The sequence below is a fragment of the Ambystoma mexicanum genome, chromosome 6q (assembly GCF_040938575.1).
Source record: "Ambystoma mexicanum isolate Mex_15411 chromosome 6q, UKY_AmexF1_1, whole genome shotgun sequence".
Classification (NCBI taxonomy): domain Eukaryota; kingdom Metazoa; phylum Chordata; class Amphibia; order Caudata; family Ambystomatidae; genus Ambystoma; species Ambystoma mexicanum.
This window is the reverse complement of record NC_090937.1, coordinates 1050206474-1050278562: the sequence shown is the minus strand read 5'-3', so window position 1 is coordinate 1050278562 and position 72089 is coordinate 1050206474.

Here is a 72089-nt window from a genome sequence, read left to right as displayed (position 1 = left end):
TCACATGATTGGACATTGTGGATTTGGCATGGTTTTATTTGGGCCACCTACCTGATTCTCCGGATGTCTGCACTCCTTTCTCCATCCCTCCGACTCCCTCTATGCTCTCCATTCCAATGGTGGAGGCACAGATTTCTTCCCAGGGGGTCAACTTGATGGGTGATTCCGACCCTCCCCCGGTGGCTGTGGCAATGTTGCGGTTGGCAGAAAGTATGCTACGGACGCGTATCCGCAGGTCGTCCCACCGCTTCCTGCATTGCTGTGGGTTGCGGGGTGCGGTCCCCACCGCACTTACCCGCTGTGCCACCAGGGCCCATATGGCCTTCTTGTTCGCAAGTGCCGTCCTGGTCATTTGCGTGGAGAAGACGGCGGCGGCATTCTCCTGGAGGGTCTCTGTAAGCACGGTGAGTTCCTCATGGGAGAAGTGGACCTGCCGCTTGCGGTCGCACGCTTTCTTCGCTACTTTTCCCATTTTTCTTGGTTTCACTGGGGTGGATGACGGGTTGGGATGTGTCTCAGGGTGGTGTTTTTAGTGGTTGTGTGTATTTTGTGGTTTTATAGGTGTACGGGGTGTTGTTTCCCGTTCCGGGCCCATGTTTTTACTTCCATTTCCGTATATTTACGGTCACCGTACTTTCCGGTTGGCGCTCACTGCGGTGTCCGCTATGATGGGTGGCGGTATTGCACCTAGGGCGCCGTACGGCGGCGGTGTGGGCCGTTTTGGGGTCATTTCCGCCATCGCGGACTTTGCACTTCCGCCATGGCGTGGTGCTCGTGCCCGATGGGTCGGAATGGGCCGCACTTTGCTCCATCGTGCAATGGCGGAAACGCTATTTACGCTGTGGCGGTCCGGTCAGTCACTTTCCGCCAGGGTCGTAATGAGGGCCATAGTCTAGTATAAGTACATAAATTACAAAAGTGTGCCAGTGACAGTCGATCATGCTGGGATCAGGCGGTTAGGCTGTCAAAGAGTCCATGTTGTGAAGCCAACACTTCGTGTTATGTTTAAATAGGTTAAATGAAGGTTCTGCTTGTAAAAGCACAGGTATTGTGTTCCATAATTTGGAGGCTTGTACAGGAAAGCTAGCACCACCCGAGTTATGAAGTTTAAATCTCGGTATGGACATAGTGTTAGCTTGTGCTGCTCTAAGAGGTCTTGAAGAAGTGTGAGGTGTAAGTTGGTTGGTGAGGTAGGCTGGTGCAAGGTTGGCCCTGGCTTTATGTGTAAGGGCCAGAGTTTTAAGGGATATTCTGTGCTTGACTGGAAGCCAACGTAGTTTGTGTCTGGTCTCCGAGATGTGCATCTTTTGGGGATGTTGAGGGCAGCTCTGATGGCATTATTTTGAATTACTTGTAGTTTGTTGATATTTTTGTAGCTCGTGCCTAAGTGAAGGGCATTACAATAGTCTATCTTGGATAGGACTAATGCTCTAGCAAGAGTAATGCAATTGGGTGAGGAGATGAACGGCCTACATGCAGTGATCAGCTTGCAGGTGCAAGCGGCTGATGAAGCTACTGCATTAGTTTGTTTGGAGAAGGATAAGGTGGCATTGATGTAAACCCCAAGGGTTTTGATGTTATTTGACACGGGGATGAGATTGCCATCTATGGTGAAGGATTTAAATGCAGGATTGAGATTTTTGAGTTTGGCGTGAGTGCCAAGGATGATCAACTCGGTTTTTTCGTCATTGAGACAGAGTCCATGATGTGCCATCCATGCTTGAATTATTGAGTAGATTTCATTAAGGGTTTTGCTGTCTGTTTCATAGTTCCCCGAGATAGGAATGAGTATCTGGGTGTCGTCGGCGTAATTGGTATACGTGACACCCAGATAGTCAAGGATATCAAAGAGGGGCTTTGTGAATATATTATAGAGTGTCGGGGACACGCAAGAGCCTTGCGGGACTCCACAGGGTACTGGTGAAGGTTCAGCAGAATCAGTGGGAGAGAAGACCCTCATGGTTCTGTTCGTCAAGAAGGAACTGATCCAGGCCGTGGCTGCGTCTGAGAAGTGTGCTGCAGTTTTCAAGTGGTGACAGTGTGTTTGATGGTTGACCAGGTCAAAAGCTGCTGACAGATCAAGCAATAAGAGGAGTGCAAGTTTACCATTGTCTTTCAGGATTTGGATCTGGGTAGTGAGATCTATTAATGCAGTTTCCGTACCGTGTCTCGGTCGGAAACCTGACTGCCTAAATCCTAGGAGGTTGTTTGATTCTAAGTAGGCCTGTATTTGTAAATAGGCTGCTCTATCCAGTATTTTTAATAAGAAAGGTACAGTTGTTATCGGTCTATAGTTAGACGGGTTGGCTGGATCAAGAGTAGGTTTTTTAAGGAGTGGGATGACCCACGCATCTTTTAGGTTATCAGGCACTACTCCAGTTTTGAAGGAGGCATTGATGAGGTTGGTTATGAATGGTGCCAGGTCGTGCGCAGCAGCTTTGATGATCGGGGCAGGGCAGGCATCACCTTGGCAATTTGAAGGTTTAAGTTTCCTGATGATGTTTTCTACTTCCCAGATTGAGAGGGGTGAGAAGCTGAAAGGTTTACAAGTTGACTTAAAGGTAGGTGATTTGTTAGGTAATTGTTTGTAGTCCAGGTCAGCAAGTAGCAGGGATTTTTTTGCGTTGATTTTAGATTGTAGGCGAGCTATTTTATCTAATAAAGCCTTCTGAATATTACTACACCATAGTGCATCTGTAACACATTTGTCAATGGGGGCAATGGGGGATTCTAGTTCTTTCAAAATCTTAAAGAGTTCCTTTTTGTTGGATTCCGCTTGTGTAATCCTTTTGTTATATGTGTCCTTTTTAGCAATAAAGATGGCTTCTTTGTAACTAGAGGAGGTTAGGGTTAGCTCAGTCTTATTGGATGCTGTGTGATGTTTTTTCCAATGTGACTCTGCGGTTCTCTTAGCTTTGCGTAATTCTCTTAGCTGCGGCGTGAACCAAGTGTTAAGGTGACGCTGTGGTTTAGGTTTCCGAAATTTTAGGGGGGCAATGGTGTTCAGTGCTTTAAGTATAGCCTGGTTGTAGATATCCACTGAGACTGTGGGATCAGCCTCTGAGTCGATATTGTTCAGGATGGGGAGTAGTATGGGTAATAGTTTGTCAGGTGTAATATCTTTCTTATTTCTCGTGCTGGTGGCTGGGGCGATGATAGGCGCCAGGTGAGGTGTATTGGCTTTGATAGAGAAGGTTATTATGTGATGATCCGACCAAATGCATGGGTCATTAGATAGAAGGTCAATAGAGCAATTGAGGTGAGTGATCCAGTCCAGTGTTCTGCCTTTGATATGAGTGGGCTCGTGAATAATGTGCGTGTGACCCAAATCCGATAAGGTGTTAGCTAGGTCATGGGCGTTAGTGTTCTTAGGGTCGTTAAAACCAAGATTAAAGTCCCCTAATAAGATTGTTTGAGAGTTGGGTTTGGTATCTGTGGTAATGAGTGATGCAATGTCCTCTATAAAGGAGGAGATGGGACCTGGTGGTCGGTAAATAAGGTGTAAAGTTGCCGTGTGGTTAGGTGATAGAGGTAGCTTAATAGACAAGGATTCAGCAGAGGGGATTTGAGCGTCCTTGATGATTTTGATGTCGAATGTATTTCTGAATATGATGGCGAGTCCACCTCCCTTCGTTTGAGTGGTGTTTCTGTCGCACCTAATAATAGCATAATCATTAGGTATAGCAAGGGCCAGAGATGGACCGGAGGCAGCATTAAGCCAAGTTTCCGTGACTGCGAGGAGATCGAGCTTTTCGTGAGATATAAAGTCAGCGATGTCAAGAGCATGGGCAGGAGGAGACCTAGCATTCACCAAGGCTGCTTTAATGAGTTTGTCTTTTTGGGAAGATTTTTCAGGTGGTATAGGTAGGTCGTGCAAATGGGTATGGGCTAACTTGACTGAGTCAGTGGTCGAATTGGCAGGGTTGTGGTCAGTATGCGAATGTTTCATGCTGCGGGCTCTTAATCTAAAGTTTCTGGTTGAGATGCTAGGGTGGGAAGAGCATGGAAAGGTAGGTGGGCTTGTTCTAGAATTTAATCTAGTGTTTCTAATAGCCATAGTACAAGGTTGGTTAGGTGTTGGTCTGGTAGCAAAGTGGCGTATCCAGAGTGCTGGATCATCCAAGTACGGGTTAGCAGGTGTCATGGTGCTAGGCCACGAGGTGAGGGTGGTGGTTAACATGCGTGTGCAGGTGTAAGTGTCTTGACTAGGAAATGGATTAGGTTGACTAGTCCAACGTCTAGTGTAGATATACAGTAGGTGGATGAGAGTAGATAGGCACCAATACATGATGCTAGTAAGCAAGGGTTGCAAATGTGGTCTATTGGCGACCATAGGCACAACACAAATCAATCAAATGTGGTCAGTAGGCGACTATAAGGCACAACACAAATCAATCAAATGTAGTCTGTAGGCGACCATAAGGCACAACACAAATCAATCAAATGTGGTCAGTAGGCGACCATAAGGCACAACACAAATCAATCAAATGTGGTCAGTAGGCGACCATAAGGCACAACACAAATCAATCAAATGTAGTCTGTAGGCGACCATAAGGCACAACACTAATCAATCAAATGTAGTCTGTAGGCGACCATAAGGCACAACACCTGATGCAGTGTGGCAGCATCTAAGTCCAGAATAGTGCATAAACTGAAGAGGAGTTAGGCATCGCCTGGGTTCGGGTAGGACACTTGAGCTAATAGTGCAGTAGGGCAGCAACTGAGTTCCGAGTCATGCCTAAAGCTACAAAGCTAAAGTGATGTGTGCGAAGACAGCAGTAGTGTGTCAGAGCGCAAATTTAGAAGGCACAAGCTGGTGGGTTAGAATGCTAGGGTACAATTACCAAATGTGGCGGACAAAACAATCATGCTGCCGAAATCTAGAGTGCAGCTGGGCGAGGCATATGGCCTACCTTGCATCTGGCAAGGCACGCGGGCCTCGATCCTGTAGCCTGCTGCTCCTGCAGTGGATGGAGGGAGCTCCTGCTCCTCCAGGATTCAGGTGGAGATGCTGGTCCAGTGAACATACTTTGTGTAAAGGAGAGCAGAGTAAGGCGCTCCGCCGCGCCCCAGGACGCGAACAGGGTGCAAACAGGAGCCTTCGTGTGGCCGGCGCTTCCGCCTGCCGGCGGATGTGAGGGGAACAAGTTGCTGCTAGTATCCTAGCAACGAGGCCTCATCCTCAGTTTCATGCCGCGCTGCGCCCGGCATTGTGAGGTCAGGCGGGAAGGGTCAGGCAGTACGGGATCGAGGAAGCCTACCCGTTGGCACGAAAATTTCGGGGTTGCAGGTGGAGGCAGCGTGACGTTGGGGGATTTAGACCTTACCCCAAGCAGAGCGCTCTTCTGTGGCTCTCGATGCTGCACGGTGCCGTGGGTATAAGGGCCGATGCACGTGGTGTATTGCTGGATGCTGCTGTGCATGAGGAGGGGCTCCTGCCCTCTCCCCACGATGACTCCTAGCGAAGATGATTGCACTTCCCCCTCCTCTCCCTCTGGCATTTCCCCTCTCCCTTCGCCCTGCTCTTTTACGTTTCACACTTGCATGATCTGAATGACACAAGGCCTAGTAAGATTGTTCGTTATGTCCTACCTCTGTCTTTCCTCCCTTCTCTAGTCGCGCCTAGAAACACTTGTGTACAGGCACGTTATAAATAACGTATCATAATATTTCATAAGGGCCAAGGGCTTATTTCTGACTACATTTAGAAATTGAAAATTCAATACGGGTCATTACAACCCAGGCGCTAATTGCGCCAACTTTACCACCATGGTGTAAACTATGATTACACCATGGTGGATGGCGGATTTACCGCCCTATTCCAAGGTGAGTGGGGCGGTAAATCCCCATTTCCCATTTTCCCTTCCCCATTCCCATTTTTGCCCCATAGGGCATAATGGGAGTGGGGAAGGCGCTAATTACGCCACCGTAAATTACAGTGGCGTAATTAGAATCATGGCAGGTTAGCGCCATGGATTTTAACGGCTGCTAAAAGCAGCCGTTAAAATCAGAATAGGCGTTAAGGGTTAACGACAGCGTTAACCCTTAACGCCTGGGTCGTAATGAGGCCCAATGTCTGCATGATTGAATTGTAAGTTCCACTTGGCCTCTGATATACTATAGGCTTCTAACGCTTGTGGGAGCATAGACATTCAAAATGCCGAATCCACAAGGATTCTAAAATTGGATTCTCTTAAACAGACAATTGAAAATTGCCACCTGAAATTACAATATTCGAATAGTTTTGGTCAGATTGTTGTATAATAATCTTCGACATGGTTTCACCTTACAACTGTTACAGATGAAAACGCCTCCACTTAACCTTGTCTTTGAACTTTTACATTTCAAATCAGTTCAGATTTAACATATGCCTCTTGACAGCATTTCTTATAGCACCAGATATTAAACCTCAATTCACGTTTTAGCTCCTGAATTTCTAGATTAAAGTCACTGGCCTTCAAGATTTGGAAAAAACAGGATGATCTCTGTATATTAGTGAATTCTGTATAAAACCAGGAAACTGGCACAGAGAACACTATCACAATCTATCACTAACTGTTTGGCAATCAAGTTCCTTCCTAATCATTCTTGTACATTTTTCTGCTACTTATTCAGTACAGATCTGTCTATTTTTACCACCATTAACATTTACAGCAAGCAAATGACTTCCTAATGAAGGAGAAATTGTTGCTGACAAAATTGCCTTCTAATGACTGGTGGTCACTAGGAGCACCATCACACACCTTGAACTTGTCACAAAATTGAAACAATTTCCCTGACACAAAATTAAAATCAAGCTTCGATTGCTGTTGAACATGATGCCAAGTAGAATGGCCCACTTGGCCACCTTCAAAATTACCATTCAATGGTACAAAATCCCATTTCTGGATAAATTTGTTCTGGGCGGGAGCCACTTTACTCTTATTAATGCAACCCTATGAAGTTTTTACCGTGCTTCACTAAACAGTCAGTATGGACATCCCCAGCCATAATGACTAAATTATCTTTCTGTCGATTATACCATTCCAATAAAACATTTTCAATTTTACCTAAGAGGGCATCTTGGGTAACTTCCAAGTAATTACGATAAAGATGCAAAACCAAAAATTCAACGCCCTCCATTCTTTTTTGTATTTGTGTCACTAGCATACAGGGGGGGGGGGATTAACCAATATTTGCACAGTCCAAACCCACTGAGTACTTACTGTCACTAGGATCTCCCCCACTGATCCCCCAATCAATCCCCTCAAAGCCATTTGTTGACTAATATGATATCTATACAGTGACACATAGTCCAACAAAAATTGTTCCCGTAACATAATAGCTCAGAACCACAGGGCTAAAATGCAAAAAACCTTGAGAATTCCAGGATATAAAATTAAAAACCCAGTTTCATACTTCCTGATTGGATTGGCTGCCATTGCTGTCTGGCTAACAAAGCCCCTGCCTACCTTGTCAAGAGGATACAAAAATACACACAAGCCAGACCACTCAGATCTTCCTGCAGCCAGCGACTCCTCAAAGTCAGATTTAGACGGAAATGAGCTGATGGTTCCAGCTTTCCAAATGCTGTGGCCAACCTCTGGAACAATCTGCCACTTCGCCTGTTATCTGAGTGTTCTTACAAGCGATTCTGAAAAAAACTAAATCGATCTTGGCCTCTCCTTTTAAAACGTTGGTGGTTAACGACATGACACCCTGGAAGAAACACAATACAGCCATCATGTTGGCAGCAGGAATCTAGCTAGAATTATTGTTAACTAATCCTGATCGTGCAAAAAAATAAAAGCTATGGCTGTATAATTGGATCTTAACTCGACAGCACTGTATGCGCTATAAAATATTTGATGCAACCTCTTCAAAATAAGTCCTTTAATAGGCCTGAGTCATATTTAAGCAAATTTCATAGTCCAAACTATAGAACTGTTTCGACGTTTTAGGTTCAACTTGTGGCACACAGGAAACTTCAGGAAGAAGAATAAAACTGAGCCAATATCATGTAGATTCTGTGCAAATGTTCTAGTAATGGAAACTCTCAAACGTCTTCTAATGTTCTGTCCTAGTTTGCTCTCTAAGAGAAAATACTATTTGGAACACTTATACCAGAATTTCTGACCCGTCACTTGTGATATGCTTTGGAGAAGTATTTTCAGTGGGGAAGGCCACTCTATAATTATCGCTGCAATTCATATTTTAGATTCTCTAAATCTTGATGATAATGCTGAAAATGATATACTGACAAGTATTGCTGTGGGACACAGATGCACTGATAATATTGCTTTTTATATACAGATTTTATTAGCTATTATCAGGTTTATAAATTGATCTTATGAATAGTAGTACATTCCATTCTACATTGTTAGTTATTTTATAAAAACAGACATTTTCTGAAATTACCTTTTACATTTTGTGTTAGAAATGTTTAGTGCAATAAGGTTTCTACTCGTCTAAGGAACTGTAAACTGTCAGGAATTGATATGTACCATGTGATATAATGTATGACTCTAACTCGTGAAAAACAATTTCAATGTTTTCTTTTAGAAATGTTGAAAGGTTGGAAGTCAACCATATCAATAAAAAAAAGTTAAGATTGTAGTACAATAGAGGATACTGCTTATCGAATCTGTAGTTGTTTCTTTGTGAAGAAAAAAAAAGTATAATACTGAGTATGAATACTTAGTTGCATGTGGTAATCCGGCAGGAATCGCTGGTTCTTTTTCTGTGAAAAAAAAAGTATAATGTATTAAACAAGATAGTTTAAAACATTTAATTGCATACAATTCTACATATAGATTTATTTTTTTGGCCCTCATCAATAGTACATTGTATGTAGTATGTTTGGTAAAACATTAGTGTGTGGTACACAGTTGTTGTATTAACATGAAGTAATCATTGGGGAAAAAAATCCGTAGTGATTTAAACAAACCTACTGTATTTATGTACAGTATTGGCATTTACATGGTTTAAAAAAAAAAACATGTTACAGAATACATGTGTGGGTTAGCATGGATATATTATGTGTGTGTGTAAGTGAGGGCACAAACCCTCCTCCTTCCTCCTTCTCCTCCTTCGCCTTGGCTCACCAGAGGAAGTCACCAGAGTTGTCTGCTCCATGGAGGTCTCTTCCAAACAAGTTTCCCCTTGCTCATCCAGAACCATCAAGGACAATATTAGCTCTCGCCCATGCACTTGCTGATCTCTGTAACCACTATTTTACTACAGGCTCTTTCCACTCCTCCCTCAAGCATTCCCTTGTGTACCCCTCCTTACAAAACTGTCATCAGACCCTTCCTGTCCAGCCAACTACTGCCCCATCTCCATCACCCCCTTCCTGGGGGAACTACTGGAGAAGTTGGCCCTGTTCCAACTCAACGCTCACACTGTACTTGTTGGCACTCTCTGCGACTATCAATCTGGATTCCGAGCATCCAGAGGCACGGAAACTGCTGTGAAGAACTTCTCGCATCCCTGGATTCCAACTCCCTTGCTGTTCTCATCCTTCTTGATCTCTCCATTGCATTTGACACAGTCAATCACTCCATCCTCATACAAAGGCTCCATGACACCCTTGGTTTCTCAGAGCAGGCGCTGGACTGGCTGACCTCCTTCCAAACTGACCACTCCTCTCAAGTCATCCTGGGCACCTTCTCCTCTCCTACTTCCTTCTCCACATGTGGTATCCCCCAGAGCTCCATTCTCTTGTCTTGGCTCTTTAACATCTTCCTTACTCAGCTGGCACTAATCACCTCCTCCTTCTCCCCCAACTTCCACTGTTATGTTGATGACACACAACTCTTCTTCAAACTTCTTACTGACCCACTTGCACCATCCATCATCCCTGACTGCCTTTGTGCCATTCATGCCTGGTGCACTTCCAATGACCTCTGCCTCAATGCCAGCAAAACTGAGATCCTGCCAATTTGGACCCTGCACCTGACTTCTTCCATTCACTCTGGCCTTCTTCCAATGCTCTCCCCCGGCTCCCTCTTCTGAAGCTAGAAACCTCAGAGTCATCTTTGACTTCTCTCTCTCCTTCCTCCCTCACACTCAGGACATTGCCAGGAAGTCCCATGTTCAGCTCTTCCTTCTCAAAGAAATTCTACCTTTTCTCACCTTCCCCCAGAAGCTCAATGTTACCAGAGCCCTGGTTCTCTCGAGGCTTGACTATTGCAATAGCCTCCTGCTGATTCTACCTTCCTCCACTCTGTGACCCCTCCAGCTAATCAAGAATAGGGAAGCAAGACTTATCCCTGGCCTCAAGCCCAGGGACTGCATCTCTCCTGCCCTAAAAAGTCTTCACTGGCTCCCAGTGGCTTCACCGATTAAATATAAATCCCACAGAATCATCCACAAGGCTATCTGGGGCCAGAAAAACACTATCTGCAACTATCTCTTACTAAATATTCCCCCTCTAGACCTCAGTGCTCCTCTGGCTCCAACTCCTTGTGTGTAAAGTGTTTTGCTAAACAGAGGGCAGGAGGTCGATTGCTGTCCTCAGCTGGCTCCCTCTTTATCTGAGCAGGACTTTCTTAAATTCCGGAAGATCCTCAAGATCTTCCTCTTTACCTCCTCCTTCCCTCCCTCTCTCCTCTGCTCATCTCACAGTTGCTTGTTTGGTGCTCAGGCCCTTATGCATCCTTGGGGCCCTGACCTCCCACACTGAATCCCCCCAGCTTCTGTCTCTCCTCAGCACTTGCCTCGGCTCACCCTCCACTCTTGTAGGCACGCACTTACCTTACATTTCACTTCACCTGTTGCTTACCCATGAGCACCCCAGCACCTATCCCATTCCCTCTCCCTTTTGCATGTGCACTTTCTAAACACTCACAAGGCATAGTAGGTTTGCCCCCCACAGTATTTCATATTTGTGTATGCATTTTAATTGTTTCTCATCCCTTGTCCATGTTGCCCTGTGGGTGCTTTGAAACAGTATTTACTTCCTGTATACGTGCCTAATAAGTGATCAATAAATAAATGAATAAATAGGACATTTGTTTGAAGTGTGTTGTAATTAAGGGTATGTTTAAAGTAGTTAGATACCCGTTGGCGTATTCTAACTATATTGGATTTTACAAGCAGTATTGTAATAGTATGAATGTATTGTGCAAGAATAACTGTGATTGCATATTTCAAGTGACTTACAATGAATGGTATTTTTAAAGTAGTTAGATACCTGTTGGTGTATGCTAATTGTGTATTGTAATATAGATAGGGAGTACAAAAGATAGGGAGTACACTTGGGTTCAAGGAATATTAAGTAGGCATCTTTTAGATTTGACTGTGAGAGTAGAAATGACCAAAGTTGTCCTTCCACCTTTAAATTGGTTTATGCAATGTACAAAGAATTAATGACTAGAAATGTCACGTGCTACCGCTGTGTTTATTTTTTTTCCACAAATGAAAGAAAAGACACTTGAATTCACTTCATTCCATTCAATAGTATAATTGCTGTACTTTCATTGATCCTGGTTATTTGCCCCCATGAAAGCAATTGAATTAACTTCATTCAATAGTTTGGTTACAAATATTTTCATATGTCCCTGTTAATTTCTTTTTCCACAAATGAAAGAAAATACACTTGAATTTACTTCATTCCATTCAACAGTATAATTGCTGTATTTTCATTGATCCTGGTTATTTGCTCCCCTGATAGCAAATGCATTAACTTCATTCAATCGTTTGGTTACAAATATTTTCATATATCCTGGTTGTTTGCTCCCCATTTGGGTTTGTCCTGTAAAAGATAGTTTCTTGTCCTGGTTAATGTTTTGTGATAGCTTTTATTGAGATGTTTCTAGCTGTATCCGCATTGTCTGAAGTTCTGCATGGTGTTGGATGTATGTTTCTCGAATTCATCCTCGGTGGTGCAGTTTCTTTTGACTCTGCATTTCTCCATATGGTATGTTATGGATAACATGAGTTGGATGGATGCTACCAGAGTTGTCCTTAACACAGTTGTCTACTACGGGTACAGGGGCTTCCAATTCTTTTAATATCACAAAAAGTTCCTTAGTTCTTAAGTTTGCTTGACGAATCCTATTATTATACGTTTCCTGTTTGGTGAGTATTATTTCTTTTTTTTTATAGAGCCAAAATGTTGCTAAGGTTGGTTTTCGGTTGTGGGTAGGTGTCTCCAAGTGTCTTCACATTTTCTTTTTTTGGCTCTTAGTGATTCGAGGTGTGGAGTAAACCAAGAGTTCAAGTGGGCTCTGGGTTTGCTTTTCCTCATTTTTAGTAGGGCGATGGTATCTAGTGCTTTTGTCAAGGAATTGTGGTATTCCTCTACTGGAGTGGAAAGGTCATGGGAATCTGGCAGTGAGTTGAGGGCAGGTAGAATTATGGTAGGAACTTGTCTGTCGTTATATTCTTTTTATTCCTTGTGAGTATTGGTGGAGCTACTGAGCTATGTTTTGTGATTGGGATTTTAACTGTGAGCGAAAATGATAAGAGATAGTGGTCGGTCCATGACTGTGGAATTATGGTGGTAATTGAAGCATTACAATTGAGTTCTGCCACCCAATCTAACATTCTGCCTTTGTTGTGAGTGGGCAGGGTTACTCTTTGGGTAAAGGCAAGTTCAATAAGTACATTGGCAATAGTAGTAGCTTTTCGGTCATTAGGATTATTGTATCCCAAGTTGAGATGCCCCATCGAGAGTTTTTGGGAAAGTGATTTTCATATTGTCGGACAGGATGGTGGAAATGTCTTCCTCAAAGGTCCCAAAAGGGCCTGGAGGTCTATGAATAAGATGCATGGTTAATGTTTGGGAGTCAGAAATGGGTAATTTAACAGTAAGTGAGTCACAAGATTTGATGTCCTGTGAGGGTGCTAGTCTCATGTTTAGGTTAGATTTTGCTATGAGAGCTATACCTCCTCCTCGCAAGTCGATCCTATCTGCTCTGAGTATGGAGTAATAATCTGTGACTGCAAGCATGAAGGCAGGGTCTGCTGCTGCATGTTGCCAAGATTCTGTTATGGCAAGAAAGTAATAGTCTTCAGCCTGGATAAGGTCGGCTATCTCAATAGCATGCACAACTAGGGAGCAGGCGTTAATGAAGGCACGCTTGAGGTCTGGGGTGTTATTAATAGGTTGGAGGATCAGAAGTGTGGCCTTGCTTGCTTTTTTCCGTTCGAAGTGGGGTGTACACTCTGGAGTTTTTTGTTATGGGTGAGACTCGGATTTTGGTGCAAGTGCAGTATTTGAGGCAGTACTTTTGTTCTTACAATTGTATTTATTAGGTGGGCATTCCTTCCTCGGGCATCTGTTAAAGGTGGCTCTGACAGGAGGTTCGTAGAGTGTAGTCAATCTAGAACAGAGTCTGGAGTTTCTTAAGGCTGGCTGACATGGAAGGTTGGTTATCAGTGGGTCCTGAGAGAGAACAGGACGGTTGGGTGATTATTCGTTCAAGTTGTTGGAATGGTGGTGGTCGGTTAGGCATATGGAGTCTATCGAGGGGGTGGACATATTGAACCTTATGGGTACCATAGTGGTTGCCAGAGTGTGGCAGGATGGAGTAATCATAATATGGTTTGGGATATTTGTCCAATGTTCTAGTGCCAAAAAGGCACACAAAAGTCATAGATGTATGGCAATGTTGGCATACATAGTGCACTTCAGGTAAGTTTCTATACACTATTACTAGTGCGTGGATTTAACACTATAGGTTATATGGTGTGTTAGTAGTTCTCGTCTATAGGGTAGGTACAGTCGGGTCCATAAAATGACAAGTATTCACAGACGGTGGCAGTGAATAAGAAAAGCATTCACAGGCTTGTATATAGGTAAGTCTAGTCACAGGAGTGGCCAAAACTGGCAATGGAGGTAAAGTACCTAACAGGTTACTTATGTGACCATGTACTTGGCTATCCTCAGAGTATGGTTAGACTAGGGTAGTAAGGTTTAGCTCCTACTGGCCAGGCTGCTTAGTAAGGTCATACGCTTTAGAACAGGCATGCATTAGTGGTCAATGTAGTTGTTAAATACAAGTGCGCAAGGTCATGCCAATTAAAATACAAGTTGGCACCGGCAATGGTTATAGGCAATGATGAAAACACAAGGTCAATCAAGCGACTAAACACATTCGTATATTGGGTGACATCTGCACAGTCTGGCAAACAATAAATGTTGGCTACGGAGGTGCGGCATACTACGTATTGACAGTGGCCTAGGGTAAACTATACATTGGCGTAAGTATGCAACAAGATAGAAACAGTTTCATAATCAATCCATGTGTGGGCACAAGTAATAGGCAGGAGTGCACTCGATAGAGAACTATTGTAAGGTAGGTTGGAAGATCTCAGATAATACAAATACAAAGGGAGTGTTGGGCTCCCAAAATGCAACTATAAATGTATCACGCTTAGTAAAGGCAATCACAATAAAAGTGGAGCTACAAAGTCATGGGCAAAACACCAGGTTATCCTTATGGAGCATTGCGTGGCTCAGGCAGAAGCGAGAATGGCGTGGGTGATGCACGGTGCAGGCTTAGAGACTCTAGGTGATGTAATATACAGAGTCTAACCTGCAGGAGGGGTCATATTTGGCGTTAGTGTGTCCGGCTCTAGATTTCCTTTGTCAAGATGTTGAAGGTTGGAGAGCTCAGCAGTGCTGTGTTCGGTGCAGATCAAATGGTAGAGGGGATGGACATGTGGCATACAGCAGTGCAGCTGTAGTGCTATAATGAGGTGATCGCGGCTAAGTGACAAAGTTGGGTGGCTATGTTGCCACTTACCCTGAGGAGGCAGTAGCGATCGGGGCTGAACCACGTCCCTTTCCGGCACTGACAGGCACGGACAGGTAAGGCCTTATTCTGGGACCTTATTCATGTGGGGCCGGCTTCCACCTCTGGTCCCACTCTATTGATTAAATGAGCATAAGGAGTAGCTTGCTAGGCAACCAAAGTAAACAAATTTGTCGATTGTCATGTGGCGGCCATCTTATGGAACAGAGCCACGGAGTGCAGGCTCCACGTGGGGGAGAGGTGCTATGGTGCAGACAGGGTGTCGGATATTGGAGTTAAAATACAGCGTTCTCACTTGGTAGTTGATCTCATCAGGGCTTGCATGTCTGGAGATCATCGGAGGGATGTGGAGCATGTATCCTGCTGCCCCTGCAGCTGCGATGCTGCATTGAGGGTGAAGCTGCTCCTGTATTCTCAGCTTTAGTAAGATATGATTTGACATATCTTGCAAATACAGTGGATGTGTCGACAATGTATTGTCTGTCTATATTTGCATTCCACAAGAGGACAATGATTGCATTGTAATTATTGATGCACTTAGATGTCTCATCCATTTTCATGTTGTATGTGTTTTAAGGGATTTCCCTTTTACACTGTGTTTAACAGTGACATCATGCTATGTACTTGCCCTTTTGTGCAAACTGGTCTAGGGAAGCTAAAGTGGCATTTGGTGCAGTATTTATCTTTGTTTTTAAATCAACATCATCAGTATTTGCCACACTTATGTTTTTGAAAGCATAGGATTTCTGTACGTAGATCACTGTCATGGCCAAATTTGGGAGCATCTTGTATCCACAAAAGCATGTGGATGTGTCCTCTGGGTTGATATTCTTTTCTCCAAAAGAAGTGTTCTACTTCTCTGAGTGGAGGGTTAGTTTCATTGCAGATGAAGTGCAAGATATGGCGATGAAGCAATGGTGAAAGTAGCTAGATACATTGACAGGGTCAAGAGAACAGAGTTCTCCTGGTGTTCTTGTATCTATTCCCTGTTTATTTTGGTTTGCAGTACATAAGAAGTCATGCAATGCAATTTATCCCTTGCATAATCTGCACATCTTAAAATAACAAAGCATGTGGGTGGGCTTAGGTTACTTAGCATACAATTTACATCAGTGTGACGTTGGAACCAGTATTCTTTAGTACCACATATGTTTGCCAAGAGATTTGTGATACTTGACTACAAAACTTTATCTTTGTCTTTTATCTTTTGAAGCAGTTGTGTAGCTGACATGTTTAAAAAATTAGAGCCTGTTTTTAATGTGTGTGCAACTCCATAACATAGAGTTACTAGTTCGCTTTTGAACAGGAGGTGGAAAATGTAATCTACATTTTGTCTAAATATTGGTTCTTCAGAATACATTCAGAAAGAGCGATATTCTGATGCACTAATTTGTGAAGATCTTTCATCAGATCTTCCTCCTTTTCCTGTAGGAAAGATTTGAGAAAAAGAATGTGTTACTACACTTTTCTCCCATATGCCTTTTGGGGATCCTTTGGTTTAACACATTTCATATGTTTCTAATGCATCTTCCATGTGGTCTTTGGAATTTAGTGGGCAAATTGTATACTGGTCTAACACGTTGGCTGCAGTAACAGGATCTACAAGTTCAAATTGGCCAATTTGTGCTGAATCTTCAATTGTTTGGATGGTTTCTCTTACATTTCTCTTTACATTTCCTCTATGTTAATATCTCTGTAGCATTTATTGTTTTCTTTGAGATATTGTAGAGCTTGTCTAACTTTATTTTTTTGTCTTTTGTTGGTACACCATTAACTAGTACAATCAAAGTTTGATCTATTTGTCATCGTACCCCTAGAGTTTCTACATTTTCTTTGTAGAAAATATTCTTTGAGATCTAATGGCAAATATATTACTTTGCCATGAATGTCTTTTAGTAACACAGATGGAGACAATTTGGCAGTTTTCGTTTGAAGCCATATTATAGCTTAAATTGGGTGTGTGTTTGGATTATAATGCTCCAATACAAGTTAAGTTGTTGGAGAGCTTTTGGAAGTGGGAAGATTTTAGTGATAGCACCAGACAGCATTTGGTCATTGTCCAGCTTTGTATTGCAATATGTGCAAACTATTGAGAGATCTGTTAATTTGAATTTATTTTCTGCTGGTAGATATAAAGCTAATTGGAACCATTGGGATTCCTCATTGTCCTCTATTTCGTAGGCCATATCTACTATTTGTGTGCTCTTTTTATAAAGCAGACACATACATTGCGTGGTATTTCAGCAGATCTGTTTTGAAATGTTTATATTTCTTTTTTGTATGTGTTTGTAAGAAGTTGCTGTTTGTGAGGTTTTCGCTAATGTTTTCTGAAGTTGCTTAATTTTCTAAGTCAACATCAGTTCCAAAATATTTATTTTGGATGGGCTATATTTCTTGAAGGAGTTATTTGGCTGTACCATGCAGGAGAATATTATTTGAATGTTGCAGTTCTAGAGCAGGGCTTTTTGCATAGTACAGTCTATGCACAAGGTTTTATATAGTGATATGGTGTGTTGCTAACATTTTGATGTGGTGGAAGGTGCTTTTGCAAGCAATTCCTGAAATGCATGCTAATGAATGTCCTTGCAGTCCAGTGTGGATGCGTACTGGGTAGAAGTCCATAGTTTGTAAAGATTTGATTATACTTTTGTCTTTTAGTTCTACCTAGTGATTTAGGAATTGTCGTAAAGATTTGAAGGATTGTTGGCGTACGTTACATATTGAGCTGTACATCCATGTGTACACTTGACGGTTTGTTTGGGCAAAAGGAACATTGGTTGAAGGTGTTGGGGAAGCTTTTTCTATAAGGGTTTATTTTGCCATAATGGTGTCTCCCAACACTTCTTAGCCTTGTCCATTATTGTCTAAGGCAATTGTTTTATTTTGTTCTTGTTTATTACCCTCTTCATTGAAGTATGGTTCTGTGCTGCTTGTGTGACATTGTGCATGTTTAGAAGTACACTAGTATAGTACTTTTGAATTTTTAGTTCCTGACTGTTACTGGCCTAGATATGTAGTAAAGGAAAAAAGAGGGAGCCAGACAGGTGATGTCATCAGTGATGTCATCAATGACATTTGTGATGTCTTCTTTGATGTCATGGGTGTTAGTATTAGCAGTGCACGGTGGTGGCCGCGAGTTATGGTTGCTTAGCTTACCATAACTGGCGAATTTCAGGGGTTTTTCGGGTTTTCAAAAAATCAAAAAGTACTATACTTGTAGACTTATACTTCAAATATGTTCTTACAGTGATTCACTTGGGGTTCACTCACAGCATATGAAACATATACATAGGGGAAAACACAGACTTGAAAGACAGCAATGCTTTCTATGTATAAAGATGATCAGTAAGGTTATTAACACTTCTTTTTTATAGTTCTGCTTTTTTTTATTACTGTACTTTCCCTGGATATGCTCATATTTCTATACATTGTACTCAGACTACTTTCCTTAGGATCCAGTCACATTATGTGATAGTTGTACATAGGGAAGTAGTAGCTTTGAAGCAGAGCAATCATTTCTGTGCATGAAGAAAATCAGTTAGGTTATGAAGATTGTCTGGTAATACTGCTGTTTTTTGTTTACTTAATTTTCCCTGTATATGCTCATATTTGTATGTGCTGTTGTCTGTTTCTGTTTTGTTTGCAATAATGCAATTATGAAGTAAGTGGGTTTTATTAGCTATTTATTAAATGTTTCACAGTAGGCAAAACTGTAATAAGAAAGCATTCATCATTTTACTATTCAACATGGCAAGGTTATTAATATTGCACCTCCATCATTTATGCTGCACACAATGCCTATGTTTCCACATGAGTAGCTTAATATTCTGGAAAGAATTTCATAATAGAATTCTATTTGTATCAATGCATTGCATAATGCACTAGGTACCTCATGATATTAATTCCAATGATCCTTGACCCTGTTTTAATCAAAATTACAATAGGAATCCCTTGTACAGACTTTTCATGAAAAGTAAATGCACATGTGATGTCATCAGTGATGTCATCAATGACATTTGTGACATCATCTTTGATGTCCTGGGTGTTAGTTTTAGCAGTGCACAGTGGTGGGGCGTGTTATGGTTGCTTAGCTTACCATAACTGGTGAATTTCAGGGGTTTTTGGTTTTACTTAGAACCATAACGTACCTGTAACAAAGTTTTTTTCACTGAATTTCAAAGGTTTTTAGTAGCGCAACTTAACCATAACGTCCCTTTAACAATGTTTTTTTTACTGAATTCCATAGGTTTTTAGTAGCACAACTTAACCATGATGTCTCTTTAACAAAGTTTTTTTTACTGAATATAGATATAGACAATATAAATTGAATAAATGTTTCCTAGGATTCCCTTAGTTTACATACATGTTACATAGAACATATTGAACCCCCTACCTGCGCTAGTGGGTCTGATATCTGCGGACCATGCGCCTGTTCGCGGATGGACTCGGACAACATCAACACTATCCAAAAATTAAGGGGGTATCTTACATTGTTATATCATCCGGAAAAAATAAAACACTAAACATGTTCAAAAAGCATCACTTAAATAAATGACATTCAATAATAAATAAGAAGTGAAACTGTGCATGCAAGATATTAAGGGACCGATTCTTAAGTTGGTGTTAATTACCGAAAATGTCATAAAAGATTGCACCACTTTCAGAATATGGGTGCCGGTTGCTAGGTAGGGCTGGAAACCGACCTAGTAACCGGCACTTTCGTTATCTCTCCCTTTGCATGGTTATTCTTGTGGCACTCCTCCAATTTCGTAAGCGCTTGAAATTGGCGCTGAAGTAGGGTACACAATTGGTGTCGTATGGAGGAGTGCCACAAGAAGCAGTTGTTTGGTTGTGAAAGGTGGGTCCGATATTTCATTTGTGTTTATGCTATATTTGTTTTTTACAAATAGATGGTGATATAATAAAAGTTGTTTAACAGCAATTCTCAAAAGACAGAACACAGATAACATGAGCAGTGCTGTACAATGTAAGGGGAAGCCCTGGTTATGCTTTATTCTGCTGGGGGCTGTTACCCTGTACAGGACCCCTCCACAATTCCCCCCTGCAGACACAGCAGGTGGGACTGGATTCTAAGGTCATGTCCTGAAAGAAATAATGTAAATAGCAGGTGCACCAATGGCCACGTAGTTAGTAGGTCTGAGGTGATAGGTTTTTACAAGTTTTAAAAAGTGCACACATAAGATGACTCATGAGTTGTGTATGTATGTATAGGACATATAATATACGAGTGCACCCTGAGGTTACTGGTAGGGTGTGAGGATAGTAGAAATACCAGCTTTTTTTGGGTGATATTGTATGGGTGTATGCTCTCTCTAAAGTGCTTAGACATAAGCACTATATAAATAACACGTCATTATCACATAAATAACACATCATTATCAAGTAGCTGGAACGGTTAGGAGGAGCCGGGTAGGGGAATGAATCACTTGCCACAGATATTTATATGGAACTGGTTTGGCATTCAGCCCGTAGATAGTTTTTGCTGCCCGGATTCTTGTTCTGTTTCAGTTCTAAAAACCTCTGCACAAGTGCATGTTGACCTATGTTTCTGTGTTATGTGTAGGAACAAAGAGAAAATTGGCTGCAAGTGTGAAGATAGTACGCAGAGGGCAGCATTCCAGTGATTGCAGTGCAGTTGGTGGTGTGGACCGATGGTTGGTGTTATGGCAGCGTATTTTTCAGTTTGTCGTAGGAATGCCAACAACGAAGGCCACCAAGTTGGTCCAGTTGTACACATCATCCCACCGGAAGTGCAGCGGGCCAGACAAGGAAGGAGACGGCAAATTAAAGAATGTAAATTTCGAACACGAGTGAATTTGTTTCACATGTCACCCGAACAAATTATCAGCCTGTACAGGCTGGACACTGCAGCAATTTTATACTTGGTGGACCTGATAAAGGGTGATTTGGAAGCTACCTCCAAAAAGACTACTGCCATTACACATCTAGTGAAAGTGCTTGCGGTTCTACATTTTTGTGCAACTAGGTTGTACCAGGGTACTGTAGCCATGTCCGCAGGGCTGTCGTAACCAGCTTTTTGCAAAGTTTTTAATGTGGTGCTACAAGCACTTCTGCAGCACATGTCGAAATTCATTCAGTTTCCACAAACAGCAGCAGAGTTGGCCTCTGTTAAATGTGCATTCTTCGCAATTGCTGGCTTTCCTAACATTGTCGGGGCAATTGATTGCACACATATGCGCATAGTACCACCGTGTGCAAGGGAGCAAATGTTCAGAAACAGGAAGATGCACCACTCTCTGAACATTCAGATGACCTGCAGTGCTGACTTGCAAATCACACATTGCTAGGCAAATTTCCCTGGGTATGCACACGATGCATGCATTTTACGGAGCAGCAACCACCCTGTGGTGATGTCTAGTATGTCTCCAGACAAAAGCTGGCTGCTGCGGGATGGAGCTTACCCTCTTAAGCCATGACTCATGACCCCAATTTTGAATCCACGCAGTGTAGCAGATCAGAAATACAATGTGGCGCATATCAAAGCAAGGAACACAATAGAACGTACTTTTGGACTTCTGAAAAGTCATTTTAGGTGTTTGCATGTGTCTGGAGGGGACCTTATGTATGCACCTGAGAAAGTTTGTAAAATTATTGTGTTGTGCTGCATGCTACACAATTTAGCAATTCGCCGCAGATTACCAAACCAGCAGATGGGATATTGGAGGAGGAGGAGGTGGAGGACCCCATACTCAATGAGGAGTGTGCGATGGAAGGTGGAGATGTGCGTCGTAATGTTATTGAAAACGTTTTCTCGTAAAAGCAATATCTAAAAGCATGTAAATGTACATTTCCTTGTCCAATGTTGTTAGAAATATTCATATAACGTCAGAGATGCATACAAGTTTTGCAATAACATGACATATGTAACTTTCCATTTGCAATAGCAAAGAATTTGCATTGATCCATATGCGAAAAGGAAAACATTTTCAAACCACGCCTTTGCATGCAAAGCCAAAACCACAACTATTTAACAACGCACATTATGTTCAAATGTGCGCAAAAAGAATGAGTACAACTGCAATAAACAAGTGCATTTGAGATACATTCACAACATGTGTGTGTGCGAAGCACTCCACTTCACCATATTAAAAAAAACAGATAGACATTAACAAAGTACCCATGAACCGCCATGGAAAACCAGGGTTTGTAAACATCGACAACCTACCATCATCTACTAACAACCAAACGGGATTCATCTGACTATGTATGTCTTTTTCAGTCACTTTTTATTTTGTTTCCTCTTACTCTGTCTCTGAGTCTGCTAAGCATCATGACTTCCTCCTTTGCAACTTTTGAGGTAGTGGGTGTATCTCATGATACCCCTATAGCAGTCTCCTCTTCAGATACAGGGACAGCCATGCTTGCTGTTAGTAGTGTGGACTCCCTTTCCTGCACCTTCAATAATTTAGTCAGTTTCTGAAGGCACAATGTATTTACCTTTGCAGCAGTTGAGCACATGTGTACTGTCTCCTTTAATGCAATCATAATTTGTGCATTTCCCTTCATCAATTCACACTGCATTTCTGCATTCCTGCCCACTGCGCTTAGCCACACGATCAACAGATGTACGCACTTTACCCATATCACCCTTCATGTCCATCAAGGCCCCCGTCAGAGCCATCATGTCAGCATGAGCTACCGAATTGCCTTTCCTAACTGCAATCAGTTCACTCTTCAAGTGGGAAAGAATTTGCTCCAAAGCCGAGGTCTGCTTTTCTGAGAAGTGAAGCAAACGATCGTCATTCTGTACACCTTGACCACTTCTTGTATCAGTGGACTCCTCTGCTTGTGTTTGGGTGGGAAGGATGTCAACAGGTATTGGTTGCTGAATGGGTGCTTCTTCTACATAATGCACCTCATTGCTGTCATCTTCTTAGTACTCACAGAGCATTATCTCCGAATCCTCTTGTTTATCTCCTGTTTTCAGGAGGTATTGTTTTCACTGCCTCTGAAATGGACTGAACTGTCACATCACCTCCTAAAGAGGCACCTACACAAAGCATGACAAGAATGACAAGAATGATAAGAATACAGACTTCAGACTGTGGCCTGATACATCAACCCCATCCCGAAAAGGATCACTGCTAATGATTGATAACTGTAAACAATAGTTTACATGTGGCAGTGCTTGCAAGAAAAGAAAGTCCTTTGACAACACAATTGTATATTTACACCATGGCATACCCAAAGCACTTAAACGAACCCGCTTTACTAGGGTTTGCATGTACAGACGTAAAGCTATTGCCCTCACACAAAGTGCTCTGTCTACAAACTACTGTTTATTCCTGTACTGAAATTGCATTGTCAGGTGTAGGCCTTTCTCCCACTATACAGGACTCTCAAGTCTAGCTGTAACCCCCAACAGCACCCACCCATGTGTCTGACCGGGTCTGCTTAGTCGAGCCTTGCCAGCCACCCAACTCCTAGAATGGCAACACGCACACACGCATTCCATAAGCTAAACCCCCCTAGAATTTTACAACCACATTGACTACGGTCGCCAAGGGCATTCAACCAAGGAAAAAGCGCATTGAGGCCACACAAATGGGGAAAGAGCGCTATATAAATAACCAAATACAATACAATACAACAGAGCACAAGTTTTTTCACTTACCACTTCAAAGCATATCCATGCCTCCAACACCCTCGAGGCTCCCGCGGTCCATTGCTGCAAGCACCTTCGGTTCAGCAGATGTGTAATTTGGCTCATACGGAGAACCACCGCCGGTCCCCTTGCAGTGCTCTTTGCTTTCAAGATATTTTTCACGAACCCTGTGGTGAACATCATACCAGCACTTTTTCATTTCATCTACTGTGCATAAGGTGTTTTATACTGCATTAACTTTCAGAGCAATGTTTTTTCTCTGACAAAGGGGTTCTGTGGGACATTGCATCAAATAACAGCACTTCATGCGCTAGTACCTCGTGCACGAGGATGCCCAGCGCCACTTCACTGAACTTCGCCTTTCTTTTGCGCCCTCCACTTTGAGCATCAGCATTTTTTCCATCAGTCATGGTAGCCTGCTGTCTGTAATGTTTGGCCAAATCACAAAAAGCATTAAGAATTGCACAAAAAGCTTTTAAAATTGCACATAAACCGACACCTTCACTGTTGCTCTCCTGTGAACTGCGGTCCAATGTGCAATTGCAGCCCAAATGCCCAAATGATGTACAAAAAGGTAATCGAACTCCACAAAGATTTTTGAATTAGCCAAAAACACCTTTACATTTTGCACTCCTGTGCACTGGTTAAATGTCCAAATTGCCACCGAAATACCCCAATAATGCACCAACAGTTTATCAAATTCCACAAAAAGCTATCAAACTTGACAAAAACTGAACACCTTCACAGTTTGCACTCCTGTGCACTGCTGTCCACATGCAATTGCATGCCAAATGCCCCAATGATGCACAAAAAGCTTTTAAAAATGCAAAACCTTAAGGTTGCCATAACCGTCACTCCAAACTAGTGAGTACACTACATTTATTGTGTATATTTATAAACTTTCTTTATTAGGTACACTAAAAGTAATATTTTCTTTTTTTTTACACTGAAATGTCTAGTACTTTGGAATGGCTGGAAGAACATTTTCCTCGGTATGAAATGAGTGAAGACAGTGATAACAATGGTAGACACTACACTTCTCTACATAAGCCAATTAATAACCATTACTTTATGAGTACTTAAAATGTTTTCATTTTTTTAACAGACCATACAAACATTACACATAATATACCAAGAGAGACGTTAGAAGATCCGCTGCAACGAAAGGATCAGAACATGGATATGTTAATGGAAAATGTCAATCTGTTAAAAAACTTTGTGGAGGACCATATAAGAGGAAAAATTAAATATCCCGGTCCCACATGTACATGTACCCCCTCTCCATGTCCCACCCAACTATCCCCAAAAACTCTGCAGCAAGAAAAACGTTACGATGAGACTTCATTCCCTTCCTCCCCTACCATCCATGATGTCCAAAACCCTAAATCCCCTGTATTTTATCTGTTTCTGCTTCCCCTCTCTTTCATAATTTTTATAGTTGTGTACAAAAATAAAATATTAAGGGGCCAGTTCATGGAACAAATGTGCAGCAAAATTTGTGGCGCAAGCGTGAAAAAGCAAGCGCACGTGCACGCGTGTGATTCATGAAAGGCATACACATGTTTTCCCCGGGATGTGCGCCAAATCTGTGGGTGGTGCACACGGGCGCACACTCACTTCAACATCCTGAACGCCATGCGCGATGCGCACAGCAAAAGCGCACAACATGTAGCGCACACACCAAAAAGGGGGCGGAACACGCGGAATGGGGAACAACGCGTGAAAATGAAGGCGTAACTGGGGAAGTACTGCTTGGAAATACACGGAACACCCACACATGCACGAACAACATGTATTCATGGAATCGAATATGTGAAACCCGTGCACGCCAAAAAACACGCACAGGCGTAAACACGTACGCCACACAAAGGCAGGTGGAAGCATGCCCGCGCAGTATAAAAGTGTGCACAAACAACAAACACATATATACAGCTACGATGAATGTCCCATTTCTCGCAGCACTGATCGTGGGACACCGCAGGTGGAGGAGAATAGCCAGGCCCCGCATTTGTTGCCTGGGACCAGCCTTTTTGGGATGCCTGATGACCAGGTCTATGGCAGGTATAGGTTTCCACCTCGTATCATCCTAGACCTGGTCACTGAGTGGGAGGATGGCCTCACATCATCCACCTTGTGCTCCCAAGCACTGAGCCCCTTGGAAAAGGTGCTCAATGTCCTGCATTTTTTGGCCACTGGGTAATTTCAGCGGACAACTGCCATAGTTGGGGGTGTCTCACAGGCCATGCAGTCACGCTGCCTACACCAGGTGTTGGCAATCATGACTGCGCGCCCCTCAGTCCGCAGGCACATAAACATGCCCAGAACATGCAGAAAGGCAGGCCATGGTCCAGGGTTTTTTCAGGGTGGCACACTTCCCCAAAGTGCTCAGTGCCATAGATTGTACCCACGTGGCCCTATGTCCACATTAATCGAAACCGCAAGCACTAGCATTCCATCAACATACAGGTTGTATGCAATGCCCATGGAATCATCACCTCTGTCTATGCAAACTATCCTGGGTCTACCCATGACAGTTTCATATACAAAATGTCCGCCCTGAGCTGGGACCTGGAAGCTGGGAAGCATGGCGACACATGGCTCATTGGTGAGTACAAATGTCTGTGCACATGCATGCATGTCACACACAGACACATACACAAACCCAACTAATGACAATCATCCTCCCTCCCCAGGGGACAGTGCCTACCCTCTGAGCAACCACATGATGACGCCAATATGGAACCCCATCACACCACCCCAGGTAAGATACAACGCTGCCCATATTGCAACCAGGGGCATAGTGGAGCGCAAATTCGGAGTGCTCAAGTCACGCTTCCGCTCCCTTGACCGCACTGGCGGGCAGCTACTATTTGCACCCCCAGTAGTGTGCACGATTATTGTGGCAGCATGTGTCCTGCACAATGTTGCAACATGGCAGGGCATACCGGTGGACATGGTGGTGCCCCCACATCCCCAACCACAGGCACAGGCGCTGCCCATGGGAGGGCAAAGGGCATGTAGCGAGGCAACCCGGACCCAGGTTGTGGCCACATTTTTCACCTAAACTCCCACCCCTGCGGAGTGCACACAGGCCTGGCACATACCAGGTGACAATCAGTGATGACAAATACACAGTCAACTGTCACAACCTTACCACCCTGAGAATGTTGCCACAAAAGTGCTACATTGTGTGCATCTCTAGCTACTTATACATAACCAATCCTGTGTGACCAAAAGGAACACATTCAAGGTGTATATCACACCACCCCCCTGCAAAACAGGCCATGACAATCAATGGTATGTCACCCAAACCCTCACAACCCACATCACCCTTGTCCGCCACACCATAACATGGCATGGAACAGCAAAAGAGCAAACCAAAAGCACAACACATGACCAATTAGATATGAAGTGACACATGATAAATCAAAAGAGGCCTGACACAATCACACCTGACATGGAATCAGATGAAATGACTAACCAACAACCTCCTACACATACAAAGTCATACACAAACAACCAGCGGTACCATCAACAAAAGACATAATACCTGTTGGCATTCACATTGGCCAAGCCAAATCTGCAAATCCCAAACCCATGTTCTGTGTGTGTCTCCTGCAACACACTGCTCAGCACACAGCACAGTGAGCAGCCATTGTGTTGGGGAAACACCTTGAGCATCATATAAAAGGACAAGCAACAAAAATAACCTATCGATGCATGTACACGATCCACAAATGGTAAGTAATCATGCACTGCAGGGACACAGCATGCCAGAGAAGGCAATCTGTATGTACGTGTGGGCATGGAAGGGTGGTTGTATGTGTGGTGGAGCATTGTGTAAGTGTGTGCATCAGTAGGGACCTGCACTCAATACATTCATGTGAAATCTAGTGACCCTCAGTGTCATGTACACATCACAAGAGAACATTGGCCATGTGTACACACCAGTATGCCAAACCACAACAATCCCCTGACACCTGAAAAGTAAACACAACACGGGAACAGCCACTGACCAGCAGAACACATCATGTACATAGTAACCCACAATGACAATGTCAGAGAGTGCCCGAACACTGTAGCCCAAGCGTACTGTCCGACAACAAAAGGCTCTCCCTCATTTACTCATTACCATGACCGTCAGAAGAACTGTGTCTGTGGTCCGTTGGCTTCTTCCTTCTAGTCTACCTGGCTTCAGGATCCCACTACCCCTTGGTTTCCTTGTTCCACCTTTTGTGTAAATATGGTCCGGCCCCCTCAGGGGCCACCTTGACTGGTAAAAAGCCTGTAGCCACAGAAAAACCCTGGAAGAGTCTCCAGTAGATGACTTGATGTTGTTGAACATGGCCAAGCACATGTCCAAGCAGAATGATAGAATAAGTACCAAGGTAGCACAGTTGAACAATGGTTCTACAGGATGGGGAGCAATTTCAGTACACAACAATCAATGAGGATGCAACAACTGATGGGTAGTGTCACAGCCACGGTCTCCAGGTGCAGGAGTGGCACGAACCAACCACTCCGTCCGCGGTCTGAGTGCCTGCAAGATAAAACTTACACAGGCCTCCTAGACCCCAGTGGGGAAAGAGGGTTAGGGATCCGTTGGTTGGATAGGTTTCGGTATTTAGGATAACCGGAAAGAGGGTCAGGAGAGGGGAGGTGGATGGGCAAGGGAAAGTAGTGAAAATACAAAATACAACTATTAACAATTACACATACTTAATCATAGAAACCATGTACTTCATGCACATTGTACAAAATGACTCCAAGGCGGGCAAAAGAGAGACTTATTTCTGGGGTAAGTGCTGCCTCCATCCTGCGCACTCTCCGGTCCGGTAACAGGAGCAGTTCAATGCTGCAAAGAGAGCATGAATTACTATTCTGTATGTGTTTTCCCCACACACACATAACACCATTCATGCCTCGAACTTAGTGACTCCTCCCCAAACAAGCACTCTCTTCTGCTGCTTTAATCATACAGTTTTGCTTGCCCCTGTGATGGTTTATACACTGTTAATGTGGTAAGGTAGGCGCACGTGGCCCCGCGTTAAACGGAAGACCATGTGTTAAGAATCACACATGATAGAATGTGCCTTAGATGTGCTGCTAGACGCGTGTTGCGAGCTGCGACTTCAGTAAAAGTTGTGTTCTGCCAGCCGCGGCTTTCTATAGGCAGCGCACGTGGCTAATTGCATATGCTAATGATATCCACTGCACTAGAGTTTGTGCGTCACTAGGTGCCCCCCCTTGAGCTGTATTAGTTTGTGGCTAGGAACACTTCTGCGCTAATAACTTAGCTTCTATGGAGCAGAGGGGACTCGAGTATATGGGCAACGCCCCCTGCTGTGCCCCGGACAACTTGGAAAGCTTCTTGGCATTTGCTCCTCAGCACCTTGTGCGCATCTTCCCCAACGCAAGGCTAAGCTCCCCAGCACGGGCACTACTTAGCTTCATGGGCAGGGGGCCTGGAGGAAGGTTGGCTGGGGCATGCTGCTCAACTTGCTTGGAGCTCCTGGAAACACGTCTGCTTCTGTCGAACTTCTGAGCACAAGCCCCATGAGTCTGCTTGTGCACGCATGCACACGTGCGCACCACCCAACATGGCCTGGGCTTTGTAGTTCTAGGCCTGGTGTCTGCTGGGAAAGGTAATCTAGAGGCTCCTTTTCCTGCAGAAAGGGCATAAAAGCTTTTAATAAGGCTGGAAAGTTTCATGTGTGTGTATGTGTCTTTATGCTGCTTGTCACTGGGCCATGTCTGAGACCTACATCAGAACTCCTCCCAACACAACCCCAGATTCTGTACCCTGAGAGGTAGAGCTGGAACTCTAGTCGAAAATAACCAAGGAGACTGGCACAACTGGATGTTTGAGCTGAAAACCAATCACTCCTTGATAGCGTGAACAAAGAAAGGCAGAGACAGCACAAGTCTGGAAAGGCACAGAGAATGCGAGATAACCGGAAACAGCTGACAGCAAGTTAAGTGCCACAACAGTTTAATAGCATTGGTAAAAGCCAACAGGCAACATAAAGGCATGTATGTAATAGATGAAAGACAGGAGGAGCGACAGAAAGATGCGGTTGAACAGAAGTGTACTGAGGCAAACCGAGGCAGTGTAAGAGTACGTGGAAATAACAGCCAGAGAGATGGGTGGACAGATCTGCAACAAGGACAATAGCAGGAAGAAGAACAGCGACTAAAGGCACCACAGTGTGAAAAACAAGTAAAAGAGCAGTAGTCCAGTAGGAAAACTGCCCCATCAGGCAGCCTCAAAGTCCAAGAGGGAAGCCAGACACAACGTGCCATACAAATAGAACGGAGTGTAGTAGTAGTATAGGCGGACATCTCAGGTGAGGACTAGACCGTGAGTTGTGCCTCTTGGGTCACATTCTTAATGCATCCTCCTTTGCCACAATCCCTCGGGGCTGAACTCAACACGTACCAACTTGAAATTGTCAATATCCGGCCCCCTCCCACCATCAGTAAGGCTTTGATAGCCAAAGGGTGCAGGCTACCGTCTACAGCATGAAGTGCATCAAGCACGTATACAGGCAAGAAAAGAACATACATCACAAATAACATCAATAAATGGACAGTTCAATAATGTACTCACCAAAATTGATTGCAGACATGCCATGGAGAAAACATCCATAATCCCCACTAGGGGTGTTAACACAAGTAGTACAGCAGCAGACAGGCCACAGATATGGCCACAGATATGATGAAAGTCCAATGCCCTTGTGTAAATGGTTGTCGCACTGAACCATCCTGGATAGGCGAAGCAGGAGTGGCATATGTGTCAGTACCACAAGCCGCAAACACATACACGAGACAAGCTTGATGTAACGCTCACCTGATTCCCACGGAGGCGCGGGTCTTGGCAGGAAGGTGTCTGTAACACGAAACGTGATGTGCAGGATTCGGTTGGCTTCTGGGGTCGAACCTCTCCGCACTGTGTGTCGGACTCGAAGGGTGAGGTTTCTGCAGGTGAAATAATATGGGGGTTAAAGGTCTGGGTTGCGAATGTCCCTATCTCTCTCCTCTCAGCCTGACTGTTGAGCCCCCCTCCCAGGTCACCGTGCTCACCTTAGATAGGTGAATGCTGGGCTCTCCATCTGCGTCTAGTGCAGTGTGCCGTTGCCAGTTCCTTCACTGGTGAAAAGTTGGCCTCTTGACTTCAGAGGATGGGTACCGTCGTTGTCTGCATGACCGGTAAGTTTCTGGACACCTTTACTCTTTATAGTCTTGTTATGCGTGGCGGAGAAGCGCCTGGAATTGCGTAAGTATGGCAAGCGCTCTTACTGTCTCTTTCTTTGTCTTTGCAGGCGACGATGCAGAATGAAGAAATCCGGAATTTGCCGTGTGCCGGTAAGTGTAACACTGCTGTTTATCTTTGCAGGTGAAGATGAAGCGTGAAGAATCCGGAATGCACAGCGTGCCGGTAAGTAGAATAATGCTGTTTATCTTTGCAGGTGAAGATGCAGCGTGAAGAATCCGGAATGCACAGCGTGCCTGTAAGTAGAATACTGCTGTTTATCTTTGCAGGTGAAGATGCAGCGTGAGACACGGGCGCTGCCGATGGATCAGGTAAGTAAACACTGCGTGTTAAAGTTCGTTCTGCTAACCTGTTGTTTCTGGTCTTTTGCAGGTGCTGATGTTGATCGGGTACAGGAATGGTAAGTATAATTTTTGCAGGTTCAGGATCCAAAGAAGAAAGGCTGGAACAGACTCGGTGAGCGTTCTGCTGCAGATGCAAAATAACGCGAAGCACATTTCATCAATCGGGTATGGTTTAAATAGCCTAGGAGTGATGAGGCGTCTCCTTCCACGGCCCCGCCTAGGTAAGAAAAGAGTTCCTGCTTCCAGAAGAGTTCCAGTGCTGTATCCAGGGAGTGGAGCTGCCCCACCCAGGTAAGAAAGTAGTCCCAGTTCACTGAGGACTTCTAAGAGTCTGGTAAGTAAGCAGCATGGTCTGCCACAGGTAAGTCCACCCAAGCACCTTCACACCAATGATGAGCCCGGCGCCTCCAGTGCCGGGACCGATGCTTCTGATGAGCCTGGTGCCACCGGCGCCAGGACAAGGTCCAAAAGGTCCCTGTGGGGACCGGCTGGTGCCTAGGATCAGGGTTAGGGACCTGCTTCCAAGGACGTTGGGCTGGTCCTGACTCCTTGGAAGCAGTGATCATGACACTTGAATGGGCCCAGCTGGAACAGACAGTGGATGCTTTCAAAAGCCACATAGCACCACACAGTCACATGAATGCACAAAAGACAAACAATTTTAAACTATATTAACTAATTAAACTAACTATAAAATAACACATATGACCGGGGAGGGAAGGCACCCAGGATGGGGGAGGTACAGGGTGCACCTCAACACCCACATGCAATGATGTTCAGATAAACAAAACCTCCATGGGCTCAACGCCTGCACGGCCCGACCTGTATGGGAGATAAGTCGTCATCCAAGTTACCCTCCAGATGAAAATCAGAAGGTCGACGTGGCACAGTACCCTGACCACGCCTATGCGCAGCTTGCCCCTTGTCGGCAGCAAGTCTGCAGGACTGGTAAGCCTGGTCCTGTGTGGCGATGACACATAGGTCAGCATGCAGCACCTCACATTATACGCATGCTTCCTCTTGCAAGGTAGCACATGTAACACAGATTTCTTCCTGCATGGCCTCTCATGACTTCTGGAGATCCTCCCGGCATGCATGTAGCTCAGCCGAGATGGTATTCTCAAGATGCTCCAACCTCTCTTCTGTCCGCTCCCTCTAGGACATGTTGAGCACACCCAGAGTAAACCTGAGGGATGATGGTCATCCCTCAGGGCCTTCCTGTGTGCCTCTGCGTGAGCAGCAAGTGCTTGATGCAGAGACACCATTTCAGCCCGGCATGCCCTGTCTGAGGCCGCCATGCCCAGCCTGAGTGAGTGGGCCATAGACTGTGCTGCCCGCTGCTGGAGATCCACCTGCCTAGCAGGGGGGATCATGGATTGGGCCACACGTTCCATGCTCTTAGCAATCTTATCAATTGCTGCCCCCTGTTGTTCGGAATCGGCACACATGTCTTGCTCCCACTCAGTATACCCGGGTGGCACACAGCTACCACATTGCTGGGCTTGACACCCGTGGGGTCCAAGGAGCCGTGGTCCTCGCTGGGTTGGCACTGCCCGCGGCTGCAGGACAACATCCCGCTGTTGACGTGATGCCCCAGGCACATCAGCAACTGGTGTGGAGTGTGACTGTGCGTCCCGATCCACCACAGGCGGAGGTTCTAACACCGTCTGGCCCCCCAGTGCAGGTGTTGCAGACAGAGGATCATCCACATCAGAATCACTTACCGTTGATGAATGGACATAACGCTGACGAATGGACATAACGCGCATCCACTCAACATTGTTGTCAGAGTGATCATCCGAGCTAGACCCATTGCCAGCCCTTGACATGATGGTCTGCAGCACAAGTGGGTTCTCGTGGCCTACCACCCCATGACCCCCACATGTGCCGGGTTGCCGATGTAATAGCAACCCCGTATCAGGATTGACATCACCATCCTGTGGCTCCATTGTGTCATCATCTGTAATGGTAAAAAAAAAAACATGAGTACACATGTCAGATGCTCATAACGCACATACACATAGACATCACATCGAGAGCCAACACATGAAGCAGACATGTTACACACAAATGAAATTCCGGCATGCATCCAGTGGCATTGATATGCAAACACATCCCAAAAGCAGAAATCGATGTGTGTAAATAGCGAAGCCTACTCATGTATTGAATGTAGTATATCACCTCCATCACACACCACCTCTGTCAGGCACATGTCACAGGCAGAAATGACAGATGGCAACAAAGTGATGGCACATACCATAAGCATGTCTGAACTGCCAAATGGCCACAGCTGCAAGTGAATCCAAACACACCATGACTCACGTAATATGCATGTACACATGCATCACTAAATCATCATCACCAATATTGCTTCATCCATCTGCACCTCAGCATGTACCGGGTGTCATGGGCCATGTAGACATAGTGAATGTCCCGAGCAAAGGGAGGGCCTGCAACCGGGCATGAGGGGCCATAACGCCCAGTACGGTGCGAGCTGGTGTCCATGAAGCCTCCAGAACACCCTTCAGAGCCTGATTGAGCACATTGTGCTATGAATGTGCCCAAAACCATTATTCAGTGTGTCAAATCATTATGGCCTGGGACCACCAGATTAGTTAAGTGGGCCTGGGTGTACACATACTGCACGACAGTGCACCTTCAGGATTGTGCCAGTTGAACATAACGGGCACAATGCTGACATCTCACCAGCATTATCGTCAATCAACTACATATTAGTCAGTCAACAAAAAAGCTTCAGAAGACACATGTGTAAATGAACACTTTCACACACACATAAGTGAGTAGCATATGTCCATGTGAAAGTGTTCAAAAACACCTGTGTCCCTATACACCCGTATTGTGATCATGAACAACAACCAATACAGCAATGCAAGCAGCTACAACGTTGCTTGCTTTGATGTATGTGAAAGTGTACACATACACAAGTGCAGGCAGCTCCACAGTCATTACACCCCAATTGGCAGGCTACAGTCAATCTGCGGCCTATAACAGTTAGAATAGGCTGCAGATTGACCTATCAACTTTGCTAAACCCCCACTGGGGTGTTTCAATACTGAGTACATGTGTCACATGATACACCTGTGCCTGTGCCTTTCATGACATTGAAGGGATGACAATCTGACCATACATGCCAGGTCACTTTGACATTGCAGCAGTGAGTAGGCTTGTAGAACGGTGTAACATGGCTCAGAAGTGTGTTGGTGCTGTGCAGAGCATGTGTACATTACGACTATCTACAATAAGTACATTATGATGTCAATCAATAAACAAGAATGCAGTGTAAGTGCAAGGTCAGGCATCACGTGCAATGAGCATGCAATGGGTTGCCTGGGTACAGGCAACCCCCCCCCCCCCTTAGTGAAAATGCAGAGAGGCATTGCATGGCAGTGAAAGGTTGACCAGATAACTGTGTATTGACAGACAGTGTTGAGTAGCGTCAATGGCATCATCTCAGTCAACTGACAACACAGCCAATGAGAATGGGACAGTGAGCAGGACACATGATGAACCCTCTGTAGTACACCCATTTGGGCAGAAGGCACTACACCAGTTTGACAGAGTCAGGGGGCCTGAGACAGGGGGACGCCTGTGCCCCACACAGACTATGACACCCTAAACATGTGTGTGATGCCGGACTGAGCCCCAGTGAGCATGGAATGGATGATCACATGCCATTAAATGTATGTCATCCTGGACACGTACTACAATGATCATCCTGCAAAGGACACATAGGGGCATGCATGGAATGCACATGGAGCATGAATGTGCACTCATGTCCCTGCACATACACATCCATGCATGGGCCTTTCCAGCCATATGTCCATTCTGCACACTCCTGGCACACCTCAACATGCACTGCGTCCAATCAGTACACAAGGACACTTACTGCTTGACTCCGGACCGGTCTGCCTCTCAAGGACCTGGAGGTGAAGCACTGGGCGTATGCATTCCAGGACCCTCTTCTGGTCGTTGGTATGGCGGACCCGGCACCCCTCTGCATCCGCTGCATCCAAGAGGTGCTGGGCCTTCCTGAGGGTCCTGGACATGAAGTCCTCCCAGCGCTTATGGACGTGTGGTAGGTCACGGGTTGCCACCCCCTCCGCGTTGATGGCAACCACAATGTCCATCCAGATCCTTCTCCGTCCATCCTTGTCGGCGCGTGTTCTTCCAAAGAGGACATCATAATGCACCAGGACTTGCTCCACCAGGATGCCAACCTCTCCTGCTGTGATAATGCGTGTAACTCGAGGAAAGGGCCTATGCGCGTAAGTGACGTGACGCACGCTGGCATTTCCCTTGGCACGGGTTAAAGGTGAGCGGGGCCAGCAGTTCAATGTACGTGCTTTTCGTGAGTGTTGCTACTTCCGGTTGTTTCACACACCATCACTTCTTCACAGCGGATCAGGGGTGTATCTCTTCATTTGGCGAGGGTATTGGCTCTGCATGTTTTTCATTACCCCGCTAGTCAGACGGTGAGTCGCGTATGCTATTTTTACCACTGCGGGTCCCCGTGTGTATCACGTACCCACTTTCGAGGTCATAGTAGCCTGCGTGTCCCATGTGTTTGTGTTTTTCGTGTCACTGGGTGCCACAGTGTACTGCGGGAGGTTAATTCCACACACGTGGGCTACTGGGGGTTGCGTGCACAGTGTTACTGCAGTTTTGGGGTGCCTGAGTGCTGGTGATCCGTCACTTCATCACCGGGGTCACATAAAGCCTAGGTTGAAATCCCCTAGTAAAAGTATTTGCGAGGAGGGTTTGAGGTTGTTAGTAAGTATATTATGGAGTTCCTCCTCGAAGGTACCAAGTGGACCAGGCAGCCTATATATTAAGTGAATACTAAGTGTTTGTGAGTTCTTTATCTGGAGTTTGATAGACAGAGCTTCACAAGATTAAGACAGGTGGGCAGGGGCTGATCGTAGGCATAGAGATATTTTGGAGATAATGGCAATGCCACCTCCTCGGGCACTATCACGGTCTTGTCTGGCTATAGCGTAGCCATCAGGGATAGCTAACATGAATGCGGGTCCTGCTGCACTGTGGAGCCAAGTTTCCGTGATCGCCAGGAAGTCCAAATTACTTTCAATGATTCGGTCAGCAATATCAGAGGCGTGGGCGACAAGCAATCTTGCGTTGATGAGTGCTCCTTTGAGGGGGGGTGTCTCAGTAGCTGCACGGACTGGGGTAGAGTTGTCAGGATTATTTGCGCCTGAATTGTACTTGTGATTGTTGTTCTGAGGGCCATTTATAATCAGGGTGGGTAGTGGTGTAGGCTGCTTTGCATGACAAGGTGTCAAGCTGGAGTTGGGGTTAGATTTGAGGTTGAAAGTCGGAAGGGATCTTCTCAGGGGTTTGTGTATTTTGGATAATCTAGTGCGGAGTCTAGCATTTCTGTTAGTTGTGGAACAGGGTCGAGAGGCATGGGTTGCTGTCTCCCATATACTGTTGTGTAGGGGTTGGCCCATGGTAGCAGTGTTAAAGTAGGCGGCCTAGTGTTAAAGTAGGGGGCCTAGTGAGTGCTTGACTACTGGGGTTAATGTGGCTAGATGCTATCAGGATGCATATCAGTGATGCTAGGATTAGCATCTTTCCAATTACAATATAGGGAGGCGACATCTAGCACATGGCGGCAATTGGGCCAAGAAGCCCCTTTAGTTGGATACTTGCAAATTGGGTGATATAGGTTTTGCGCAATATTAACAGGTTTAATTTAATTTATCTATGTTCTCAAAGCATGCAAAGTCCGTTAGGATTACTCAGACAGTTTGGCACACAGATCAAAGATAGGCCAATTCAACTTCAGATGGGAGTGCACAAAGTGGGCAAAAACAAATTGGCTGAGTGTTCAACAAGTAGGCAAATTCTGATTGGCTAAACGTGCACCGGATAGGCAGTTTCAGTGTAACAGGATGAATGTGGCAATAGGCAGATTCGAATTTGGCTAAGGGAGCACACACATGGGCAAAAACAGTTGGGTTAAGTGTTCATCAGGTCGGCAAAATTAACTTAGCTAAGCGGCAAAGCATTACTTACATATAGGCAATTTCAATTTAACAGAATGAGCATAGAAGTATGCTAATAGAACCTAATATAGTTGCGTGTGATGGTCAGACTCTGCAATGACTTTAGGTGGTGTGGATTCAAGGGAATACCTGTTGCAGGAAGCATTCAAACGAAAAGTCATAGGTACAATATACAGTACTTATAGCATATGGACAATGCTGGCATTGGGATGAATAATGCCTTTAGTGCAACTGCGGATACAGCTGAAATGATCAGTGCATTTAACACAGGTACAGTAAAAGGGAAAAACAGTCAATTCAATTGTCAAAGTGTTACGTGTTTGAAATAGGGGCGGTAGCTGGACGCAACATCACAGCGAGTGCACTTTAGAATTTCTCTGATAAAGGCCAAGAGCGCGGGTGGGCCAGCTGTAGAGTGTGTATTTTTAAAAAGGGCACAAGCACACACATGAGTCACGCTCATGTAGGGGACTGTCGCACGTGGCACAAAGTACAAAAATCAAGTATCGGAGTGTCGCGTGTTGGGGCATGAGAAAGTACCTGTAATGGACCACCGTGAGCAAGGGCCTCAGGAGGTACAGGCCGTTTGCTAAGGTTCCTGGCTGTCAGCATGGAAGGCTGTGTACAGGCTTGGAAAGGAGGTAGCCTTGGTTCACGGGCCTCAGTGAATGAGGGCCGGCTTACGCCTGCCGGTTCCTCATTGGTGCAGAAGTTGCACCGTGTGGCCAATCTAGTCAAATCTTTTCGTTTTTTTCAAACAGATGTGGTGAGAAAAGAGAGCGTGGCTGTAGGATACAGCAGATAGAGATCCACTCTCACCATGTGGGATTGGCTGCATGTTCTCTCCGACCTGAGGGGGATGGCATTGCTCCAGCAATGCTCCTGGCTCTGCTACTCCTCCGATGGGCAGCTGGAATGTGCGACTGTGATACGCCATGGATGCATGTAACACAGACAAGTAGTGAGCCGATTGGCAGATGTGACATAGTTGCCGGTGAGTGCACTGTGACAGGTGGTGGAGATGTACAGATGCATGTCTGTCTGGTGGCGTGTGTGCATGTGTTTGGCACTCCCCGTGTTGCTTGTGACATCAGGCTGACGTTTGGATGTTCATGCTGTTGTGTGTGTGTATGGATGCTGCTGCCTGATGCACCATTAGTTAATTTGTGCATGTGTGTGGGTTCAAATGATATGTGTGTTGTCGAGTGTGATGCCATCTGGGAAGTTTGACACTGCCACTCATGTGCAACTGTCATGTGTGTATATGACCATTGTACAGTGCCCTGATGCCTGTATTCTGCCTCTCCCTGTCTGCAGCATCAACTGATGAAGAGGGCGGAGACGGTGCTGTGGAGCACAGCAGCAGGGATCCCACCACCAGCTGGAGACGCAGGGCCCAGCTCCCCTCCCGGGTAGTCATCTCTTCGGAGAGTCAGGAGTGTGGTGCCGCGTCCATGGCCGCAACTGCCGATGGTACGTCCAAGAGGCGGCGTTTGGAGGTGGACTCCTCGGCAGCAGTTGGGGCAGCTGAGACCCCAGAGGGGTCTATGGAGGAAGATGGCATGAGTCATCCAGGTTGGTGGGGGGTTTGGTTGAGGAGGAGGCCACAGAACGGGGCCTGGAGTGGGTTCCCACTGGTGCTAGTGGTGCAGTGCAGGGACCGGAGGCAGCACAGGCCTCTGTGGAGATGCCTGTGTGTAATCCTGTCCCCGATCCTGTGACTGCATCATCCGGCAGCAGCAGGGATGCCTCCGTCCAGACCGGCTTTCAGGGAGGGGATGCGATTACAACAACTGGCCTTCCTCTCCCTGTCGACGTTGCAATCCGTGACCGTATTCAGCCTGTCCTAGCTGGGGTGGCGTTGCGCCAATGTGGGATTCGGGATGACATGCAGGGTTCTTGTCTGGACAATGCACGTCATTTCGGATCCCTCTTCGGCCGCGTCAACTTACTAGGGCAGGTGGTCGGCACTGGGTTCATCCGTGTGCTGGAACTCCTTGCGACCCCCTCCTCAACTGAACACCCTATGCGCCAGTCATCCTCTGTGCCATCTTCCAGCCCAAGTATCACCTGGACCCCCTGTGTAGCTGCCCCTGAGCCAATGGCCAGGCTGGTGGAGGACACATCCCTGCCACAGTCAGGAGTCAGAGGTCCAGCAAGGGTGGCTACCCCACCAACTGGACCCCAGCAAGAGGAGGATGTGCAGGCATCAACAGGCAGGGCACGTGCACGGCAGCAGCAGGCTCAGGGTGGGAGCAATCATGGCTCAGAGCCATCAACATCACAGGGGCAGGCATCGGCCGGAGGGCAGGAGGACCCAGGATTGGAAGTGTCTTCCATGTGGTATTGGTTGGGCAGCAGATAGATGCGGAGCGGCGGCGGGCAGAGGAGGCACGGCTCACAATGGTCAGGGTGGAGAACTCCATGCACAGGGCATTGAGGCGGGCTGAGTGCCTCGAGGCAACTCGCAGGGAGTTGGAGGAGGCCATGGCTGCATCCCTGTGAGACCTCGAGGCCAGGGAAGAGGCCCTCCTCCGTAACATCGACTTTGAGTTCGATGATGCCCTGGTCCGCAACATCAAAGAGCGAGACGTTGGGCTTGGCCACCATCTTTGTACATAGTTCTTTAGGCTTAGGTTTCCTTTGTTTTAAATTTTTTTTGGAGTTCATGGACTTGGCTCCACTTTATGTATATAGTTTTTTATTTATAGGATTTTTGGTAGGTTTCCTTTTGTTTGGGGATCATGGACCCTTTGGACTTGCATTGTAAATAGTTCAAGACTTTTACATACTTTCTATATGTCAACTTCCCATGGATCAATGGTTTTGTTTTGTTTTTTATTTACTTTATATGGACATTGGCGATGGACCACTTTTTAGTTTTCATGTTGTGGATTTTAGTTTTTCATTGGATTTTCCTTTTTTTTGGTGTTGCTTTTATTATTTCTTAATTTGCAAGTTTGATTTTCATTTTGTTTTTGAATACATTTCATATATCTTCATTATTGGTATTGTGTACTCTCATTGGTTTTGTGCATGTCTCTATGAGCATTGCCTCAGTCATGTGTTGCCGCTGTGTGGCTCTTTTGTACATTCATGCATGCATGGCCATGCTGGTTCTTTTAAGACTCTCATGACATGGGTAATTTGGGAGTGGGTGCAGTGGATGGTTGCGTGTTTGTACTGGGCGGCAGGGGGGATTTGGGTTGGCATTATGGCCATGGGTCTGTTTTGTTATGACATGGTGTTTAGTGGGCCATGTGTCAGGGCTTGCTGGCAGGTGCCCATCAATGGGGGGTGGGTGGGGTTGGGAGGACTTGAGTCGGGGCCTGCTGGCAGGTGCCTGTCAATGGGGGGTGGGTGAGTGGTGTGGGAGACATGAGTCGGGGCCTGCTGGCAGGTGCCCGTCAATGGAGGGTGGGTAGTGGCACATGAGTCGGGGCTTGCTGGCAGGTGCCCGTCAATGGGGGCTGGGTGGATGGGGGACATGAATCGGGGCCTGCTGGCAGGTGCGCAGGGAGTTTTCCACGCAATTTCGCTGGCGCGAGCGGGGTACGCATGTTCTGAGGTGTGGGCAGGGAGTTTTCCAAGTGCTTTCGCTGGAGCGAGCGGGGTACGCGTATTCTGAGGGTTGCGCGGGGAGTTTTCCACGCGATTTCGCTGGCGCGAGCAGGCTACACGTATTCAGAGGGGTGTGCAGGGAGTTTTCCACGTGTTTTTGCTGGCGTGAGCGCGGTATGCGTATTCAGAGGGGTGCGCAGGGAGTTTTCCATGCATTTTTGTGGTTGGCGGGCTGTATGCGGGTCCACTGGCCTTTGCGTCATGTACTGGATTTGTGTGATGTTTTTAGCTCACGGGGTTGGGGGCGTAACTGGCGCTGCTGCCGGGTCGCTGCACCACTCTGCACCACGGCTGATTATGGATGCTAGTATCCATGAATACGCTGTGCGTAAAAATGGGTTTTGGCGCACGCGGCTGGCGCAGATTGGCGCACACTCCCTCTGTGCACCAGCTACGTGCGCCACTTCTGCGCTTAATTCTATGAATTACCCCCTAAGTGTGTTGTTAGTATATCCCTCTGTGTGTTATTTATTTTTTAAAAGGCAGTTAGGGTGTCTGAGGACAGCGCGACTGTCCGGAGTGTCCTCAATTAACCAAAATGGGGGTGTCCTAAGGACACTATACCTGTTCACACTGTCCTCAATCAAGATGGAAGTGTCCTTAGAACATACAAGATGTCCGCATGTCTGTTATTAACCAAAATGGCTGTAGAGGTGTCCTAAGGACACTATACCTATTCGAACTGGCCGTAGTCAAAATGGGGGTGTCCGCAGAACACTAAAGACGTCTGCATGTTCGTAGCTATGAAAAATAAAATGTCCTAAGAGCATTCCCCCTGTTTGCATTCTCCGTAACCATAATGATTATGTCCGTAGACCACATAGCCCTTCCGCCTTTCTGCAAAGTTGTGACGCACATTTACTTTGTTCCAGGATCTGAACACTGTCCGTAGAACACCCGTGCGCATGTGTAGCACACCCTTGCCCCTACGAACATTGTGCTTGTGCACAACTGCACGCCGCACATGCGTCACACTTTTAATTAGTTTGAGGACTGGAACACTGTCCGTAGAACACCCGCACACATGCGTAGACCTGACCCCGCGAATTTGGTCCCATTCGCCAATGTGTCCTCGACGTCATCATGTGACCACACCCACGCTAAGCATAACGGACACTGTCCGGGACCCCGGACACCTAATAAGTGCTTTTTTCATAAATCCAAGGTATTTTCCTGGGAAGGTTCACCCTTGCAGAAGTCCCACACTATGTCCCTGGTCATCTGTACACTTTTTGGAATTTTTTGAGAACTTCCTTAGTGTTCGAAGTGTCCCGGGACAGCACGGTTATCCGAAAAGCACGCTCCTGCACCCCTACAAAAGGCCACACCCCAGAGCTGCTCTTTATTCTGTTTTTGGGCTTCCAGGACAGAGACTGCTCCTTGTTGCATTGGATTGCTCTTGCTCTTTGAAACATCTGTCCTGATGGCATCCCTGGCTGCCGCTGGTGCTACTGCTGTCGCAGCAGCACCCCCAACCCCTGCACCTGCACCACCGCCCCGAGGGCCTGCAGAGGGGAACCTACTACTAGTTCTCACCGTGGATCTTGGGTGTGGAGGTTATTTACCACTGTTGGTGGAGCACAAGGGGACCTGAAATCAGTGCAAGATGGTGCTGAGTCGTGGGAAACCGGGTTTGTACAGCTATGGTACTACCTCAATGAAGAGATACCTAAAATCGTTCCACATTGGGGCTATTCGTAAGGTTGTACCTTGCGATAAACATAGTATGTTGAGTTCCTCTGCAGCATCCTCCAGTTCCGCTCCTACCATCACAAGAGACACTCCTGTGGGGCAGTGCATCCCTCCAGCTGCCTCACAAGCCATACATGATGCTGTTGATCCTTACCTTTTGAGGGTCACAGTATTATGCATGTACTGTGATGCAGTACTCTGCAGGGGGGAGAACCTTCGAAGTGCTTTCAAGACTGTGGTCAAGGAGCATGAGAGGAACTGCTACCTACCTGAATAAGGCCCAACTTACGTCTTCCTCTCTCCACCTGCCCTTTCTTATCCCCGTGGTTTGTGTCCCTTCCTTACCCTCCTTTCCCTTCCTTTCCTTGTGTGTCGTGTTTAAAAATAAATAAATAAATGAATAAAACAAAAACCAGAAAAAACAAAAAAGGCTCTTTTCAGAGCCGCCTTTCACAGTTCAAAAATAGAAGTGTGAATGAAATGTGCAGGGCCCTGTGAATTTTTAGAAGTCCACGGACTTCTTAAATCTGTGCATTGCTGCCCTGTCACAACCATTGAACTTTTTCTCTGGGAGGAAGTGGGGGCTCTGAAAATAGCCTTTTGTGGTGTTTTTCTTTGTGTTTCAAAAATTTCAAATGGTCAACACCTACTGAAAAATGGATTGCTGTAATTCCAAAAAAGGTTGCCATGCATTTTGTATATTTCGCAGAGAAATCTGATTGCCGGCATAAGTAAGATGTTCTCCATCTCTGCGAAAAATGTGTGTACTACGAAACATAATGTTTTCATTGTGAAAAGAGGACATACCAACATCTCTCAAAAAGGCACAGACAGCCTTGTTAACATTGCGCCTTGCTTTCTCCATTTGTGGACCAAATGAAGAAGAACACAGCCACATTTGTCTCTGCGCAATACAGGAAAAATTTACTCTGGATTTGGATACATGTCCATGACTTTCTCAAGTCCTTCTTTCATTGCAAATTGCAAAGAGATTCCAGACACATTTCCTAAACTGTTCCCTCCACAATTAATAATAATAATGCCTGGATGACGCTGTGTCACCAAAGAAGCACAAAGAGGTACCAAATCCAGCCACTTCATTCCACGCACTCCATGCCAGTGCACTTCCACATGAGGGAATCCAAGATTTACAGCCACTCTGCAGCGATCTGTATGCACCGCCAACCAATTTATCCACGAATCTCCCAAAATCCAGACAATCTGCTTTCTGAAACACACAGACATAGCTATCTCCTCTCCTCTTAGGAAAAAGACTTTCTGACAAACTCTCTGCTAACACATCACACCCAGTAAACCCTATTGACCAATTCCTTGCTGTTCTACATCTCATTCGCATGCCTCTCAACCTCAAAAATCCTGTATGTAATATGCGCTGGCCGCGGACCACTGTACTGTCCGCGGACAAATCGAAAAATCTGAGCGTGGGGAATGAAAATTTAAATAGTGTGTGCCATTTCCCCTTTGAGGTTGGCTCTGAAAAGAGCCTTTTTTTGTTTGTTTTTTTGCAGATACTTCAGAAACACCTTTTATTTTGTATTTTTTATTTTATTTTCCTAATTTTCCTCCAAAAATCTTCACAATACTTTCTCTAAAGCAACCCTTATGTTCCAAAACAATATGGCAATTCCCATAAAAGATAAAGACATGCCATCTTCTTTAAAGTAATCAACATTGCCAGAGTCAGTGTTCTCATTGTTGCAAAAGAACTTTCCAGCTCTTGTCATACAAGCAAACATGCCTCGGTTGATTAAGCACCTACAAACATTTTGCTGAGGACAAAAAACAGATCTATTGTCCGATATTGGCCTAGGTATCAAACCAGAAAACATAATCTTGGCATTTGGAAGTTCTTTCATTACCGCCTGAACCAAGTTTTGCAGATCTTGCAACAAAGTAGTGGCACTGACGTAGGCCAAATGCAAAGCACCACAGTGCAGAACAACCACACGTGGACCATTATACCTAGCCATATCCTGACAAACTTCTAGCATTGCCTGCAAATTAAAACCAGGCACAGGGCACCACACCACCTCCACTCCTTTTGTGTCAAAATGGTTAGCCACATTCCTAGATTTACCATACTGCTCCAAACCATTCACAAACATATCTCCAAGCAACACCCTCTGACTTTCTCCACCTCTGCCATTTTCACTACACACAGCCTCTCTCAATACGAAGCAGAACCTCAACACCTGCTTGGCTAATCCTCAAAATACACTCCCATTTCATGCTCGGAAGCCCTGGATGCGACATGTCCTGTTTGTGAATAGCCGCAATGTCCGCAAAGCGTGTAGGTAACACTGGGGCAGCCCTTCTACCCTTTCCACTTCACTCTCTGCACCATGCCCTCATTGGCTACTGTTAAGCATTCACAGAACCATACACCAATCACATGCAAGACCTCTACATCTAACTCCATCATCACAATTCAGCACATTTACATGTACTGTTCATCACTCCGAGTACAATTGCGCTGTAACTGCAAAGCACCTACAGCAACTACTAGTGAACTCTCAAACATTTCCACTTGCAGATTCATGCACATCCACATGCATGAACAAAAAGTAAAGGTATGAATATTTTTTGCACAGTACATCATAATGCCAACATTCTGACCCACCTAGGAGGGGCATTTCCTCAGAATAATCGAGAGACATTTGTGTCATAAGAATGCATTGCACAAAGATGTATTTTCGGCAGGAGAACATGAAAAATAGCAACATTTTTCACAGAAAAATTGTGAGGATTGGCATGTATGATGCATGTACATTTCTTGTATAAATACATTTAAACAGAGTAACTGCCACTTACCCTGTGTAACCTGTAAAACAAGTTTACTGTAATTTCTCCCATCTACTATAATCAAGTGTCACTTGTGTATAGGCGCGTTACAAATGCCATATCATATCATATCATATCAAAGTTGTCTGCTCGCCTAATTTTTATTTACCCATATACAGTCCTACCCATATGCAGATACAGTCCTACCTGGAAAACAACGCTGTCCTAGGTAAAAGGCAGTCCGGATTCCGCAAAGGTCATGGCACTGAAACTGCTTTACTAGATCTGAAGAACCAAATTACCCTAATTTTAGATAAAGGCAAGCCGGCCCTTCTGCTCCTCCTAGACCTCTCGGCGGCATTTGATTTAGTCGATCATGCCATCCTCACAAACCATCTCACTCAGGCCGCACATTTCTCCAAACAAGCCACAAACTGGATCACCTCCTTCCTCGAAGGAAGAGTGATGAAAGTGTTTTCCAATATAGCTAACGCAGAGCCTACTACCATCAGGTATGGAGTCCCTCAGGGCTCATGTACGGCTCCTACCCTCTATAATCTTTTTACCAAACCTCTCTTTGATAAACTGGACGCACTTGGGATCACATACACCAACTACGCTGACGATACCCAAGTACTCCTCCCGTTCACAGGACTCTACCATCAGGACGCAGCCACCCTCCAGAATATATACGCCACCATCCAAGCATGGATGGCCACGAACGGCCTATGTCTTAACGGAGATAAGACCGAAATTCTCATCCTTGGTCAAAAATCCACTCTCACGAACCTCGACCCACTCTACACCAACTTCTGCATAGACAATTGTGTCATCCCAGTTCTACCTTCTGTTAAAACACTAGGAGTCCACATTGACGCCTCACTCTCCATGGACAAGCAAGTGAACTCCATTGTTTCTGCCTCCGCCCTGAGCACTAAGCTCATTAATGCCATCAAACCTTTCCTAACCAAAGATAATTGTCTTTCTATTGCCAGAGCCACCATTGGAGCCAAACTAGATTATTGTAATGTGCTATTGGCTGGCACCTCCAACTCCAATCTCAATAAACTCCAAACCACACAGAATAATGCACTAAGAGCAGCTCTCAATATACCAAAAAGGGACCACATCGCGCAAGCCAGAAAGGCAGCACACTGGCTACCTGTTAAAGAGCGCATTACATTCAAAATACTTACCACCGCACACAAATGTATCAACCTGTCTGCTCCCTCATACCTGTCTGATACGCTAGCGAGATCTCGCCACACCAACCAACTTAGGGTCCCACGCATCAAACGAGCTAGAGCAGGTGGAATAAGCTTCCCCTACATTGCCCCTAAGCTATGGAACGCACTACCTAGCACGCTCAGAGCAGAAACCTCTCTCACTGCCTCCCGAAAAAAACTGAAAACCACCTTTTTTAACTAATACCTCTTCCTTCGTGTCATTTACTCTCTCCTCCTCCTCTCCTCTCTTCTCCTCCTCTCCTGTAACTACTATTCTTCTCTTGCAACTAAGTAATGACTTCACTGTATGTACAACAAGTCATTTTCATATCTGTAACAAGCGCCACGATGCCCTCTGGGCTGCCTGTGCGCTAAACAAATGTGAATAAATAAATAAATAAATAAATATTATTAACTCCAATGTGCAAACTGTTATTTTCTCCATTCATTCTATCATTTCTGTAACCACTGCCACATATTTAACCACATTTCAACCATGATAGCATTTAATGCACTATAGTGCATAAAATGTACATTCAATTTCCTTTCTAAACATTCTGCATATTTCACATACATTCTATCTTTTCAACTTCCTTTACAAATGACTATATTAGTAATCAGACAAAACACACACAGCTATCTAACAAAGTGTCATGTCATGTTAAAAGATTGGAGAAATTACAGTATAATTATGGAAAAAACCTTTCTATCGTGTTGTAAAATTACACGCAACTAGGATGAGTCCATGCATTTTTATTTATGCACACAGATATCCAATATCATTTGAAAGGCTTCGAGCTCAAATAACACCACTGCCTCTACAACTGTTCTTCCAATCTACTCAGCTCTCTCATTCCAGCTGGTTGCCCATTCCATTCTAGATTTCACAACAGCATTCAACTATGCACAGGTGCAGTCATATCTATCACATCATCTACAACTATGTACAGTGTTGTAAAGCGACAAATACAACATCTCCCCCTTCCCTTTAGTCTGCAACACAAGCACCAGGTAATTCCTAGCAACCCTTACTTTATTTCAGACTCTCCCATCCACACGCTCCACAGAATCACCCAGTAGTTTAGTAATCATCTGAGTAATACGCTGCTGACCCCATCCAATCCTTCTTATATATTTACCACACCTTCACAAATACATACATTGCATACTTTCCCATACAGCTCCTGCCAGTTACCCTGCGAAAATAGCAAACAAAGCATTCCATTATTTCTTCTATCTCCCAACATCCAATAACATCGCCTTACGAACCCAAGTGTGCTCTGTGCGCTTACTATTGTACTAAAGCACATTCAACTAACAGATTTTAAATAAAATATACGGAATGAACATAGGCAAAGAAAAGTGCAAGTACATGCTATGCACAATTATCAGAAAGCACTACTACTGCAAAAACAAAGAAATCCATGTTTACATTAACAACAGTGCTATTCACACACATATTTACTAACTTCTTTCTTTCAGAATTGCAGTGAAGACCACTCTCCTGAAAAGCAGCAGCGTCTGAAGTATGAACAAGAACTCATATGAAACCTACTCTTTCCATCCAAAAAAGTAAGTGCAATACTGCCATAATGTTCTAACTGTTACTCAAACACAGTAGAATTCTAGTATTCTAGAACAAAAAAATGTATTAACCCTGCAACATTAGATTCAGTATTAGTGCTTCACATCAACAGCTCAATACTTTCTATTGCAATCTGAACACCAGTATAGTAACACACAAATGCAAGAATAACCTTCCCAACTTGGTGTCGCAGCCCATTGCACAATTACACACCTCTACATACATCCTTACCATCATACTCAGACACTCATTCACAAAGCACACATACACTGCACAAGATGCCAACCCACACTTTCTTTTTTTCTCCAACAGACCCCAAAGAATGCCTACCAAAAAGCAACTCCGTAGACAGCAACGAAAAATTAAACAAAATCAAACTAAAACTCTCCAAACTAAGCATCCATCTATAGCAGAATTTGTACAAAAAGTACAAACAAAACAGCTAATACAGTCATTAAGTACAAACAAAACAAGCTTCCAGTATAGAAACTTTGCCTCCTCTTTCAAAATGTAAAACAAAACAGAAAGTGATTAACAAGACGGCAGCTACCACTACTGCTAACACTGCACCTATAAATTTTGATGTAGCGGCAAGAAAGCATACCAAAAGAATTCTTTTACAAAAAATGTTCCGCCAGAGAATCCTTCAGAACCTTATAAAAACAGGAGAGAAATCACACAGAACCCTTAAAACCTACCGTAGAAAAATAATCCTAGAAGCTCTCAGACAGTGTAATCCTTCTCAAAAGGAAATTATTTATTTTTGTTTTATACAGTATGAAACCAATAACAAAACTAAGTACTAAACTACAAAAAAGACTTCTCAATAAATGGAACATCAACAAAAATAACTTTGCAAACATCTGTGGAGATGAATGGAGTCACACTACGAGCACAGAACCATATTTCAATGAAGAAGCGTACAAACACAAGCAAATAAACCCAATTGCCATACATAGCAGTGTATGAGGGTATGAAAAAGTTAATAATACCATTATGGAACAAGAAACGCTGTTCACACAAATATCCCCAGAAAACTCAGAATCACCTGACCATTCGACTGAACCAATACGTCCAGTCTACAAATGGCTGTGCACATCAATGTGTAACATTGCCAAAAAATCTTTCAAATCTTTACGCCAGTTCCTCAATCAATATGTGAAAGGCAAAGACAAATTCAAAATTAAACTACTACAAAATATGGACCCCTGTCCAGTGCGCAAATGCACAGGACTACAAGGACATTCATTAGCCTGCATTTCTCGACCGTTTTGCAAAATAACCATTCCACCGTATCAAGATGATATCAACACACAATAAAACTATAAGAAATCTGGTCCATAAACTGTACTATGCCAAAAGTCCAGCTTTAGCACTAGCCAATTTCAATAACAGACATCTACTTGGTACAGTCAAACAACTACTTGAAGAAATAGACCACATCCAGAGAAAATATGTTGGAATTGAAAGCCACTTACAAAATGCAATAGATTTTCAACAGACTACCAACAACTGTACAGATGGCAACATTGTATTTCACACATACAAGAAAAGAAATACTAAAGTTTAAAAGTACATCTGCTGGAGTATCCAACCATTTGTGTGTATGTTGCCGCAGAACTTTTTATAAAAATAGCACAAAAACTATAGACATAACGTACAAAATAGAAAACAATGAAGATTCCAAATGGTTCCATTTAGCTCTCTATCTTATATCAGAAAACAAATACGAAATTACTGACCCCTTAATGCTTTGCAGTTAGTGCACTGCAAAACTTGACAACAAGCAAACACCTTCACTTTCTATCACAAATTACTTGCAATCATTCCCATTATCGAAACCCCTGCAACAATTCAACTTATATGAGAGCATCACAATTCAAACAGTGCACCCATTTCAAGCAATAATAAAAGGCATTCGTGGCAAAGTAGTTTATTTGCCATCAGATCTCAAAGAAAATGTACACACTCTCGGAGTGCAACTTCCAATAGATCAATCTTTAAATATCTTAGTAAATGGCACACCTTCAAAAGACGACTTACATAAAGTTAGACAAGCCCTGCAATATCTAAAAGACAACAAGGAATAATACAGAGAAATTAATATTGAAGAAAGCTTGAGGGAAACCACTGAAATAATTGAAGAGTCATCAGAAACTGGTACAATTCCAACTTCTAGATCCTGCTACAGAATCCAATATTTTAGACCATTATACAATTCACCCATTGCACTCTAAAGACACCGGAGATGATGCACTGGAAACATACCAAATGAGACAAGCCAAAGGATGACCAATCAGCATATGGGAAAAGAGTATAGAAGCATGTGCCTTCCATCTACTCTTCCCTACTGGAAAATGAGGAAGGTACGATGATAGAACCACACAAACAACAGCATCAGAATACCACTCTTTACGAATGTATTCTGAAGACCACAGATTCCGACAAAATGTGGAATACATATTCCACCTTCTTTTTGAAAGTGAACTAGCAACTCTATGCTACGGAGTTGCACACACATTGAAATCAGGTCCCCATTTACAAAATATGTCAGCTACGGAATTACTACAAAAAGTGCAAGAAAAAGATGAGATTTTACAGTCAAGCATTACAAATCTTTTAGCAAACATGCGTGGTACAAAAGAATACTGTTCCGACGTCACGGCGATGTACGCTGTATGATAAGAAACCATGGCCCACCCCACTTGGTTTGTGACATTAAATTGTGCAGAATGTGCATGGGAAGATTTACACGATTTCCTACGCATAGCAAACAAAAATAAAATAAACATAGATATAAAAACACCAGGAGAACTCTGCTCTCTACATCCAGTGAATGTATCAAGATATTTCCATCATCACTTCATTGCTATGCTACACTTCATTTGTAATAAAACTGTTCATCCCCTCGGAGAAGTGCAACACTTCTTTTGGAGAAAAGAATACCAAGCCAGAGGGGCACCACACATCCATATGATTTTGTGGATTAAAGATGCTCCTAAATTTGGTAAGGACAGTGACTCCACTGTTTTGTAGTTCATTTAAAAATATGTCACTTGTGAAATCCCTTCACAAACAACACATACTGACCTTCATGCACAAATTTTACAATTTCAAACACACAAATGTGGGAAATATTGACGCTGCAAATATAAAAACAAAGGGAAATACTACACCAAATGCCACTTTGGTTTCCCTAGACCAGTTTCAACAACAGGTCAAGTAAACAACTTCATGTCTTCAATAGTGTCAAAGGTAAATCATCTAAGAACACATATTACATAAAAAGAACAGAAGAATCAAAATACATCAATGATTACAATGCAATCATTGCCCGCCTATGGATTGCAAACATACATGTGTAATACATTTCAGACAATTCCACTGCAGTTGCACGATATGTCACAGCCTACTTAACCAAAGCAGAGAAAACAGAGCTCCAGGACTTCTGGGATGACATATCATCTGACAAAATGCTATCACAGAAATTGTACAGCTTAGGCATACAAATGTTCTCTCATAGAGAATGTGGCTGTTGTGAAGCTGCAGACCGTTTAACCGGTACAGCCTTGTATGGAAAATCTGACAATATAGTATGGCTAAGTCTTGATCCTGAAAAATCTAGAAAAATAGTTCTCAAATCATATGAGGACATAGAAACAATAGCCAAAAATGATCCCTACAGCCAAGACATTTTGAAAAACAATTTCCTAGACACATGCTACCCAAACAGGAGTACCAATTTGGAAACCATGGGGCCTCATTACAGGTCGGGCGGTCCGGAATTAACAGTGGCGGTAAACCTGCCGCCACTGCTCTCTTGCACTTTTCCAGCTTATTCCCACTAACCCACCCCAGTCCCCCTCATTTTCAGAGCTGCCAGAGCGCCAGGGGACCACTCCGGTGGTGATAGTGCGCGGTACAAATATCCTTTAACATAACATTAACATTAACATGTGATTTTTTTCTTTTATCACAGTGATTGAAAAACAATGCCTGCTCCAACTACCCATGTCATGAAACAACTGCATACAACCACAAACAACTGCATACAACCACAAAAAGTCATACAGTAAGTATATAACAATTGGACTCACAAACACCACAGCATAACACACCCATTCAAGCAAACACCCAACCATAAACCACATTCCAAAATGTTTGCTTCCATGGGTATCTTATGCTGCACTGCTTCTTTCCAAACACTACAATCTTGACTGCATAGGCTGGCCAACACTCTTCATACAGCCTCAACAAAGGAAACAGTACGTATATAATAATCAAAATGTTTGTTTCTATGGGTGTGACATGCTGCAGTGGTTGTGGGCAGGGCCTAGAGTCTTGGGTGCATGGCCTACAGCCTATGGCCTTCGTCTATTCACCCAAGACTCTAGGCCCTGGCCACAACCACCGCAGCATGACACACCCATAGAAACAAACACCTACCAAATGACCACAACCCAAAAACAATACATCCACCTCAAAACTACGCACTTCAATTAACATACTAAAAAATAATTACAATTTACGTACAAACTCTTCAATACATACCCTCTTCACCCAATGCTCTTCTACAGACCCAAAACCAACATCATACTCAACTAAAATAGCCAGTATTACGCCCAGTGCTTACCATGTCCGCAGACAAGCGCGGTGACCGCAAACCCCGCAAACACATCACAGCCTTCTCCCACCTAAACCAATACAGCTTTTTTGGAGATCTTCTTCAATTAACACCAGTGAAAGCTGAACCTGTTTTTAAAACCTTAGGGCACAAACTGTGCCATAAAACTTTTGGCACCATAGGAAATGTCAAACTTTGGCAACATCTCCAATACAGAGAATTAACCGAAAATATGCGTCATTCTGCAGACCTGACATACGCCAAAATTTGTAAAAGTATTTGAGTTGGCGTACTATCTCAAGAAGCTCTATGGCCATAACTCATGGGCTACTGATGTCATGGAAGAATTAGCACACACAAAGGTCAATCATATGTCCTTGATGCCAACTCTTGTAAGCTGTTCATAATTTAATGAAACCATGTTAAAAAAAGAAACACAAACAATAGTTCAAATTGCCTCCACAGACAAACTGGACGTACATGGTATGACACTACCCATGTGTCAACAAGCCACAACAAGGATAAACACCTTGGAAAACTCTATCTCTAACACAGCTGGTTTGGAAAAAATATTAAAATTATCTTGAAACTGTAGAGGAATGGTAAAACAAAACCTTACCAAGGAGCAAGGACTAGTTAATGGAGCACTTGGTACAGTTGATGCCTTTCAAACACACCTACGTGACAACAACTTACATTTTTCAATATTCTCTTTGACAAACTATCCAAAGTTAAAAGGACAGGACACTCAACAGCCCACTTCCTTCATTTAAAAGACATGTATGTGCGCAAAGAACAATTTTCTTTAACTCTAGCATGCACAGTCACAATTCACAAATCACAAGGTCTTACCCTAGATAAAGCATTGATAGATATTGGTTGCACAGTCTTTAAAGAAGGCATGAGCAATGTAGCATTTTCACACTTACGTACACTTGACAGACTATTTCTAATCAACTTTGATGCAAGTAAAGTAAATGCTGATATTTATTGCATTCTAGAATACAATAGACTGTGTTCACTCTACACCCCCATATAAAAACCTATCCTGTTCCGCAAAAAGCAAAACGGTGTAAAAGGAAACTACTTCAGACTCAATCTGTGCAGGATTTCACAGCAATTCCTCCAAAGAAGGTAAATGAAGCTAATACTTCATCAAGGACCACAACCAAAGAAGAATCTACTGCTCCAAGTAACTCAACTACCTCTTCAAAGAAGCAACACACACTCCCAACAAATAATTTGGACATAAAACTGTCAGGTCCATTCAAAATGTCAAATATAAGTGGTGTAAATTGCTACACAAATGTAGCAATAAATATTCTATTCCAATTGCCACCAACTATTGACAACATTTACTTACACAGTACAGACCAATTGTGTTTGCAAATGTTATTCCTTCATAGAAATGCAACCAACAATCCTGACAACACTTACAGTGTTTCTGGAATAAGGAAGGAATTGGACTACTGTGCTGTAATGGTCAAATTCACTATAAACTCACAAGAAGATACACAAGAATTTCTGATGTACTTGCTATAAGTACTAGCAAACGAAAACATACCTATCAATGAAATCTTCCAGATTTCATACATGTGTAAACATACATGCACTCTTTGCAGGCATGTAGTACAAGAAGAATTTCCTAATGAACGCTTTGTGTATGTATCCATACCTAACTGTGAATCCATTCCATTTCAGCAACTTGTACAAAATGTAAACCATAGCAGATTATGTACTACCTGCAATTAAGATAATCGTTCCACCTTACAAATACAGACACATAGTAAATACGTAATAGTAATGCAATGCAGATGGTACCAAAAACAACTGCAAGCTAACTGGATTCACACATGGTGCAGTATCACTTGGTAATAAAACCTTCACAACAATAGGTATAATCTACCACACAGGAGCCACAACCAATGCAGGTCATATAAAAAAGAATTGTGGATGGTTCGAATGAAATGATACTACCGTTACTCTAAAACAGAGATTACCAGCAAATCTTGTAAGCGCTTACTTAATATTCTTAAAACCAAAATGTAATAACTAATCTGTGTACGAACATAAACAAAACTTGAACTTCAAAACTATGACCAGTTAGAATACGTCAACAGGTATCTAACTGCCCCAAGATTCTGCAACAAACAAACAGATAAATGAATACCAATAAAATGAAACAAGAAATAAACAGTTAGAATACGCTAACAGGTATCTAACTGCCACAGGATTCTGCAACAAGCAAACAGATAAATGAATACCACTAAAATCAAACGAGAAATATACAGTTAGAATACGCCAACAGGTATCTAACTGCCCCAAAAATCTGCAACAAACCAACAGATAGATGAACACCACTAAAATGGAAAAAGAAATAAACAAATAGAATACACCAACTGCTATCTAAATGGAACAATACTACCACTGCTTCCAAATAAAAAACCATACACCTATTCAATTCCTCCTACTGAAAACAATGAAACAAATGTATTGCACCACAACATAGAACGTTTTTTTTTTATTTAAATCCAGAATGGATTTTTTTCCCACAAACCCAATGATTTCATGAGCAAACACAGGAACTGAGCAAATTGCAGAGTACACTAGTTTGAACTATAGTATTTCTAAAGTACTCACTATGAGGGTCGACAAAATGCAGAAATGTCTACTATCCAATGTCACACTCATTATAAACTACCTATACTAACATGTGCATTAACTAACAGTACTAACATTAGCTTGCATCGCATCTAGATAGAAATGTGATTGTTGACATGTGCCACATTTAGAATTTTGAACTTTAGCTTGCATCGCATCTAGATAGAAATGTGTTTATTAACATGTGCCACACCTAGAATTCTGAATTTTAGCTTGCATCGCATCTAGATAGAAATGTGATTCTTAACATGCACCACACTTACAATTGTGAACTTTAGCTTGCATCACATCTAGATAGAAATGTGATTCTTAACATGCACCACACTTAGAATTCTGAACTTTAGCTTGCATCACATCTAGATAGAAATGTGATCCTTAACATGCACCACATTTAGAATTCTGAACTTTAGCTTGTGTCGCTTCTAGATAGAAATGTGACTGTTAGCATATGCCACACTCGTATGGAATTCTGAACTTTAGCTTGTGTCACATCTATATAGAAATGTGATTGTTATCATGCACCACTTTTAGAATTCTGAACTTTGACTTGCGTCGAATCTAGATAGAAATGTGATTCTTAACATGTACCACATTTAGAATTCTGAACTTTGGCCTACATCTGGATGGAGATGTGAATGTTAGCATGCAAAACACCTAGATGGAATCCCATATTTGCAAGGACAGCAATGCCAACTAACCAATCTATTAACATTTTCATCCCTCTGCTTACACCTCTCAAACTCTAACCAAACACAACCACAAGCCTAAAATGCAGCAATCCGCACATACTTCACAACACTGCAACAACAAAACAAACCACACATAGGGCCTCATTGCGAACCTGGCGCTAAGGGATTACCGGTACTGGTAAAGGTACCCGTACCGGTAATCCCTTAGCGCCTGATTACGAGGTCCCTTTGCAGGTTCCCACCTTAACGGCTGGTTTTACCAGCCGTTAAGGAATGGACCCGCAAAGGGACCTTGGTGCTAATTACGGTACCGCAATTTGCGGTACAGTAATTGCCGCCTCCACCATTCCCATTATACCCTATGGGGCAAAAATGGGAATGGGGAAGGGCCATGGAGGAAGGGGGAATTACCGCCCGCCAACCTTGTAATGGGGTGGTAATTCCCCCTTTCTCCATGGCGGAGTCAGTAAGTTACCGGCATGGACCATGGTGCTATTCTGCCTGGGTTGTAATGAGGCCCATAGACTTGCACAACAGCACCTGATGGCTACCGACCGTAAAAAACACCCCACGCCCAGCCAACGGACCCACCGGGCTGAGGCTGCCAACAACACATCACTGCTCTCTTGCACTTTTCCAGCTTATTCCCACTAACCCACCCCACTCCCCCTCATTTTCAGAGCTGCCAGAGCACCAGGGGACCACTCCGGTGGTGATAGTGCGCGGTACAAATATCCTTTAACTTAACATTAACATTAACATGTGATTTTTTTCTTTTATCACAGTGATTGAAAAACAATGCCTGCTCCAACTACCCATGTCATGAAACAACTGCATACAACCACAAACAACTGCATACAACCACAAAAAGTCATACAGTAAGTATATAACAATTGGACTCACAAACACCACAAGATAACAGACCCATTCAAGCAAACACCCAACCATAAACCACATTCCAAAATGTTTGCTTCCATGGGTATCTTATGCTGCACTGCTTCTTTCCAAACACTACAATCTTGACTGCATAGGCTGGCCAACACTCTTCATACAGCCTCAACAAAGGAAACAGTACGTATATAATAATCAAAATGTTTGTTTCTATGGGTGTGACATGCTGCAGTGGTTGTGGGCAGGGCCTAGAGTCTTGGGTGCATGGACTACAGCCTATGGCCTTCGTCTATTCACCCAAGACTCTAGGCCCTGGGCACAACCACCGCAGCATGACACACCCATAGAAACAAACACCTACCAAATGACCACAACCCAAAAACAATACATCCACCTCAAAACTACGCACTTCAATTAACATACTAAAAAATAATTACAACTAACGTACAAACTCTCCAATACATACCCTCTTCACCCAATGCTCTTCTACAGACCCAAAACCAACATCATACTCAACTAAAATAGCCAGTTTTGCGCCCAGTGCTTACCATGTCTGCAGACAAGCGCGGTGACCGCGAACCCCGCAAACACATCACAGCCTTCTCCCACCTAAACAAATACAGCATTTGACCTATCTCTTACCTCCCCACCCTCTCCAAGCACTCATACACACCAACACACTCCCCAAAATTAGATTTATGCTCACTTCCAGCACATGTCCGCCAATCCAATATGGCGGGCGCATAGAAACAATTTGATGCACCTCACGCCTCATCCCAGCCAATCAGAGAACATGTTGCATGTCCGTGGACATGACGCAAGCCGATTAGTCCATCGGTGCCCTGTCCGCGGAGTGAACAGGGAAGTGTGTCAGCGGAGCGGATATAGATATCACACATTTTTTGAGACCTACGTTTTGGTTGTTTTTAAAAAAATGAATGGACAGATTTTCACCACATTTACAAAAGCACGCTTTCGGGACCAAGCCGCCGCTCCTGCCGCAAATTTGGTGAAAATCCATCCAGCGGTTTGGGCTGTAAGCATGACAGAAATATTTTCTCCATTCAGTCTATGGGAAAAAAAGACATTTTGGGACCCCCCCTATAACTTTGCCCACCCTGGACCAAACCTCACCAAACTTTGCTATATAATTCAGAGTGGGCCATATACATTTGAGTTTGGTGAGGATTTGTCCAGGGGGAGTGAAGTTATAAGCCAACCAAAAAGTACTCTTCCTATGGGTTTAGCAACTTAACCATAAGCCGTGTAATATATTAGCTGCAAATTCTGAAAAAACATCTGAAATGGCAATGCTTTCTTACAACCTCCAGGCCCTCACCAAGTGCCTCTTTCATCTGTGACAGCTCCCCCCACTCCCCAGATGCCCTCCTCACCTCCCCTGCCTTGTCACTTTCCCCTCACAACACATGCTGTTTCTGTGATGCAGTTTGCTTTCATATATCGGCTATTCGAAGTTATAGCCGAGGTTACAGAAAAGCATTGTGTTGCAAAATCAGTCCCTAGACCCCCTCCAACTCTCATTTTTCACGTGGTGATCTCTAGCCACTCCAAAAAAAGTTCCCAATTAGAAAACTTACGTCCCCTGCACACTATCCTGTGTCTGTATGACCAGACCAATAACTTATAATCCTATTGTAGTTAAACATTAATAATATAATAATAATAATTAAATATTGTGTAGCATCCACACTGTAATATGTGGTCTTTAAGCGAGAACAAAATTAAACATGACAGTTCAGTCAGTAGTTTATCAGAAAAATCTTCTTTTTATTCATGGTGATGATGCCAAGGGGGCCCAATGCGTTTCGAGTGACACTCACTCTTCATCAAGGGCATGTGCAATTCTATAGAGGAAGTACATATAACATGACGTTAAGATTTGTAATAGTATCCAAATTCATACATAATTATGCACTCAACATATATCAGGGTAACAAATTTCAATAATTATGCTTCTATCTATTTTGAGAAATCAATCTCATTCTTGTAATCGATCTCAAACAACGAGTAGTAGTAAAAGAACAATTGTTCCGAGAAAGTATGTTTAGCTAGATAAAAGCCTGAAGGATACTAATAAGTGCAACTGACTGGATTATGCCTAACAGGTTTGTGCATAATGTCATACGCGAGTTTAAATAATAAAAGTGTCTAACCTTGTGATATTTTGTGGTAATAAAACTTTGTGCCGTATTGTCATTAAACAATAGATCTAGTGGATAAGTCAAAGGCGTTTCATGTAGAGAGATCCCACACTTCACATTCAATTTGCTGCCAGATAGTTAGTCGTTGTCAGTGTTGTTTTCCCTTTATTGGACCATTTCCAGAGATTGGACCTCTATGGGCAAGATAAGGATTGTTTTTCTTAAAAGGGATACAGGACTAATCTAGATTCAGTATAGTCGTGAAAAAAGGAAACAAGGAACTTACTGCAATTCGCAACCATGGGGCAGTCTAGTTTCGTGTATAGCACGATTAGTGAGTCTTCTCCTTCATGTGGAAAAGGACCTGATTTTGGGTAAATAAGTAGAAAAAAAACGAGGTTCTGCTTAGTACCACTAAAACATTATAAAACATTGTAAAACAGGGGCTGATCAGCAAGCATGAGTGTGCTATGTACTAGTATAAAAATGTGGAGCCAAGGATTACCCAAGAGTATCACTTACTGGATAGTTCAGCAACAAGTAGAGTGAGGAACTGCGGCACTTTCTGTGGGAACAGCGATGTGGGATCTCCAGAGGACTGTCTGCCGCCATTGCAAGGTAAGGGTTTGTTTATATTTGGAACTGGTGATGATGTCATCACGCGCATGAGCAGTTGACATCATCCTTTTGTGCAATCCGTTTCAATGACCAGTGTTTATAGAAGAAAAGAAATCACAAGGAGAAGAAGGGGTAGTAGTGGAAGGCAAGCAACTACCCAAAATCTTGCTTGTGGGTATGATTAGGTGCTCTACCTAACGGGTAGTCCCTGTCATACGCCATGGTACCGCATTACGCATGCATACGTGACATCCTGCGCTCAAACGAACATATTGGCAGAGCTGAACTAATTCCTACTGATGCGGATTCTGTGAGTGTTTAGTGCAGTTTGCGCTTATTGTGCTGATATAACTTTTGCAAAGATCCTACACACAAAATATTCGACTGTTAGTACCTGTAATGACATCATGATGCACATGCGCGCCTGACGTCATACATAAATACCTCTAAAGAGGCTGATAGTATTATTAGGGAGCTGGATGGTGCCCGCGTGTATAAACTAATGCCTTTAGGTCTCTCTAGAGATAGCCCGCAGACTCATCTAATTCATACTACCGGCGGAAAGCCGGCTGGTGCTGTCTAATGGACGGCTAATAGTGAAAGTCATAGGTGGAGAGCCTGTTAAAGGAGAGACTGATGAACCAGGTTTGCTGGTGGCTAGATTTACTATCGTAGCTTATGAGTCGTAAGCAAAGGGCGTCCATCCTGGCTCCTCGATGTTAGTGGGTATAGTGTAAACGTTTAATGCCAGTATAATTTCCATCCAAACATATTACTTATATGCAAAATAACATTGACCAATATCTTATACATTTGTCACACATGAGAAATAGTGATCTGCCACTCAAGGGGTTCACAGTATCTACAGAATATCCATCTCTATCAGGAAACACTTCTCCCAAAATGATAGCAGATGGTGATTTGTGAAAACAAGCACATTTTGTAGAAGAAAGATACAGTCACATTAGTAGAAATAGTTGTGTACATTTTAGATTGGAAGGGATCATTTCTCAGAGGAATGGTCCTAGGTAAAAATCCTCATTAAGACCAAAAGGGGACATTGAATCTAATCTGTGTATCCACATTAATTCTCTCTGGGAGAGTAGTACACTTTTGGGTGAGATACATTGACAACATCTTTGGCATTTGGAACGGCACAGAACAAGAACTACTAGAATTCTGGCAATATATCAATAAATGTCATTCATGCATCAAATTTACCACCGAAATTGGCAAACCATAGGTTAATTTTCTACATGTCAGTCCATATCACTATTTTTTGTACATACATGATGACACTATTCAAAAAAATTAAACACAGACACATTTGCAAAACCATGCTTTTGGGTCCTTGCCAATGTTCCTTGCACATGTTTTCTGCAAATACATCCATGTTTTATTTTTGAAAAAGTGTCAACATGATGGTACTAAAAAAAGTGATATAACTTAGCCCCCACTTGAAAAAATCCATTCAAGCTTTCCACAAACATTCAAAGCTGGGTCTATAATCTTTTTGCAAACATTTGTGCAGATGTGTCAAGCGCCATGAAAGTGTTAAGCCATCTAAGAATGTTGCCCACTCTTGAGAAAATACCACCAAAATTTGTGAACACATTCAAAGTTGGGTCTAAAATCTTTTTGCAAATTTGCTGTTAAAACATTTTGGGACACCCCATCTTATTTTGCCTCCTCTTCTCGAAACGGCACTAAACTTTGCAAACGCATTCAAGGTTGGGTTTAAAATTATATCCCATAATTTCATGTAGTTTAATTGAATGGCGTTAAAGTTATAAACCATCCGAAAACTTTTCTTCACCACCCTGTAAGGCAGAAATATGCATGGATGTCCCTGAACCTTTGTCACGAACGTCACAGAAATATCCCCGTTGAAAAAGCAAACAATTTCTTTCTTTGTCTGGACATATCCCATCCCACCCTAATCATCCCTCAACTCTCCAGAGATTGTTTCATTTGTTTGACAAGTGACAAGTTTGATGTTGTGTTTTTTAATATGATTTTACTGTGATGTCCGCAGTACTACTACGGTACAGTTTGCAAATCCAACATGGCATCCGTTTTAAATGTTTTGATGCACCTCACATTTTTAATTAATTGACCAATCAGCAGGGACATACAATGTCTGCAAACATTACTCAGCTCTGTGATTGGTTTTAAGGCATCCATGGACACAGAACCAGGAAGTGAGTTTGAGACCCTTAGATTAGGAGCATTTTAAAAAAAAAAAACTGGATGGATAACAGCAATTTTGCAAAAGCACACTTTCGGGGCCAGGCTGCCACTCATCGTGCAATTTTGGTGCAAATCCATCCAGCGTTTTGGGCTGTAGCCATGAGGAACAAATGTTTTCATTCATGTCTACCCAGATGTCAAAAGATTTGGGACCTCCTGTATTACTTTGCCTCCCCCTTAATGAAATTGCTTGAAACTTCGCAAAATAATTCAGAGTTCGTGAGGATTCGTCAAGCGACACCAAAGTTATAAGCTGCCCAAAAACTGTTCTTCGTATAGGTTGAGCAACTTAACTATAACTACAGGGTCGCTACTGCAGAGCCAGTAATTTATAGAGCATTGATTGGACATTAATTTAATTTTGAACTGTTGTACTTTGCTGTTTGTGTTGCCCCTGGATCACATTCACACCACTTCTGAGTGTATCGCCTCCCCTCAGCCCACTTTAGCACAAAAGGCAAAAGGGGTATATCTCTTAGCTGTGCATGTCTTACCTTTAATATTGGGATCATTGTTGGTTTGTAGAAGTGTGGGTTCTGAAAAGGTGGGTTAGCCACTACTGATCCTTATACTCCTGCCAAGCAAAAGTAATTTTATCGCACACACATTTTTGCTTTCCTGGTGCAAACAACCACTTCTGAAGTTGATGAAACACACCTCCCCCTACTGGCATGTTAAGTTGTGCTATATACATTTTCTCTCAATATGGTCACTTCTCTTAATCAGAAAATGATGCCTATGTGTGGCACGGTTTCATGCTTTTTCACTACGGCTATTTTAAATGTGGGCATTTTCATCATGGTGTTTTCACTGTGGCTGTTTTCATCCATTTCTTTTATTATGGGGGGGTTTTCGCCCTGCAAACCCCATCCAACCCACCTGCACCACCTCACCATGCCAACCACCACCCTTCATTCCTCTACCCCAAACACACATCACATATATATATATATATATATATATATATATATATATATATATATATATATATATATATATTTTTTTTTTTTATCTGAAAAATGGCTGCAGTGAAAACACAAAGGTGAAAATGCGCACATTTAAAATAGCCGCAGTGGGTTCGATACATAGGAACCAGTGCAGAAAAGGCACAATCGCTGTGCGCCGAGAAGAGGCATGCGCCACTCATGCCCCAGCCATGACGCAAAGAAACAATTGCGCGGCACGCGTATTCATGGATTTCCCAAGGCATCAGTAGCCGTGGCGCAAGAAACATCAAGCAGTGCCAGTAATGCCCCCAACACACGCGCAGTAAAAAACTAGTGAAATGCCTAACACGGTGCAAGCCTCCGTGCCATCCCTGGTCCAGCCTGCAGCCCCCGTAGCAAAATCACGTGAAAACCCGGTGCGTACCCCATCCGCACCCTAGCGTAATTGCATGGAAACTCCTTCCCGTACCCCGTCCGCACCCCAGCCCAATCGCGTGGAAATTCCTGCGCATACCCCGTCCACACCCCAGACCCAATCGCGTCAAAAATCCTGCGCGTACCCCACCCCAATTGCATGGAAACACCCACGCGTACCCCAGACGCACCCTGGCCAAATCACGTGGAAACTCCCACGTGTACCTTGGACGCACCCCAGCACAATCGCATGGAAACACCCGTGTATACCCCGTACACACCCCAGCCCAATCATGTGGTAATTCCTGCATGTCCCTCGGATGCACCCCAGCCCAATCAGGTGGAAACACCTGCACGTACCCCAGACGCACTCCAGCACAATCATGTGGAAACACCCGTGTGTACCCCGGATGCACCTCAGCCCAATCACGTGGAAACTCCTGCGCATACCCCGCGATACACACACAAATCCACTGGAAGCAGACCCCTCCTGAAGGGACAGCCACACCCCAGCCCCCATCACCAATGACCACACCCTGCAGTCAGCCCACACCACAAGGGATGCCCCATCACCTGTATTGCCACCCCGCAGGCAGCCCACACCACATGGGAGCCCTACAGCCCCCATCACCCGTGACCATACCATGCAGGCAGCCCACACCACATGGGACCCCCACCACCTGTGACGCCACCCCGCAGGCAGCCCACACCATATGGGCATCCCACACCACATGGGACCCCCCATCACCTGTGACCACACCCTGCAGGCAGCCCACACCACATGGGACCCTGCATCACCTGTGAGTCAAACCCTGCAGGCAACCCACACCACATGAGACCCCCCGTCACTCGTGACCACACCCTGCAGGCAGCCCACAACACAAGGGATGCCCCAACACCTGTGATGCCACCCCACAGGCAGCCCACACCAAATGGGACCCCTAGAGCTCCCATCATCCATGACCACACCCTGCAGGCAGCCCACACCACATGGGACAGTGCATCACCTGTGAGTCGAAACCCGCAGGCAGCCCACACCACATGGGACCCCCATCACCCGTGACCACACCTTGCAGGCAGCCCAAATCACATGGGATCCCCCCAGAACCCATCATCCATGACCACACCCTGCAGGCAGCCCACACCACAAGTGATGCCCCCATCACCTATGATGCCACTCTGCATGCAGTCCACACCACAAGGGACGCCCCATCACCCGTGACCACATCCTGCAGGCAGCCCACACTACATGGGATCCCCCATCACCCGTGACCACACCCTGCAGGCAGCCCACACCACATAGGACCACCCCAACCCCCATCACCCGTGACCACACCCCACAGGCAGCCCACACCACATGGGGCCCCCCATCACCTGGGACCGCACCCTGCAGGCAGCCCACACCACATGGGACCCCCCATCACCCATGATCACACCCTGCAGGCAGCCCACACCGCATGGGACTCCCATCACTTGTGACACCACCCCGCAGGCAGCCCACACCACATGGGACCCCCATCACCCATGACCACACCATGCAGGCAGCTCACACTACAAAGGATGCCCCAGCACCTGTGAGGCAAACCCAACAGGCAACCCGCACCACATGGGAACCCCTCATCACCCATGACCACACCCTGCAGGCAGCCCACACCACAAGGGACACCCCATCACCTGTGATGCCACCCCACCTGCAGTCCCCTCCTGACCGGACATCTGTCATGATGCCAACCCTGGGGAACCAGACCAGGTCCAGCAACCCCAGAAACAGGCATTACGTTATTTTGAGCAAGCCCAAAAAACCCTGCTAGGGGCTGTCTGGGTGCGGTCCTGGTGCCTATGGCACCAGGCTCATATGGAGAGTCAGTCCTGGCGCCATAGGCGCCAGGCTCATAGAGTGGAATTTACCTGATGCAGACCATGCTGCAAGTTTACCTGATGCAGACCATGCTGCAGAGCTCCAAGCCAAATGAGGCTTGGAAGAGACTATTTTACCTAGGGACTTTTTTTTACTCGGGTGGGGCTGGGGAGGAATACTTACCTGGGACTATTTTGGAGGCTATTTAAACCACGCCCAAAGAGAGCACACGCTTCGCATTATTCTGCATCCAGCAGCGTACCGCTCACCGTATCTGCAAGCCTGCATCCAATCTTCTGCCACACCCGCCTCAAGTTCGCAGCTCCTAGAAAAAGGAAGGAACAGAAGGAGAAAATGTTAGAATAAGAGCAAAACCTTCGATCCTTACCTGAATTCCGGATCCACCGCGCCTTCGAGCTGGAAGAAAGAAGCATGTTACTCACGCCGCCTCGCCTGCTGCAGCGCCGCGCTGAACTCACCGGCCTTTGCAGCATCTTCACGATCCACAGCATCCTTCTGCACGTTCCCGCCACACTCTGGCACCTAAGGGGAACACAAGAACAGCAAAGGTGAGCCAAGGGAATAAACAGAGGCAATAGTAACTACCCCCATAGACTTACCTGATTACCGCCGGGGGTACTATTCCTCTTCACAGGTCGGCGCAGTCTCCATTGCATCCTCGCCGTACCCCGGCCCCTAAGGGGAACAAAAGGACAACAAGGTGAGACAAAGGGACAAACAAGAGGAACTCTTCTCACCGCAATAGACTTACTTAATTTTACCACCGAACTTCATATTTTCTCTCCACACCTGAATAAGGGAGCAAGCAACAGGTTACATTCTGGCCTTATTTTATTGAACTGTGTGGGATAAGCCAAATCCTTACCTGAACTTCGTCAGCTACCACGAGGAACTCTTCGCTGGGGTCAAGCTGCAAACTGCAAGGAATCGGACAAGAGTGAAAGTCAGACATGTGAACTCTTACGAACTACATACTTTTCAGAGTCAATATTGTTCTGGAACTCACCAATTCCTTCGAGCCAGTGAAACAACTGGTTATCAACGCGCCCCTGCGCTCAATGCAGGATGGAGAGCTCATCTTTTCAAACCATCAGGTGAGACTATAAGAGGGGACATCAAAGGTGATCTGTGGGGAGAACAGCGGGGGTGGGGGGATTTACGCTCAACTCCACGGGTGGTTAATTCCCTTTCTCCATTTGCAGAAAAATATTCCTAAGGGCCAAGCAAACAAAGCTAGGTGGGCCAGTCCAGTCCATCATCTCGGTCCTACGCGTCACATTAGTGGAGACCGCAGCTGTCCAGTTCAGATCGACGCCTCTGTGGGAGCCAGGTGTGCGTAACACCATCACCTGCATGCTGGATGTTGAAAGTGTGACATATGTTCCCTCCAAATATGGCTTGTCAAGCGCCTTGACTGCCATGTAGTGACAACATCCAGAACCTCCTGTAAAAAAATACCCTGCAAACAGAAACAAATGCATACACCTGTGCCACATCCTTCAGTGTGGCAGCTGCACAAACACAATTCCTTTTTGCAACTATCTCCCAACATACACATCATACAAGTGAATGATAAAGTGAGGCCCTGCAGCCCATGTGACAAACTAATGTAAAGAATCCCATGTTGAAATAGTCACACAGTGACTGAATCCTACGCACCCTCAAACTGTGTCACATGAACAGACACTGCCCAGGGATGTCACAGCCAGAGCCGCAATGAGCTGACATTACCAGAACAGATAAACTAATAAACATGTCACTATTCCTTCCATGTGCGAAGGACATGACATGACATGTCTTCAAGTGACATGTCAATCATAAAGCGCATATACACAAGTGTAAGAAGCTGCAAAGAGTCCAGGGATGTGGAACACAGTGATGACAGAAACAACAAACCTGGTAGGGCAGGTGACACTGAGACTGCGGCAGTGCATGGGAAGTGGGGAAGGAGATAAGGGGTTTGGGTGAGGGGGCATTGCATTAAATGTGAAGTACACCATAACAAATAGAACAATGGTGAAAATTAAGAAACTGTGGCCAGCATGTGTCAAGTCCAAGCCTTAGTGCAGACAGCAGGTGTCAAGTGCAGGTAGGTGGATATTGCCATACATTAAAACAGTCCAAGTGTGGTGGATGCCAGGGAGGAAGTGGGGATCTGCAAGTGGTGTGCAAGGGGACCATTGACCAAGTTCAGAGGACAGCCATGTGACCATTGTAGATTCTGACAAGAGTTCAGCAGGTCAAAGGAGTACCAAAAGCACAAGCAAAGAGAAGTGACTCAAGTACTGAATGACTACATGCCAATCAGAAAGGGTGCTACCCACCGAGCCTGCTGCATTTTTCTGGAAAAATGCAAAACAGAGAAATGCCAAAAGTGAATGCCAGTGCAAGATGCCCAACCACAGCACAGAAAATGAAAACAGCACAAACACATGCTTGTGAAAGTCAAAGCACGCCATTTGCGTTACACAGCATCAAGCAATTCCTGGTCAAATATCGTAAACATTTCACACTCCAATCATTCCCCCAACCCCAACACCCCCCTCCAACACAGTGAGGACCAATACAAAGTGATGGTGCACATGTGATAGCAAATGAAACTTCCCTGTGCATACCAAAGATCACCCTTCACACACATCCACTGGTCATGCACATGTGTAACTGCAACACGCAAATGGATAGCAAACATGACACATGCATGTAAGTAAGCACACACATGAGCAACAATGGTCCTTACTTGGGACACCAAATAGAGAAACAAATCATTAAAATATTGAAAGAAAAATTACTTTGAGAAATGAAATCAAAATATATCATACAATTGTATTAATGTCATACAAACTGCAGAACAATATATGTATATTGAAATTGAAATTAAAATATGTATATTTTGAAAAAAAGAAAATGTTCAAATGTGAAAACTAAAATTCCAAATATGTACATAAAAAAAGGAAAAGTCTTACAATAGGTCCATGTCCATAAAAGTCTTATGAAAAAATCATCTCAATGTAAAAAAATAATAATATTTCCTGTAATTTTAAACAAAAGATAACATGAAAACACCACTAAACTATGTACAAAGAAACATGGAGCAAAGTCCAATTAGCACTCCAAATCATAAAGAAAACAAACGGGAATTCACAGATAACTATGTACAAAAAGTGAAGTGTAGACCAAAAACTCAAAATCATATATATTTTTTTTTAAACGTGTCACTAAACAACTATATACAATGGTGCCTGCTCTCCCTCCATTGTCACTGCTCCTGTCGCCGGCTGGATCTGTATGGTGGCCACCTCGGATGATCCAACTTCGACTCCCAATTCTGGCAGGGATGTCATCTCCACCGGACTGGCCGCTGGGGTCAGGACAGGTACACAGGGGGCCCTGGTGTCATCTGGGCCGGAAGGCGGCGGGGAGGACTCGGGCACAGAGGAGCAAGACGAGGAGGGGTCGCATAAGTGGCCAGCCCATGCATTCATTGCGGGACCAGGAAATGTGCTAGCCAGTTCACAAGACGAAAGACCTCATTGTGATATGATATATATATATATATATATATATATATATATATATATATATATATGATATTTTATTTATATTGCACTCGTACACAAGTGTTTCAGAGCGCGACCAAGCAAAGGGAGGGTAACAAGGGAGAACAAAAATAAAAACAACAATCTTACTAGGCCCAGTGACATTAAGAATGCGCAAGTGCATGGTGAAGGGAAAAGGGGGAAAGTGCGTTGAAGTGGGAGAAATGGAAAGTGCAGAACAGAGGAGAGAAAAGAATAATTTAAATAAATGAATAAATACAGGCATGAAAAAGTGGTAGTGCAGCCAGCAAGTGGCAAGTGCAAGATTAGTGAGATAGGGTATATCTGATAAGTGCAGAGGAAGAGTGGGGTACTGTATGGGTACAGATATAGAACCCAGTGCAATAGGAGGCCCGGAGGCAGTCCAGGAGGGAGGCATGTTGATCAGGTAACTGGGCCCGAAGGACAGAGGGTGTCCAGGTGCACAGTGCCAAGAGAGAAAAACAGGTCAGCAGGGGAGGAGAGGGGCAAAGGCGGAAGCGAAGAGGAAGGTCTTGAGGTGCTCCCAGAACCAGAGATGGTTCTCCTTAAGTTTCAAGGTGGCTGGTAGACTAGGGAGGACCCAGCTGAAGACAGAGATCTGCCCACAACTCGTTTCTTTGAAAAACGACTGACCCTGAGGGAGTTATGAAGGGCTCAAGAGGGGAGGTATTTGTGGAGGGATAGTTGAAGGTATTTTGGACCCAGACCCCAGAAAGCCTTGTGGACAATGCAGAGGGTTTTAAATCTAATCCTTGCATCCACTGGGAGCCAATGAAGTGATTTCGGAGCTGGAGAGATACAATCCCAGGGCTTGAGGCCAAGGACAAGTCTCGCAGTCCTGTTCTGGATTAGTTGTAGAAGGCAGAGTGTGCAGGCAGGTAGATTTAGAAAAAGGCTGTTACAGTAGTCCAACCTGGAGAGAACCAGAGCTTGAGAGACAGTGAGCTTCTGGGGGAAGGAGAGGAAAGGCAGAGTACCTCTGAGGAGGTGGAGTAAGAAGTTTGACTTTTTAGAGACGTCAGAGATGTGGGCAGAGAAGGAAAGTGTGGAGTCAAAGATGACCCTGAGGTTCTTTGCCTCGCATGTGGGGGTAGGAGGAGGGTCAAGGGAGGCCAGCCAGAGAGTAAGGGGAAAGGATGGTGAAGGTGTACCGATGAGGAGGATCTCAGTCTTGTTGGCATTTAAACAAAGATCATTGGCAGTACACCAATTTTGAATAGCAATTAGGCAATCAGAAATGAGGGAGGGAGAGGAGGTGGCGGAGGGCAGCCTGCAAATGAGATGAGTGTCATCAGCAGAGCACTGGAAGTTTGAGCAGAAAATGGAAAATGCAGTAGGCGAGAGCTGCCAGGTATTGGTTGAAAAGCCAGGTGAAAGGTTAGACCCCTGGGAAACACCACAATTAGAGAGGGAGATTGCTGAAAGGAAGGGCCCAAGTTGTACTTGGGAGGGTCGATCAGAGAGGAAAGAGGTCAGCCAGGCCAAAGCCTGATCAGTAATACCCAGGTTGTCATGGAGACGGTTGAGCAGGGTGGTGTGGTTGATCATGTCGAAGGCAGAGGAGAGATCAAGTAGGATAAGGACAGAGTCAAGGTTGGAGAGCAGATCTTCACGGATGTTCAGGAGTGCAGTTTCCGTGCTTCTGGCAGCTCTGAAGCCAGATTGGTGGTCATGGAAATAGCCAACAGAATTGTAATGAAGGTTTAGCTGAGAGATGGTCAGCTTTTCCAGGAGTTTACCCAAAAAGGGAGTAATGGAAATTGGGCAATAGTAAGCCGGACAAGAAGGGTCGGCTGTGGGTTTCTTGAGCAGAGGATGCACAATGGAGTGCTTCAGGGGGCAGGGAAAAGATCCAGAGGCAAAGGAGAGGTTGCAGAAATCGGCAAGGGCCGGAGCAAGGGTATCAATGTGGTCCTTGATGGTTTTAGAGGAACAGGGATGGACTTGTTTTGATGAGGCTTTCATAGATCGGACTTGTCTAGCAACCTCATCAGGGGAGAAAAAAGGAAAGGGAGAGAATGAGGGTGGGGGGTAACTGGAGGAGTAACAGCAAGCAGAGAGAGGAGGGGGAGCGGAGGAGAGGGTGGACAAGATGTCTTGGGTTTTAGAGATAAAGTGAGCGGCAAGAGCATTTCAAAGAGCCTGGGAGGTGAGAAGGGGGTGGAGACTGCAGCAGGGTTGGCCAGCTCCTTGCAAGCACCCGATTGGAAGCCTGCACATCATCACAAATGGTTCATATACGCCTCATGATACCAACTAGCCCAAATGGCGACATCCGCAGGTATTGGTGTTTCCGTTTGCATTGAAACATCTGCCACCTGCGGATAGGTCCAGCCTCGGGCATGCAGGTGCATGCTGGTGCAGTCACAGGCCCAGGGGCAGGATTAGGCCACGCACCTCCAAGGTGACCTGCACTGCCTCCTGCTCCTGAGTCTGGACTACACCAGTCATACCCAAGTCATCACCCCCGCCGGGCCCCATGGACTGCGCTGATGCGACTTCCTCCTCCTTCACCAACCTGGATGCCTCCCCACCATCTTCCGCAGTGCCTTGCCCCTGTGCTAGCTCAGCTGTCCCTCACACTGCCGAGGAGTCCACGACCATCTTCACCCTCTTGGACCTCAGATGTATCTGATGCGGTACCAGTCTCGTCGCTCCTCGAAGATGAAATAAGCTGTGGGCGTGTCTGGGCCTTTGCGTCTCTGCCTGGTGGAGGCATCCCTGCTGCTTTGCTCCACAGTACTTTCTCCTCCCTTTTCTTCCAATGTCGCTGTGGATAAGGAGACATAGAACACAAACAGCAGGGTACTGCACCTATGTGTGTTTTGCACAAAACATATGCAAATAAAGTACACTGCCAAAGGTCACAACCATCACCACCCTCAACAACACACAGGTACATGCAATGTACATACATGCACATACATTTATGTCCTTCACAACAGACAATCACTGGACATGGCACAGTCAGCATGTACAAATTGTGCATTCTCCTGACATGCATCATGGGACATACTCATGACATTCACACACATCACCTGACAGCCGAGAAGCAGGCCACGGAGCTATCACATCTGAGTTCACTCAATGTCAATTGTGCAGCAAGAGTCGAGCACACATTCTAATGCTCCAGTAACATCCAACCAGGAGTGTTGTGTGTCACACACTCACTTCTAAGACACATGCACATGTACAACATGCATGTCCATGATGTTGTGCCAAACCTCTGACACAGCCACGTCTGAGCCACATGTAAGCAACCGCAGGCACATCGTTACATGCTGCATCACATCATGCATTGCAATAGGAACACTGTTCATAGCACACAGGCCTCAATGGACACAGATGCAGCACTGTGTGGGACATGAACACAGACATCCACAAGAGGCATACCTGCATAA